Here is a 71,856-nt window from a genome sequence, read left to right as displayed (position 1 = left end):
GATGAGGTGGCTCGGGCATCTGGTCAGGACCACAGGGAAAACCCAGGACAAACTGGAGAGACTATGTCTCCAGGCTGGCCTGGGAGCCCCTCGAGGTCCCCCCGGAGGAGCTGGACCATGTAGTGGGGGCAGAAGGGGGTCTGGGTTTCACTGTTTTGGCTGCAGCCCCCATGACCCGCCGCCGGATAAGCGGGAGAAGAGGGATGATATTTTTTGAATTCAGCGCTTGCTCATCTTAATAAAATTATGCACACATTATTGAGTGTAATTTATTTATAATATTTTGGTAATAGTTTGTTGATCTTCGAAGTGATTCACTGCTGATTTCTTGCTGAGTTTAAGATGAATATATTAGGGAATGCATGTATTTTTTTTTCCCAAGGCATCTACTTTTTTCCCATGGTTTGTAAACAATTGGCATGTTAGTCATTTCAGTTATTATCCAAATAAATGACCCATCCCATAACCGACACATCCAAAAAGTGGATCCATATTTGGATTGGTGACATTATCATTGTGAATCGCTCAATTAGATATTCATATAATCCACAATAATATCATATTAATATAATACAAAATATACCAATATGTTACTCATTATTCTATCATCATACTAAAACTATCCCTTTTACCAGCAAAACCAAAGCCTTCTCCTTTTTTTGTGCAAGTCAACAACGAGTAAAACACGACAACCTCACACCAGTGCTTCGCCTCAAGCGTGCAATGATCGTCCCTGTCTCTCAACAACTTTCCCACTGCAGACGAAAGTGTGCCAAACACAGCGTTTCATTTCCAGTCACGCCGGATGATGTTAATGACTCTTAATGGACAAAAGGGTTTTTTATCTGACCTCATGCATTTTGGAGGTCAAAGGTCTAAAAACAGATGCAGAAAACATTCTTTTTAGAGGCATTGATACAAGGATATCTTTCATGTTCGTGGCGTTCCATCCATCAAGTAAAATGACATCTGAACTCCTATTGACACAAAAATCACCCCTTTTCATGAAATTGACACAGGGGACAGTCGTTAAAAGTACAACTGAGCGTACTTAAACTGATTTTTCGGAGTTAAAATGAGAATTTTGTGCTTGTTTATGCGCGGGGATGCTTCTCCTTGCATTGACTAAATTGCACACTCTGACATGACAGCAAATCAGATTTTCACTCCTTAAACTGTGAGAGACTATATTTTAGTGTTCGTGAAATGTCGATGTTCAAAATTAGTTCCGGTTGAAGTATATGGCTGCATAATGTCAATGTATGGCAAAGTTCAGATGAAAAGCATGTTGTAGGTTGATATAACACATGATCTACTTTTATTGCTAATATCTTACCAGATTAAGAGGCCCTGGTGAAATGAAAGGCCCGTGAGATTACCTAAAAGGTGTCATCATCATCATCAACCTCTATATCTGTGAAACATTACTTTTTTTACATGAGACAAAACATCTGAGGTATTAAAGAAGCAGCAATTGATCTGATTGCATTGCGTTATGGGTAATGTAGGATGCATAGTTTTTGCAGCTTTGCACCATGCTAAGATATTAGGTCAGGATGCCTCTTTCGACTTGTGATTTTTTTTTCAAGTCTGTTTTTTTCCATATATCAGAGGGAAAGGGAAATGTTTGAACTTCTTGTTCATGCTGATCAACCCCAAGCGTTTTTTTCCGTTTTTTATTTCTTTTTTGGTCGATGTTCGTCGCATATTAACGTTCACCATGGGCTCACTAATTTACAGCAATATTAATTTCCTTAACCCCTATGCAAAAACAAAAGTAGCGAGAGTTGAAATGGGTATTTTCTGCAGTTTATCTAGTAACAATTCATTCTTTGCAGTATTATTGATATGGCACTACAAAGATTATTTACATGTTACAGTGATTATCTATCGAGGTAAAGTTTCTCGAACCCATAAAAGCATTGGAGAATGTAGTTTCCAGTGGCTCAAATGCCATAAAGTATTTAAAGTATTCCCCATTTCAGACACACAGACAGATACTCTCACACATACATACACATACAAACATATGCTTCAAATATGGAGCTCAAATAGCTAATAATTTTTTGTGCATTTTGTGCATTTAAATTGTTTCATATCCTAGTGAATCTCCACAAGGATCTGGAGTTTCACCATGCGGCGTTTTAAAACGTTTGATCGGGCCGTGTGCGAAACAATGGTGGAGAGAGCAGGGTCCAACTTGCTGCATTTGAAGCACAAAGAGAAAAACCATACATGCTTGGCTGTAACCTGGAATTATACTCATTACCTCAATAGTTTTACAGACCTGTAAAGTGTCCCAACCCTAATTTTATCATAATCCCTGGGAGCTGGGGAACCCCCTCTGTCAAACCTCCCCCTTTTAATGAATCCTGCATTCCCAGCTCTCACGTGGCATCCTGCACTCTGCTGAATTGAGCAACTGTGACCAAGAATGGGGAAGCAGCTCAACGCTTGTTTGTACATGAGAACTACTGTCTTGTCTGCACAGCGGGGCCACAGAATGAGAGCATATAGCGGAAATGGCATCATTGCAGATAGATAGTCGACAGCAGATTTTTTTTGACCTCAGCCCTGGAAAATCTTCGCAACTACCCTGAAAAAGGGTCTCAAGCCGCATTGGAAAGACAATCTTATGAATTCCGTCAACCCCCTGTTCACGCTCCCTGTTTAGCACTAAACACTCGAGTTGTGCTTAGATTCAATGAATAAATTGCCATTCGGTAATCAGACACGGTAATAACAGTTGAATTCTCCGATTTTCGCCATCATTAGCCCCCCATTGCTCGGACCTATCCGGCCAAGCAAGGCAACATGTTAAGTCAAATTTGATTTAAATACTGCCAAATGACAACAGAGCAAAAATTTGGTGACAGTAATGAGGAAAAACTACCCTTTGCGGATTTGAACTCAATACAAGCGGCCTTCTATCTTGACCGGCTGTGGTAGAAAGAGAGAGCGAGAGAGAGAAGGAAAGGGATAGAAAGCAAGAGTGTCATAGAGGAAATGAGGAAATTTACATCCTTGTGTGAGCAAAAGTGGACTTATTTGTGTTTTCTTGGGTTAGCATTTTACTAAATCTCCCCTCAGCCTGAGAGTAAAGAATCTTATTGGAGTCAAACTGCAATAAAATGACAAATATTTACAGTTGCTGAAACCAGGAAGTAGCTCAGCTCAGCACAGTACAATTAGGAGGTTGAAATATGTTTCTATTTAGCGGTGGAACATGTCTCTCTACCTGTATACCTTCAAACTACAATTATTACAAATGACATTTTTTCCCACCCTACTGCATTGAAAAGAGTTTGAAATGATTAACAACTATAAAATTTGATTTTCTAAATCTTTAAATATTCAGGATGAATGACCAAGCTGTGACACGTAAGGGGTCTTTCAATAAATCTTACAAAAACACCAAAACATATTAGTTACATGATTATAACCAGCTTTGGCTCACTGACACAACGTCATATCAAATCAATCACACAAATATGTGTTTTGATTTTTTTTTTTTTTTTCGAAACACTTGTGAAGCCAAGATTTTATCTTCACTATAAATCTAAATATTGACCTCGAAAAAAGGGTACGGATTCAGTTCAAGTGCCAAGTTGACGCGTCAAAATCGTCAGATCCGGGCAGAGAACGGACCGTCTGAATGAGGATCGCTTACCGTTGTACGGGTTGATCCCTCGGCCGATGCGGTGTAAAATGGCGTCTTTCACTTCCTTCTTCTTTACGCACTGGATGCCCAGATTCTGGAACCTGTGGAAAACAAATAAAAACAAAAACAAAATAAAAACAAAAATGATGCAACAGATTTGCAACACACAGAGGCAAAATAGTACACAACTACTCCTACCACTACTACTGGGTGAATTGCAAATTATACACAACAAAAGATACTGACTCACTCACACCCTTGTGCACAAGTTGGGGGTATACGCACACACACACACACGCACTGCAGACACACAAGGTCTGTCTTCTCTTTCTAACACACAGAAAATATGATGTCACTTGGGGAATTCCCATATTGCTAGGCTCATCACAGACTTGGTTGCTAAACGTGCGCGTGCATGTCTGAGGGTGCCTCTGTGTGTGTGTGTGTGTTTGTGTTTGCATATTTTTTTCTGTGAATCTACCTCTCTACCTGAGATTTCACTGATTTACTGTCAAATTAATTTCTGAAACCATCATCATATAATAGAAAGTTGATGACTCTGCCGTGGGTGTCCATGCGTGTCAGATGATTATGGATAAATAAAACTGAGAGTGATGATGATTAGTGGCACACGGATGTAATTTGGTGCAAAAAGCAGACAGCAGCTGGAGGCGGACTCACGCGATCACTTTACGGTCCGGCCCGAACTCGGCCTCGTAGTATCCGTCTTTGCAGTCCTTCCCGACCAGGTCGTGCGGATGCGGTCGGTACGGCTCGTTCTTTGTGACCAAATATACACGCACGGTGCCCTTGCCACAGTAATTTAAAATCTGAGGAGTGAGAAAAGGAGCTTGTTAAACTCAATTTCAAGGTTTAATACAGGCTTGAAACCCATAGAACCTCAGGAGGTGAACTGAGGTTCTCCAAGGACTGAAACACCAATAAATGTACTCTGTAATCAGTCTGCTCTCATTTACTCGCACTCTCACTCTTTCTCTCTCTCTCTCTCTCTCTCTCTCTCTCTCTCTCTCACAAACACAAAAAATTCACTGTTTATCTTTCTTTCTTTTGATTTATATACCAATCCCTCCGATTTTGTTGCTATTTCATTATACATATCGTTTGTGACATCTAATTTTATGTCAAGACACAGCTCAGTGTCTGATTGACCTGACCAGAGCACTGTTGTTTTTGAACTCGTCTTTTTCTGATCCTTTTTTTTTTTTTTTTGCAAATTTGATAACATTTCACTGGATAGTAAATATAACAATTATACAAGCAATGGATTAAAGGGTTATAACTAACACAACCTTCAAATTCAGCAACAGAACACCATTAGGTAGAATTGCAACTGTAACAAAAACCTAAAGTTGGAAATAAAAAAAAAAAAAATCAAGAGATAACCTAGAAACTACCCCCTGAAAAAAAAAATCCATTAAAAATCATCTAAAAATGATTTAGATTATTCATTATTATTATCCATCAAAATTACACTGGAGGATTTGATTTACACCGAGAATGTGTAGAGAGTGTCCCATGATACTCGATGCCGAAACCAACTCTGTCATGTATGCAGAAACTGAGAAAGAGAAATTCTGCAAATTCCACGATACCAGCATTTACTCATACACACACATACACACACACACGTCATTGCAGTTTCAGAGAATGGAGTTCAGGAGGCCGACCTGCAGGCTGGGGAAGGTCCTGTTGTTGTCTGAGCTCTTCTCTCCGGGGATGCTGCCCGCTGAGCGCCCCTCACACCTGTACCTGAAACGCATCCCCCTTTGTTTGGGCTGCTCGAAGATCTGGATGGCCGGCTCTGCCACTGGGGGAGGACAAGTGACAAAAACAAGATCCGTGATTAGATGCAGGGGGAGTTGAACTGACCGATAGGAGGTCGGTCGTGAAGCACGAATTGGCGTAGTAATGAGAATCATTCTGGTTTTTCTGCAGCGATGCAAAGATGCAAAACCATACTTCAAATATTGTTACATTTTCATTGTCTTCACACCGTAATACCTGGTGTAGAATTTATATTTTGACTGATACGCGATAATATTTCCGCATCAAGCAAAAGCATTGCTTCTTTTAAAAGTATGCTTTCTTAAAAACAGGCCCTAAATGTTTGTCAAAGTAACTGTAAACTTCTGAAAATAATCAAACATATAGTCTGGCTGCAGAAGAAAGCACAACTGAAGTCGTAAAATAATTGTACACTTAATGTTTCCTTCTATCACACTAAATTCAGCATAATAGTTTATACACCCAAGTGACAAGTAAAGTCCATTTTACAAGTTGTATTTGTATATCTGACACAAAAATCAGTCACTCTTTGTCAATATTATAAATCAGTGATATAGAGATACAGGACTGTCTCAGAAAATTAGAATATTGTGAAAAAGTTCTTTATCTTCTGCATGCAATTATTAATTATTTTGTAATTAATGCAATTACAAAAACAAAAATGTCATACACTCTGGATTAATTACAAATCAACTGAAATATTGCAAGCCTTTCATTATTCTAATATGCTGATTATTGCTTACATCTTAAGAAAACTCAAAAATCCTATCTCAAAATATGAGAATATCATAAAAAAGTAATTTTTGTTTTTTTAATTGCATTACAGAGGATAAGGAACTTTATCATAATATTCTAATTTTCTGAGACAGTCCTGTATGTAGTTATCGGATGCAATTTTTGTGTTACTGTTCCACATTCATTCACGTTAAGGTTAGAGACTAGGGTTACAACGGGGATAAAAGAAAAATGAAAGAAATAAAACTTAACCTGTGACTCGGACATGTGGACCGGAGTCACGTGACTTTAGCTCAAGTCAAGAGTGGAATGACAGATTTGACAACTTCAGATTTACAATCGGCGGAATCAACCACAAGATTGGACACTCGGACTCTGGACCTCTGCGAATCAAGAGGTTTGATTCTCACCAAAACAAAAATCTTGAAGAAATATCATGATGCTGATAGCCTGGGCAATCAGGTTGTGACTGGTTATAAGTGGCGTTTTGAATGGATGGTACATTTGTATATAAATTAAGTATTTTTGTCTTTTATTTAAACTGTCAAAAACAAAAGCAAAAAAAATTCAAAAAAAAAAAAAAAACATGTCTATTTTAAGGACTCGAAGCACCAGAATCAAGTTTCAGCTGACCAATCACATTGTCAGGCTAAAGTAAAACTCGCAATCAAAAAGTTCTGATTTCAATGAGAGAAAAAAAGAGAAGTAGTATTTTAAAATTCCCTCTGGTACTTTTCCTGCAAAAAACCCATGGCGGTCTCATTTATTTAGTAAAGGGTTAATAAGTGTGGTGAAGGAATGTGATTTGGAGATCAGAAGTTTACGACATATCTTGACGTGAAAATATATGACCTGGTTTTGGTTGAAAATTCAGTGTAAGAGTTTGTGTATAATTCTTCAAAGAATACATGTCAGTGTAGCTTCCAGATGCTCCTAATTACAATATACAGTCAAACACTGATATGACAGCAATGAGTAAGACAATAATATTGATACATGTACATGTACAATAGCACCAAACTTTGAAGTCTTGGTGGGGATTTTCCTTAATGTTATAGATCGTGACACACCATTGAAATATCTACGTCTAAACACAGATAATTGAGTGTTAATGTTTTTTTACTAATTTGCTGAATGCATTACTAATTTGGAAATCGCTGTTTGACTCGACAAATTCACAGCATACAAAATGAAAAACACATTTTTTTCTTCAAGAGAAAATAATAAACAATGCAATTATAAATGCAATATAAACAGAAGTTATTTTGTATTTACATTGAAACGACCCTGCGATTATCAATAAATAGGGGAAAAAACAAGCTACTTTTTTAATATTATAAATAAATAACATGACTTTATCTTTTATTATATATATCATCTTTTAAGTCGATTATTTATATAATTTTGTTTCTTATTGGAATGCAGCCTTGAGAAATGCCTGCATGTGTTGAAAAAAATAAAAATAAAAATCAAATGTAAATCAGGTTTTGTTTTGCATGAGACAAAAATCAGCCAGAGGAATTTAAACTGATCAGAGAAGTGTCTGACTAGTTTAACAGCGAAACAAGTATGCGGTTTAGTGGACACGGCACACACTCACACACTCACACACACACATATATAAACATGCACATGTACGTGCACACACACGCACAGACAGTTATGCAGACCTGTATGAAACAAGTATTGTTACATTTCTGACTGTTCTGAAGAATTTCACCATGCATGACCCGCCCTCTTCGGCTACCTGCGCATAAGTGCACGCACACACGCGCACCTTACCGAACATGCACGACGCGGCGCAAGTCACTGATCACTCTTCCTCAAACAAACACAGAGCAGGGAGGGAAACGGACACTTGCATACCCATGACATGAAATGAGGAAGTGAAAAGACCCTAATATACATTCACTGTTTTGCTTCTTCTTCTTCTTCTCTCTTTTTTCATTTTTATTTCAAGAATGAGTGGAACTTTGACAAATGGAGACAGAACTAGCACTGCTAACATATGAGATAATATTTACATGCACTTACTTAGGACTGGATCGTCCACCAGCATGGAGGGCAAGACAACTGCAAGGAGAACATTAGCAAAAAGTGACATTTTTTAGTAAACAAAAACAAATCGGACGAATGAAAACACGCGTATACTTCAAGGAAATTTACACCCCTTCTATCCGGATGTGATTCTAACGAAGAGCACCGCTGTTGACTCGAATCCTCCGTCATCACCATTGTCATTAAAATGTGAAAAAAAGAGTCAACTCACCATCCATGACGTACACGCACACTCACGCGTACACGTATCCGCTCTGTAAGAGCAACCCCGGGGCTCCACGAACAATCCCGAGACGAAGGAGTGACAGTCAAATATGAGTGTAAGGGAGACGCGGCGGGGAACTATGAAAACAGTCAAGGCTACGCGGGGAATTCCCCCCGCGGATTGACCAATCAGAAGCAATGTGCGTCACAGAAAAACCACTGCGGCTGCGCGGAAGGCTGCTAAGCCGCTGAGCCGCCGCCGCCTCCTCCTCCTCCTCCTCCGCTGTTTAAAAGTATAATTCTTTGAAAAAGAAAAAACAAAACAAAACAAAAAAAACATTAAAACCACACTTAACCTGTTTCTACCGCCCAGATAACTCATATAAACTTCATTTAATATTCATTTTAATAAAAAAAAAAAAAAAAAGAACGTTCCATGGTCAGTGTTAAAGTGTCCGAATGTGATTAAAGGCATCCAATCGAGAAAGCAGTGACCAACACCTGGTCACATTCCCGTGAGTAAGAATAAGGATTAAGGAGGCTAAATGTATTGATAAATAAAAAGCAAAATTTGGATTTTTACGCGTCATATTAGTCAAAAAAAACTTTCCATTCAACTAATACGACGACTAATGAGTAATACACATTTTATTACATATTTAACATTGCGTGCTTTAAATGATGGTACGTCGATGACGATTATGCCAGGATATCACGTACAACATGTACATCACGTACAACGTATAGATCGTGAGCGACTCAAAAAACAAAAAATCAAAATTTTCCATTAAGATGAATTCAAATGAAAGAATATGGGCATCAACTAGTCGGGGACTAAGATTGAAATCCAGATTACCTGCACCAGAACTGTCGCATGATTTGAACGTTCAGCAGGGTTTTGCAGAGGTAAGTGATGGTTGCTAGTTAGATATTTAGAAAGAGCCTTCTGAGGCCACCTGAGACTCCATCTGGTGGAGAAATACAGCACATAACTCTGAAATTAGTCTTGAGTATTATACCAAATTTTCCGTTATTAAAAGCTTTAATCCTATCTAATTGGTTATCTGATTTGATAGCTGTTTGATTTTGAGGTTTGGAGATGTAATGGTAATCAATTATTTATAATGAACATTATTCAGTGTTTGCAAATGTTACAGGCTGCATTGACCGACAATTATTTGGTTCATTCTCCTAATCCTAAACTGTGAACGAATAAATCAAGATGGAAATTTATGCATTCATGGGCATGTGTGATGGAGAGTTTGAGAGATTTTTTTTTTTTTTAACAATAGTGTAAACACTTCCAAAAGGGCCGGTAACATCGAAAATATATCACATCACTATGTTCTGTAAAACAATCTGCTGGAAGTTGACCAGCAAGAGCAAGAAAAACTGGCTCAGAACTGACCGTTTTGTGGGAAAATATTCTTTGAGGTTTGTTTTTCTCAAAAAAAATAAATAAATGAAACAGCAAGTTGAAGAAAAATGAAGTTTAAAAAAAGGTGCGTGGTGTGTATTTTGACAGAAATGTACAAAATGGCAAATGCACAAATGGACCGATAATTTGATACGCTATTGAACTCATGAAAAAAGGAAAACAAAAATAAGATGTCATATAATGATATAAATCCAAATTTTAATACAATGACAGTGGTTCAAAACTACTTTACACTGCATCCAAGTTCCTTCTTGTCATCTCTACAAGATGTTCCTATTTGTTAAACTTCATGAAAAGTTTTTAACCACATTATATTTTCATTTTATTTGTTGTTTTGGAAAGAGAGTTGTGAATTTGCCTGATTTCCACACGGATGGTTTCCTCTTGGTGTAACTGGATGCTGAGACTTGCTTGTATATGCTAATATGTGGTTGGGTTCATTTGGCTCAGATGGGCGATATTTGTGCTGCTTTGAAGCAAAAAAGCTGACAAATGTCAAATTGTCAAAACCTCCAGAAATACACACCAGTCAAGATTGAGCTCCATTCCTCCTTTGTTCCCAAATTAAAATCTTGATATATAACCGTACAGATGTGACAAAACAGTCTGCGTTGCTTTTCTTCCCTATTCTTCTAGTAGCGGCACCATCAAGACGGACTAATTGGTTGGTTAACAATATGGAATCAGATCCTCTAGGGGGCGCTGCAGCACATATCTGCCTCCACCAAACTCAAGGCCTGCGGGCCAAATGTGGCCCGCCACATCATTTTCTGTGGCCTGCGAGAACGTCTTAAAAGGTATGATTGTCTTAGAATAAATAAGTCAAATGCGTGCATTGACCATAAACTACATTTCCCATAATTCATGCCGATCATGTTACCCCCGATTGGCGGCATCCCGCCATTAAATTGTAGCGTATCCACATCAATGTGATTTTCAAGAGAAATTAAGAATTACAAATGATCCCTAAATATCCAGGAAGAGAAAAGTTGATGCAGATGCAAAGTTGTTACAAGAAGGATGGGAAGGTGAATACATGTTTGTGCTTCACGGGGAAAAAACAGTATATCTCTTGTGTTATGAACCATCGTCGGTTGACAAAGAGTACAATCTACGTTGGCATGCTGACGGCAAACAGAGCTAAGTATACTAAAATTAGCCTTCCAGAAAAACAACAAATTGTCCAAGAATTAGCCAAATTACGATGCTGGCAGAATGTTCACGAAAGCTGCATCCAAAAGCACGGCAGCAGTGAAAGCTAGCTTTGTAACAGAGCAACTGGTTAACAATTTCTTTTTTTACATCTATGCAAATGAATCTGTAACATTTTGGATTTGAATGAGTAATAAATTCAGTTATTTAACATAAAGCAGTAGTTGCATTTATTCTACATTACATTTGGTTACATGTATACTGCTACATGTGGCCCTTCAAAGGCAACCATTATGCTGATGTGGCCCTCTGAAAATTAGTTTGACACCCCTGAGCTAAACCCTATCCTGTCCCAAATAACTACCCAAACTAGCACTAAGTACATGCATGTAAGCTTAAAGAAAGCCAGATGCGGTCTAGATGCTGCATCTCGGAAGGTACCTGTATTTAGTGTTTTGTACTGAATCAAGTAGGAGGCAAATGGCGCAAAAGCACACAAATTGCTATAGCAATTGTCCTGCAAATATAAACCTCATTGTATTTTGTTTTTTATTCTCAATTATGCTTTATTAATATCACTTACAGCAAATGATACCAATGACAAGACATACAAGAACTGACACATGGCCCTTTTTCATCTGGATGTCAAATGTTGAGTGATGAAGCCAGGAAGTAAGTCTTTTGATCTTTTGGAATTAGAAAAAGTTCCATCCTACTTTGTAAGAAATGGGTTATAATTAGGTTATCTCATGACTTCAAACTTGAAGACCAAAAGACCATTTGCACCAATTAGTTAACAGAACACCTACACGAGTGGGATATCCAGGGATTTCAGAGATTAGGCTTTTAAAGGTCATTTTGCACAAAGTAGGAGGATATCAAACCATCAGATGTGGTTAAAATTTCCAAGAAAAACCCAGAGGCTCTTCCTGTTGCAAGGAGCAACTAATTTCACATTTTGACAAAACTCATAATAAAATTTAAACAATGACACAACACCAGTGTAGTTTTTTGGGGGTTTAATGGGTGTACAGATTCTTTTTAAAGGAAGTGATAAACACATACAAAAATACCCTTTCAATACAATTTAGAAACGAACATCTAAATGAACTTTGTTAAATGTTTCTGAACAGCAAAAGATGAGTTGCCTGAAACAGAGTGGTGCTGTTTTTTTTTTTCCAAAAAGACCTACCTGCTATGAATGCTATTTAAAAAAAAAAAAAAAAAAAAAAAAAAAAAAAAAAAAATCACGATACAAATATGCAAATATAAATAAAGTGATAAGAAAATCCCCAATAATGAAGAATATGCCTTTTTGAAAAAATCTGTTCTCTGTACATTTTGTTGGGGAAACCGATGTTGGAAAAAGAGCCCGTGTCCCAACGGTCGACCTGCTCTGGTGAAGAGGGTGTCCATGAGTGAAACGTGTCGTGTTCATGGATCCTGTGCTAAAAACTTGCCACAGAGATGCCTGGCTTCGAACAATAAAGAGGATGGGCCGGGAAGAAAAAAAGTTATCTCCTGACCTCCCCCTCCACCCAAGGAGATGCCGTTTAAGAACCTCCACAGGAGGCGCAGAGGGTTAAACACCCAAAACTAAGGGAATTCTGTCTCTCTCCAAAACGTCAACGCAACCACCTATGCATGCACGCTCAGTCAACCACATGCGTACACGCACGCACGCACGCACGCACACCAACTGGCACAACTCGCTGAAAAGCTTTGAAACTATCCCCCAACCCTACCAACCCACAAAGCATGTCAAACTTTAGCTTCACAAGCAGGAACCGGAGTCACTGGGACCACTGGCAAACAAACTGCGGTGGGGTGGAGGGGAGAGGGTCAAGCACGATTTCAAAGGAAAAAAAAACAAAAGAGAAATTACTTTATTTTTATTCTCACTCTCCTGAGGCTCAGCTGTTTACCACTAACCAGCTTGACGCATCAGGACGTCCATCCACCACAGGTGCCTCAAGACTCAAGAACCCAACTGTCCCGCACTCGGGAGTCTTTTGGTTTGTTTCAACACACCAAAACATTGGAGGCTTGAAGAACCATCGAAAACAAGCGGTTGCTGAGTATACCCCCCCCCCTTCAATCCAAGACAAAACGATAAGTGACACCCAGACTCTGAAGCTACGCTGAACACAAGGATTCGTTTTCCATTGGCCTCACATTCCCTACGTTGGACTACGTTGGACCCGCTCAATCACTTTTCAGAACACATGATGCACCATCTCTGTTCAAGGATGTGGAGAAAAAGGGTGGCCATTCGCTGAAGGGCCCATACTAACCTGGGGGGTCCTGGTGGAGGCCACGGTTGTCCGAGGAGTTGTGGTTGTGAGTTCCGTCATTTTCTGAACACAATAAATCCTGCCTGCAACTGTATCCAAACTTTTAAAGTGTTTCGTTTCTTGTTTTTTTTTAAAAATATCCAGGGCCAAAGACGAGTTTTTTTCCTTTTTTTCGGACAAGCAGATGAGGAAAAAAACCCAAAAAAAATTACATTTTTTTAAATTTTTTTTTTCTTTTTAGATAAAACTACGATAGAATGATCAAAAGATTGAACAGCGATCTGTTGCTCTTTTTTTAAGACAAAAAAAAAAGTTATGTACATCAACATTTACTGTACAGGATTCTGTAGAGGGGAAAAGAAAAGTCAGCGTACATCAGTATAGCAAAGGTTGATAAACGTTTTGAGCTGTATTTTTTCTTTTTTTTTTTAAAAAAAAAAGAGTGAAGGGGATGAAAAAGAACAACAGCTAATTTTCAGTCTGTACTGTGTACATGTTTAAACACTGAAGGGGAAGATGGGTAAAAAAATTGCCGCGATAAGGTCTCGTCCGATATCTCCGTGACTTGTGAGGAGCACCCTCTGGCTGACAGTGCGGGCGCTGACAACACTGGCTTTGACCAAATCACCTATCCACTGGCAAATCAGTAATCGCTGGAGTTTTAAGGCGAGGGGTCCGTCCTTTTGCATCACACGTGTTACTGACCAACCTGAATGTGTGAAGTCAGACAAGACTCCAAGCCCTGCCTCCGGCTGTTTGGGAATCCAGTCTCTAGCTGTGTCTTCAAGCTATGTGGATTCTGGCTTTCTCTGTCTCCTTCAGCCTCTTGGCCTGCTCCTCCAGGGAGGGCGAGTGGGGTCTCTTGGAGGCCGCTCCATTTAACGGGTCAGCAACTCGGCTCACTAGTGTGGGGATGGAGCTTCCGACAGGTGGCACCGTGTGTTTGGATGAGACGTGTTCTACGGGAGGAATGCACACAAAACCAATTACCAGTATGGCTTTATATTCTCCTTGCCTACTTTGGTTGTGTAATTTCAGACTTGTCTGTGAATCCCACGCCCTCTTGTGCCCTGCGGTGATTGGCTACAGTTAAATTTGGGGTTTACTATCAGAAGCTATAGACCGTGAGACAAAAGACAAAAAGTGTGCCTCCATATTAATTCAAGTTGACACATTCAAAATAGAAAAGTGTTGCAACATCACATCACTTGGTTGAAAAACAAGCAAGACCAAAATCTCCGGGGGAGACTGTGGAAAAGGAGGGCTGTGTTTTGGGATCTTCACAAGTCACGTCGAGAAAACATGAATATTAAAATTGGTAGAGACCTCAGGAGGGAAGCATCTGTGCGTGATTAAGAATTACATTTGATACTGACTCGTCACATGGGAACTCTATTTCACATTAAATCCAGATGAACTGCAAATATTTACATGCATTTTTTAGTGTAACACTTGAACCATAACGTTACCTTATATAAATAAGGTAATAATAAAAAGCCTGAAAAAAAAAATCTGTAGACGGTGGAGATTCCTACTTGAGCCAATGACAGGAATGGACATGCCCTTTTCTTCACTGGCAGGAGGAGCATCGGTGGCCAGAGTGCCCTCAAACACAGGAGGCTTGGGAGGTGTAATGCTGCAGAGATAGGGAGGAAAAAAAAAAGAGACACAAACATGCAGCCAACTCTTTTGGTTGCACGAATGAAGCTGAGCAAACGTGTAAAAGCTCACTTGTGGCGGTTGAGGGCCAGTTTGATGGAATTTTTCACGACACGACAGCTGTTACTAGCTGGGAGAGGTGACGAGGCGTCTGGCAGCTCCATGCTGGGAAGTCTCTAAGATGGGAAATAATGACATCGTCGGCTGATGTGAATTGTTGTGACAACTCACAGGCTCACAAGGCTTTTTAAAAGTAGGTTACCTGTGTTCTTGAGGTATCAATGGTTGGAATGGGCTTTGCCTTTGATTCAGACAGAGGAGTCTGTATGTCAGGAGAGAGGAAATGTAAAATATGGTTTTGTTCCATTTGATTTGAAACCACTTGACAGAATCAGAACGTTTAACCTACAATGTTAGGTCCTTCTCGAAGTGTATAGGAGTCAGAGGATGGTGGATATGGCTCTTTGAAAGTAGAGTCATCACTGGAAACCACCTACAGTAACAGAGAAACATGTTAAAACTCTAAATGTACGAAAGGCAACGCAAAGCATGCTCTGAGTGGAGAGCGACCTCTGTGTCTTTGTGCCTCTTGGCAAGGTCTTCTTGTGTTGGTGAGTGTGGTCTCTTGGCAGCTGCGCCATTGATGGAGTCTTCCAGGCCATTGGGCTCCTCATGAGGGCTGCTGGCGGCGGCAGGTTTCACATTGCCACTCGGCACTGTAGTAACGGAGCTGCTTATGGGAGGCGAAGGGGCCTTCGCTCGCGCAGGTGGCTCTGTGTGATGCACAAAAATGATTAATTCCCAGGGATGAAAATTTTCCCAATAATCTACTGTACAACTGCACTCACTTGTGCCGATGACCGGAATGGACATGCCCTGGTCTTTCGCAGATGGTGCTGCACTGGGCGCCACATTGGAAGTCACAGTGGGGGCCGCACTAGGCGCAGGGGAGCCTTCTAAGAAAAGCTGCTTGGGTGGACTGATGCTGCAAAATACAGGTGAGTAAAAGCATTATTGTATATGTACATATTCAGAAAAGAGGTTATTATGAAGGAGAGGAAACACAAATGTAATACAAGTAGCAATCACTGGGGTTCATTGGATTGCAAGAGAATAAAATACCTTCCCCCCAGTAGAGGGGGGAGATTTTCACACCTGTCATCAGTGTCTGAAGCAGGCTTGGAGGGTTTGCTCACAGGGGAGCTGAAAGGAGTTCCTGAGTCTGTGTCTCTGGAGCTGTCCAAGTGACTGCTGTCCAGAGAGATCCGCTTGGAGCTTCCTCCGTTAGAGCTGCGATTCATCTCTGCTATACTCTGCAAAGAGGAGGAAAAAGGAGCGAGTGAACAACCAAACCTCACAAAAAGGTTTGGATGGCACACACAGAAAGAGAACTCACCCTCTTCTTTTTCTGTACGAGTTCAGCTGGAAGGTATTGGTGGAGCTGCTTCTTCTTCACGTGTGTTGCTTCGATCTTCATCCCATCCTTTAGCATGTTGATGTTGTTGGCCTGTCTGTACACTGCGGGAGACCAACATGTAATATTAAGACTCAGTGACCGCAGAAAAAAAAAAAAAAGTCTTTTACTCAGACTTTGGGTTTTATGGTCCAGGAAAAGAAAGTACATACACATTTCACTTGAATGTCTTGTAATCAAACAATGACAAAATCACTGTAAACAAAGAAAATAATATTCATTCTCCTTGTGAAGCAGTGCTGCTGCACTGTCATGATGTGACACACTGGTCACTTCCATGTAGCACTTGGCTTCAGAAAATGAATTTAGAATATTTACTTTGATCCATTGCCTATGACACAAAAAGGCAGATGATATTTTAGATTAATATGAATGCAAAACCTTATATACAAGTGTGGTAATTATATTACTATGGAGTCACTATGATCCAACCTGATACTTCATGATACGCACATTGTGCTTGGCTTTTGGTAACCGACAAGCACTGTATTGCGTTTATGACAACATTTTACCAGGAAGTATTTCGGGAGGACCCACCAGTGTCTGTAAAGGACTGGATGTCAAATGTGAGGTCAATATTCACACTCTCTGCGTTCTCCACTTTTTTGAAGATGATCCCAATGAACCACATGGACACAAAATCATTCCTGTAACAGAATCACATTAACAGAAGTTTCTAATGGGTAGAGGCGTACGGTCTTTGACGGGTTGAAGTTATCAGAAAGGACTAATTACATGTGTATAAAAATATTCCTTCCTAACTCTTTGACACCAAATCACATGCTGAGGCAATTGGCTTCAATTACGAAAAAAAGAAAAAACTCATCAAAATGTCCTGAATGTGCATAGAAAGCCCTTTAAGACATACAAAGATTTCACAACCATCTTAACGAAATTGAGATTTCCCACTGTCCTTTCTCTGAGGACAGAACTGTACTCACTCATTGCGGTTCTCCTTGGAGCCAGGAAAGGACTGGGGGTTGACATGAGCCAGCGTAATGTACTCATTTCTCTCCAGGTTTCCCACCAACACACGGATCTTTGACTCCACTAGACCGATCCTGTGGGAAAACAGATTAAATTGTCTCCTTCACAGCAAGGCATATATTTGTTTAATGTTTTATTTTCCCCCGCATACTTGCAGGGCATCTTGGGCTTTGGCACTCACCATTCTAAGTGGTTTTCTTCTGTGGATGCGCTGGCAGTCAGGACGATGTAATGCCTGTGGCGCAAAATACAAGATTAGCCAAGTTGTGCGTCTAATGCAAACAAACAGTTTCATGTGTGCCCTTTTCAGGCACTGCATTTCGCTGGTGAGTTGGACCTGAAGCAGATGACACTGTGTCTGTGTATATTGTTGCAAGTGATACAACTTCCCAGCAGAGGGTGCTCTGGCTCTACTGTTTACACTTGAGAGTCTATTTCTTTATATATAACAGCGGAGCTAGCCATACTGCTTTGATATCTAGTTAGATAAGTGTTGATGTTAATCTTGATGCAAATTCTACATAGCAAAGGTCTATTTTCATTCTGCCTCTAAAATATTTTAATAAAATCTATAAGCCTCATGTTCCCGAGTCCAATATTGCTCCCCAGTCTTACTGAATTTTATCAAACACACCTTGATATTCTTTCTTGCCTTGTAACGCTACACACATCAGTTAACGTATACACTCAGTCACAAATGTATTTATTAGACATTTTCCTTGCTGTTTTTGACAAGAGCGACTGTATTTATTAATTTGAAGGGAAATACTTAAATTTCCATTATTTGTTTAGTACTAGGGTATGCTATCTTCAGTCACTGATGTGTAGAGGTGTAAAGCCTCATATGAATAATCATCAGGTGTGATTATTCATCAGGTGTTTACACCACCTTTTAAATATGAGCCCTTAGAGCTTCAGTGAGGTTATCCTTAACAGTGTTCATACCCCTTGTATGTGACCTTAGCTGTTTGGTTTAGCTGAGCAAATCTCTAATAGGTCCTTGACATGAACAACCTTCATGATAGCTAGAAATGACCGATAGCTTTCGTTGTAATCACTTGTCTTCTTTCTGTTTGGCATTGTGCTATTTTGATTAAGTGGTAAATATTGTCACATCCATTAGATGAGGAATGGCCTACAGATGTGAAAGCTCCACTTCCTTTAAAATAAAAACAACTTTTGAAAACTGAACTCAAAACTTCAGTTGGAACTAATATTACCAGGGGCTCCTTTTGTAGCAAAAAAAGACTTCTGTCCAAACAGGGACTTTTTCTCTCAAACTGGGATCAACAATCATTGGAAATAAGACTTCATATTTTATTTATTTATACTAAAGATAATAACGTTTTCCTTAAACACCTTCTCCCTTGATAAACCAACTTACTTATACTTCTGGAAAAAGTTGGGTGGCTCAAAGAGCTTAGGCCATTCTGCTTTTCCCTGAAGTATCTCATCTGTGACGCTGAGTCCTGTTCAGGGTCAAAAGGATCGGTGGACAATTAACTTTGCATTTACGTTAAGAACCATGGGTTTCTAGGGGAAAAATGAAACCTACCGTATTTGAACTCCTCGCTCATTATGGTGCGTGTTGATGTGGAAACATTATATGTGGAGTTTTGCTGAGGGTAGGCGGGGGTAATAATGGGCATCAGGTGATATCTGTCAGATGGATTCACCTAAAAACATGGCAAATCAACCAAAGGTAGTTCAATGGGAGTCTTTTGGAAACTACATGCAACTTCGATACAGTCCTGGAAGAGACAAGGCAATCAAATCTCTTCCTGGTAGAATATATATATTCCAATGAAATGTCAGAAGAACTGGATCTTATTTCTGTATCAAGTTTTTTATTATTTTCTCTTCCACAAAATGATCATATACAATGTTATAATAGTGGGATCACAAGTCCTACTGAAAACCTGCAATAGTGCAACATAGCATTATCTCCCTTTATGTACCTGAGTGCACATCCGCAATGTTCACACAGGATGTTGAAAAACAAAGTGTTGCCCCTGATTACTTTTTGTACATTCAAATTTAGAAAATGTGAAAAATAAATCCTGTGAAATATGTCTGATGCCAGTTAAATAATAGTTTCATAAAGTAACAGACGAGGAGAGAATTCTTGTAAAAACAGACAATTTTGAAGTTTAACATTTTTGATCGGGATCTATCGTTCATATTACCTCACAGCCGTTTTCGAACGTAGCTAACGAACCACTTTAAACCAAGTTTTTCATAAATATCTAGAAGGAAACTTATCTAAGATAGATATGTAAAGCTACAAGTTATGTATAATTTTGTAACTGCAACTATATGAAGTTACACAAATACAAGACTTTTTAAAATGTACCGACAATAAGACGAAACACAAAAATTTACAACAGCTAAAATGTTTTGAATAATTTATTTGAGATTGGTTCGATTATACACAATATAAAAAAGCTTAATAAGTATCAAAGTAACAAAAACAACTTTGTCTTCAAAATAAGTCAGGGCATTGTTCAGTACCTTAACTTTAAAAGAAGAAACAAATGTTTCTAAACAACAAAGAGCATCAGTTTCGTTAGTTCCTCTTTCGTTCTGTTGGTGCAAACACTACCTGTCAAATCAGTTCAGTTTTATCAAACTACAGAAAAACTGTATGTGGTTGGGGTGCTCTGACAGTCACCATCTGAGTGGAAATGGCCAGGGGAATGACTGCTTTCGGGATTTTAAAAAGTATCTAAAAAACCAAGGGACTTCTCAGGACTCAGCCAACACTCAGATGATCACACTCTGGCCAGAGTGTGATCGTCAATGCCGCAGTCTACAGCCACAAATAAACAGCAAAATATACTCACTCTTGGATCCCACACCGGTAAATTTAGATTACTGTCCTCAGGCTGTTTCAATAACACAGGATTTGGCCACTCCCTGTAGGAAGACAACAAATGTCACCCATCCTTCATTATAAAATTGTTTGAATGTGAAAGGTAACCCCTTTACTCTTGAATTACACAAGGCCAAGACATACCGCCATGAAATGGCAAAGGTCAAACGCAACCTTTCTCTGTAATAAACCTGTTAGTGATACACATTGCAGGGCCTGCTCGAATAAAATTTGCTGTACCTATCTAGCACTTATAAGTTACGATCAAGTGAAAAGATGCTCATGCACTGCTGGTATGACTTCACAAACTAGGGCTTGACAGATGTGGTCTGATGTGGTACTGTCATAAAGCATAATATCAGAGGTCACACTTTATTGTGAAACTGTGACGAGTGAGGAAAAAAGGGAGCGGGAGTTTGACAGTTGTATTAGTCTGTTGTAGCCAAGGAGCTCAGCCAAAGAAAGCCAAAGCTCTCGATTTACTGGCCGATCTATGTTCCCACACTCCCCCTATGGTCAGGAGGTGTGGGCAGTGACCGAAAAGGAAAACTCACAGATACAGGTGGCCAAAATGATTGTCCTGTATTTGGTGTAAGGGCTCTCCTTTAGAGATAGGGCGAGGAGCTCAGTCATACAGGGGCTCATTGTGGAGCCTTTGGTCCTTCATATTGAGGAGCCAGAGCTTAAGTTTGTAGGATAGCAACAACCCCATATCTGAGGTAAGTGTAAAGTTTACCCATTCAGCTTAAAACAACAACAAAAAAAAAACAATAAAGGGTAAGGATAAACTCTGAGGTTGAGAAAGTGAGGTGATGGAGGTTGTTTATTTCTGATGCCATCATGCAAGCTGTTGCTTCACAGTGGGGGTGGCAGAGGGGGTTTCAGGTGAAGTTTCTCAGTATCCAGCAAATTGTAATGGTGGGTGTTATCAATATGGGATGTCACAATTGTGAAGTGACATCCCAACCAATCACGCGCAGCTACCGCTTTAGTTTGCTCAGGAGTTTTGTCAAAGTCCAGCATACTTTGGGAGCGAATGATGCCTCATAAAAAAGCAAAAAACAAGCAAATTAAAAAACTACCTACATCATGACACACACCATTTCTGATCATCCTGTAGTTGGACAGCCAAAGAGTTTGTTGTGAGCAGGAGGCAAAAGAAAAAGGATTATTATGTTCAAAACAGTGTCCCAAAAACACTGGATGTCTGGACGGTTGGTGGTTGCTAAATCTTAAATTAACAGTAGGATACTCATATTAATGTTTCAAGGACCTTCCACACATTAATGGGGAAATTAAATCACAACCAATGTGATCCCTTTCAGGACTTCTGTAAGCTAAAAGAGCAACAGGATTCTTGACTGTCTTAAATTATCTCACTCTGTTCCTCATCTTATCATCCAATGGCAGTTGTTCTGGATAAGAAAACATTACACGGCAATTGTACGGCCTCTCCGTCCCAAAACTGTTCTGGCTGATAGAGATGCAGGACAGTCAAGCACTTTATTTTTGTGCGCTGCACTGATTCTCTTTTGCAGCTGTCAAAGGTGAAGAAGAAATGACTGGACAACGCTCACCCCACATCCTAACCTTCAGGTCTCACCACATTTGAATTCTGTGGATACGAAAATCTTCATCACAGTAGGTTTTTATATTACAACAAGCGCAGAGGTAATGTTTAGGCAATGATCACAGAAATTCATATACTCACCATTTGGAGAACACCAAGAAGAACTTGTGGACGAGGGTGGCGGCAACAGCGTTGGGATAGAGCTGGCAAGTCCTTGCCACCAGCATGGCCCAAGACACTCCACCCAGGAAACCTAGCATATTGGAGTAGATCCCACGGCCTGCAGGCAGAGGCCATAGTACAATGAGATATTGGGCGATGTTTAAAATATACATGGTTTTTGTTCTTGTGTAACACAAGCATATGGGCATTCATCCGTAATTCAAATAGAGAAAAGAAGAAAGAAAAAAAAAAACACAAAGAAAACACAATAAATGCAATGTTTTTTTATATACCGTAATCAGACATCCAGTCAGGAAGTGTTTCCATGTAAAAGTGAAAGTGATCGGTATAGACGCATACAAAGATTTAGATTCAAATAATAGTCTTACGTTTTGCCCACAGTTTGATGGCTCTCAATGTGAGTCTGAAGTTCTCTTTGTTTGGCACTAAGTACAGAATTTCATCAGTCACTCGACAGCCTGCATGAAGACACAATAGGAGAAATGTGAGACACTGACAATTATTCTACATACAGATCCATGTGCAAATTTCCATTCAAAGGTTAAAGTCATTCAAACAAATAATATATAACATATAATTTACTCTACTCTTGCTTTAAATTGTCAAAATAGAGCAGTATAAGGTCAATACAGTCTGAGTAAGGAAGCCAAAGGGCTAAGGCTTTTAATTTTCAAGCGATTTTTGAATCTTTATAGTTATTATTAAATAATATTGGGAGTTTGAGATTGTAAGAGAGATGGCTTTGCGGCTTTCCAATTGGTTACATACATGTCAACATGTCAGCAATTTGTAGTGGACTCCTGTTGTCCCAATACTTATACAGAATTATCCTGTTTAAGAAATAATTTCATCAGGATTTTTTTTTCAGATTTCTGAAAGACTTAACAGGCTTTGGTACTGCGAGAGAACAGAAGCCATGTAGTGTACCATTAAGACTGCGAATACAACGAATGTCCAAGTTTCTCAGGATAGAGTCGCCCCTCAGGTCCAGGTTGTCTGGAATGGACTGTAAGGCCAGTCTGGCAAAAAGCAGGTCAATCTGTTCACATAGAGGCAGAAGAGTAGAATTTACTCTGTTGTTTTCAAGATAACATACACAGGGGATCAAAGCAGGAAGACTAAAAAACTGGAAGCAGGAAATGCATGTTAGTTATTAACATGAGGTAAGGGGCTAATTTACCCTTTTGTCTTACTTGAATGACAAAAAAAAAACACCTTTGTTCCAGTGTCCACCAATATATAAATTGTCAGGACTTCAAGCCTCAGAGAAAAGTGATATAAAAGTAGTAACTCACCTCTATTCCATCAAATTTGAATTTTATCACTGGTACAAAAGCATCCTCGACAGCCTTGAAAAAAGCACCAGAATAAAGACATTATCAAAAACAAATTTTAATCATGGACAAAATGAAGGGCCTCTCAAGCACTATTGTCTGCTTCCATGTCTATGATTTATTGTGACGAGTGAAGTAGAAATGTTGACAACTACAAATCTTTTAACAGAAAATCTTTAAAATTTCCATATTAATTTCTTTGCTGTTAGATAACCATCCTGTCTCCTTGTCTGCTGCCACCAATGGAAAAATGTCTAAGATCACTAGCCGATATTAATATTCACACTCCAAATTAAAAAAAAAACAAAAAACTTTTTTTTAATTTTAAATGATGAAGATATGATTGGGATATCTGTAACCGTGTCTATGCAGACCCCTGCAGTATGGTTTCATTATTAGGTAATCAAACAGGATTGTGTCCCTCTAAATAACTGAGGTAAATTTAGGATTTTAGAGTGAAGTCTTTTGTCAAAATGCCACAAACTCACCCTCAAGTCTTTGATCTCTTCATGCTGTTTCAATTTCTCAAAGAATGACTGGAAAAAGTCGCTTCTCTCTACGTGGCGGGGAGCCACACATAAGGCATCAATATCAGCTCCTGTAGGGAGGAGGCATTAACTTTGATCAGGGTTATCTCTTTATAAACAGCAGATGAAATTGTTGACAACTGCGAACAAAAGTTGTGTCACTGCGTAAGGACGAGACAGAAGATAAAAGACGAACAGACGCACAGCTTATGTAGAGAAACGCAGAAACATTTGATTAAAACAGGCCATGTAAAAATGGCTACGGATGACCTGACGTGAACTCTTGACAGTCCAGCCAAAATGAAAGTATGGGATTTTTCTGAAGTGTAGTACACCAGTTGATGTACATCTTTCATGGTATGGACCCCATCACCATTAATGTTTCTTTGTCTCATACAATGAAACAACAGTGACGTCTCACGTATTTAATTAAGAATTAAATACAAAGCCAGAGTGCAATTACATTTGAGTAATTCCAAAAGTTACTTTGATGTATTTAAATTATCTTCCCTCAAATAAATCAAAATGCACTGAAATCCTGTTAAGTTTTTTTTTTCTGGTGGGACATGCCCATGTGCGCGCGCGCGCGCGCACGCACGCACGCACGCACACACGTATATAAATAGTACGAAAGATTTTGTAAACAGTTAGTGTAGAGACTTATTACTATGCACTGTATATGCTGATTGGGGTTTTTGCTTCACTTTCTATCTACCCAGAATAAACAAACAATACTGATAGTAAAACTAATTACAGAATAAAACAAATAGAAGATATGCTTAATTCGTACAGTTCAACTCCAGCATGAACAACATACACATGTACAGTGATTTCCAAATACAAAATAGCTCAGCTCATTGTATTTACCAATCACTGATGTTACAATCCAAATCTCAGCCATCTCAATTTGCCTGTGATCCATGGTTCAGTTGCTCTTAACAGTGATAAACAAATTCTATTGGTTTAATGAAGCAAAATGTGCCACTTTTCCTCCATTCGTATTGTCAAAATAGGGTATAATACACATAATTTTTCATGTTAAATGACATTCAGCCGATAAATATCAATCAGTTTCGTGACAGTACATTTTGTTTTCTTTGGTAAAGAAAATAAACAAATGAACATATGTTGCACACATTTTTCTTCACTGGAAACCAATATATATTTCTGCACAACATATACATTTTCAAAAATGACTTAGCCCTTTGTTTATACAATACTTGAGTAAAATACATCAACTCAGACAACATTCCCACTACAGGTCCCTGTTCAAAATAAGCCAGTGTTTACAGTTTTTCAAAAACCCTCTCCAGAGTAGACAAAAACAACAATGGTGGCCTCATGCTTTGCCGAGAGAGGGAAAACTGAGCTTTTCAAAAACAATTATTCATGCTTACTTCAACCAGGACCTCTTCTGTCTGTATTGTTATGGAGACAATTTTCTTTGCAATATACCACACTGTAACTGTTGCTGGTATTAGAGTTACCATTTAATATTGTAATTTTTGATACATTGTGTCAGTACAAAACATCCAGAATTCCAGTGAAACAAGAGATTTGGGGTGTGCTTGCAATAATCACTATCTAAATGGCAACTCAATTGGAGAGTGAACCCAAAGGTTTTATAATTTAATGTAGACCAACTGATTGCTGTCAAAACACTTTGTTTCTAGGATATTTTTGGCAACAGTACACCACATATTCAGAGTTCAAAATATGCTCACCTCAGTTTAGACAGATACTACTGCTCATTTACACATCCACATCGGGTTCAAACACAGAGCTACCCTGATACCTTTCCTGATGCCCTCATCCCTGTTGTCATTCACAGCATGCAGTCAGCACGTGCAGAGATGAGGGATTGCTTTTTAGGCAAGAGGCTCCCTTCTAGCTCAGAAATGTTACCACAGGTTGACCAACCAGTCAACACATAAACAGAGCAATTGCAACAACGCTTACCTTTTGTATGCACCCCAAGACGATATGAACCAAATGTAAATATCTTGCCTCCAACACAACTTATAGCTGATGGTGGAAGATTCTGTTAGAGAGAAACAAACAAATGACTTTGTCCCACTATATTAAAACTTAGCATTAATTTGAACTGCTCCTTGTGGCACTATAGATTATTTCTTTGAATCAATGTATCAACTTTTTTTTCATAAAGCAATTGAATTAATCGGGCATCCAAAAAACAACTTACCTTTAATTCACTGATTTCTGCTATCCATTCTTTAACAAAGTTATTCAACTTCCCCAGAACTGCAAGTCTGAAAGTACAATATTTTACAGCTTGTAATACCTTAGAGAATGTAAGGAAATAAATATTTGTTAATAACAGCGAGTATGTTTTTACAACCCAAAACTTTACCCATCACACATGTATGACATTTAAGCATGATTTAAACATAATAATGCTTCAAATTTTTGAGAAGAAAAATACGCCTCTCATAAAATCAGCAAAGCAGTTAAAGCAAAAACCTAAAATGTCAGGGGAGTTGGAGCAGTTCTTCCAATGGTAGATTACACTTTCTTAATGAGGAGCTCTCATACATGCAAGATTTGGATCATCATGAAACACCTCACAATAAAAACAGTCGAGTGTTCATTGTAAAACAAAGGCACACTGCTGCAATCAATTGTGCTTTTGAGAAATTCTATCAAATAGTAACGAAAACAACGACATCTGCACGTAAACACAAAACTTGGGCATACATATGTTGGGTTACATTTTATGTACGTTAACCTCATTTCGTAGATATAGATTATGTATGATGACTGTTAATACTTTATCAAAGTCTTCACGGGATTATTGCTCACCTGTGGTTCAATTCCTCTTCATCCTCGAATACACCAAAGGGTTTCATAGCATCACAGAGCTTCTTGGTGTACTGGTGGTCTATATCTCGTGGGGGGGCAAGGCTAATGGCTGAGGTGATGCCATAGTGTTTCTGAGGCTGCTGCCCACCAGGCATGGTGCTGGGAGGGTATCAAGGGTTAGTAGTTAGATGGCAAGGCATCTTACAAAGTGACAGAAAGCATCATAGACGATTACATGCAGATGACTGAGTAGTCCCTGAAATGTTTAAATACTATCTCATATTGGACAGAAACAGATATATTAACCTAAGAACTGTGACAGTGAGAGGAGGACCCTGAAGTCAATCTGAAAATTTCTTGACAGCTTCAATATTCGATTGGCATCGTGACCTTATAATGTAAATGCATAACCACAATAACGTTAACTTAGGACGTCACACTTTTCCAAAACATTAAAAAAAAAAAAGCTCGTCACACGTCAATAGGTTGAAGACATTCAGTAGCCATCGTTTTAAGCGGTGTTATGGTTTTAAATCTGCTCCTTGTTATTAAAACAAAGCCATGAGTACACACTTTGCCACAACTTCTGTGAATTGCCCACTGTAGCAATATGACATGGTATGCAAGAGCATATAAAGGTGCATTATTATGTGAAAATTGGAATATATATAGTAAATTCGACAAAATTGGAGAGTTATGTTAAAAATGTGCAACTACTCAGCAGCCTCCGCTGCCGGGAAGCGAACGTTAGCCGAGACGCTCCTAAACGGGTTGGGCTAACAAACTAGCTAATTTAGCACGATGCTAGCTGGCTGCTACGGAAGGATTGATACAACTAATGACTCGCTTTCCGGTCAGACCCATCAGTTGACAACGCACAAACAAGCACAATACGTTATCCAGTTCAATTTGTGCTGCTTCATTTACACTCTAGATATCTGAACAGTCAACAAACGGGCTAGCCTCCAAACGGTGGCTGGAGGCCTTGTTTGGTTGTTATGACAGTTGGCTAACGTTAGCTTTTAGCCTATTCTTTGGGACTCTCTTAAACGCGAACAAAAATATCCACAAGTGGAAAATGTACCACGTGCATTACTCACCTTGACATTTCTTTCATGACACTCTAAAAACACGTCCTGTTTTTCTGCTGTGAACCCGTAAAAAACTAAGAAGGTCAGCAAGTGGAAACAACAACAGCCTCGACCTGATTACAACAATGGTCACTTTCCAGAGAGCAGTTCAAACCTTCACACTGAACCGGAATCACTTCTTGTAAGATAACATTTCCGTTCGAAATCCTACGAAAATTGACAAATCATGCCGAATCACTTGAGGAAGTGACGGCCTTTAGGGTGGTATAAAGTGAACTCGCGTCCATGAGCCGTTAGCAGCCCGTTTTTAATTGAAAACTACAAATATACAGGGGAACGTCTGTATGTGTAGCACCCTCGGAAGCTCCAGGTCACGTGACCAGCGAGGCCTAGAGCCTCTGCCTCCAACCAGCCTGTTGATCACCTGCTGCCTCTGCCCTTCACATTCTTCTGGGAAAAAATAAGTGTGGAAAAAATGCAAATACAAGGTTGAATAATCTCATATCAAACTTGTTTGAAAAGGAAAGGTATGTGATACGGGTCATCCAGTTCCCCCACTGTAGTTTTTGTGGATACATTCAAACAAGAAAAAAAAAATACACTTCATTGATTTATGAGGGAAGTATTTGTGTTATCGTAGCTTGATTGATAAAATGAAGACTCAAGTAAAAGTAAATCATTTTAAAAAGCAGATAAGTCATGTGTACTACGTACATGCTTAAAACAATTGCGGTCAAATGTAAAAGCTGAAAGCACATATTACATCTTAAAGCTCTGTGGGTATGTGAAACTTAAACTTGCACAATTTGCTGTTGTTACCCTACATGTACACAGCCAAAAACAACATTATGCAAAAACAAAATAAAATAAAAAGAACAAGTTATAGTGAGGAGATGCCCGCAGTGGTAAGGGGTAATGCATCATGAATTTAAATTTTCTGCTGATTACAAATAATGGGACATATATAGTTTTCAACATTTGTCAATGATAGCATCCTGTTGTTCACGAATACATTAAGTGATGAGAAAGTTTTCATAGTTTGCTCTTTGCCTACAGTAGTCAATCATCTCCATACACTGAAAATCAGAAATCTTCCTCTGCTTTTTGTAGTTTTTGACAAAAAAATACAATTGTTTTGCAGTCACTCATTCACCAGGCCCCACCGCACATCTCTATCTAGTGGACATGATACGTAATTGCAACTGCACTTGTGATGCAATACAAATTTAATTCTAGAGTGATATAACTATTAAAACCATTCGAAAAAAACTTCATGATTAAAATGCAATGCACCAACAGATATTTAAAACAAAACAAAACAATCCATTAGAAAATGATCAGAAATCACATTTTTTTGGTTTTGTTTATTTATCTGACAATTCATTTTAAGTGCATAGTTAAAAACATCAGGGATAACACAAAGCACTCATGAGAATTATTATTACATTGTTGGAAGTTAAGTAGTTAGTAGGGGAAGGATGTTTGTGTATTTATCGATGGTTCGAGTTAGTCATTGCAGCAGCAAGGCAACCTTTCACCTGTCGGTAAAACACTTCCCCTCCTGGCCTACGTTCCCCTCTTTTGCACTTTGAGAGTGGGGCAGATTGTGTCAGTTGGTCAGAACAAACTGAACTGAGTGGTCCAATAGTGCAGACTATCACAATGAGTGACATTCCTCGTCTTGTGAATGTAGAAAATTGGATTGCAGAGAACCAGAATGCATTCCTGCCACCCGTATGCAACAAACTCATGTAAGTAACTTTCAATTTATAAACTATCCTTATGTGTGAGTGTGCGTGTAACATTTAGGTCACACAATGTTCCGATTGTCAAACTAAACACAATCAAAAGAATTCCCAAATAAAGAACCAGAAGACTTGTTACAAAAGTCTCTCTCTCTTTCAGGCACTTCAGCCAGTTGAACATTATGTTTGTTGGGGGTCCAAACGTCAGGAAAGATTACCATATCGAAGAAGGAGAGGAGGTAAAAAAAAATAAATTTAGATCTGCATTTAAGGAGAAATAATCATTTTGATTCCTAGTATTGATTTAGACTGATTTAGGCTTGATTATAAAATAATTTATTGATTAAAATACTTGAAACATTGTGACACTGTGATTAATTTGTGCATTATTTCTGCAGAAAACGGTATTTTTCTATTTGGGCTTTATAGGTGAATGGAAAAGTGTTGTTCACAAAGTGAGTGTCAAGGGCTGCAAGTAAATCAATGAGAAATCACACTGAAGAAGTCTGCAAAGTCTGCAAATCTTTGTAGTTAACAGTTAACAGTTAAGACAATTTATATTTCATTGTATTTCTTATTCTTCCTCCTTCCTACTATTATCTATTACTGTTATGTTTTTACTTGAAACTCTGGCACAACAATTTCCTTCGGGATAAATAAAATTGTTCTCATCTCATCTCATCTCATCTCATCTCAAAGACTGGGTTCAAAATAGGTTAAAAATTAACAAAGTAACTTAAAGAGGGGTGGTATTAATGAACGTGAATGGATGATAAGATATGTTGAATATAGTTGGTAAAAATTAGTAAAAAAGAATGAATAAGAGGATGATATAAACTACTCCTTTTTATCCTGGGAGACACTTTTTTTTTATATTTCACATTATTTTCCTTAAAACGAGTAGATATTGTGAAATATATCCATATCAAAACTGGTACTCTATATGATTTTTTTTTTTTTTTTAAATTACACAAATCGGATCACAGTACATGTGCCACCCCCGGCCCTGTGAGCGGTCAAACTCCAAGTTTCAACACTTGTCACAATGTTTTGACTACTGTTTGCTCTGTTTCTTGTAGTTAAAGTGTTGGTCTGCCAGCAGACTGTTACGTGATACACAACGTGCACTAAAGTTGTTGACTCTGTTTAGTGATGTGTGTTATTCCTCAATTTGCTTCCATTAGCTCTTCTACCAGATAAAGGGGGACATGTGCCTTAAGGTGATTGAGAATGGCAGACACAAGGATGTGCTCATTAAAGAAGGAGAGGTGAGTTTGTAAAAGGCAGTCATATCCTCTCTTTCTGTTTGTTTTTTTAGTTGGTGTAAGTGTTGCTCCACAGTAGTCAACCCCAAAATAACATTTATTCCCTTTTCAAATGATCCATCTATGTATTATATTTTTTTTATTTGCTCTATTTGAGCCATCGTAAGCTCACAGAGTAGTTAGCACTCCTGCCTCATAGACAGGAAGTTTTAAATGCGCTGCTCGTGGCTGTGTGGATTCTGTTTTCCAAATGAAAACATTTGATTTACATGATGTTTCCCTGAAAAACATATCCCCACGATTTGTATGTAGATGTTCCTGCTCCCTGCTCGCATGCCCCACTCTCCCCAAAGACGGGCCAACACCATGGGCTTGGTGGTGGAGAGGAGACGCCTGCTCACCGAGACCGACTGCCTCAGGTTCTCCTCTCTTCTGTATTTGTGGTGATATCCTGCCCAGCTATCTACAAAAAGGGGCTATACAGAGTAATGTAGTAGAAGTAAAGCAAATTTTATGAAAGCAGTGTTACAGGCAATTACTCCCACTTAGTTAAGTAAAATGTCATTTTATTGAAATAGCACAGGCTTCTGTGTTCAGTGAAATACTCACTTATGATTGCGGCAGCAGCAGTAACATGGAAGTGTGTTGGTGTGCTCAGGTACTACATTGAAGACACCACTGACATCCTGTATGAGAAATGGTTCTACTGTCAGGATCTGAAAATTCAGTTGGTGCCAATTATCAAAGAGTAAGAAAGACTCACTCTTTATCGTGACCAGTTTGGATTGTTTGCAGTCTTACATTGCTTTTTTTTCTCCCTTGCAGGTTCATGTCATCAAAGCAATTCATGACAGGAAAACCTGATCCGAGTGAGTAGCAGGGAAAGATTGATGTGTCTTCGTCAATCACGCTCCTACGTATGTTCCAATAATTTTTGCTTTTTGTGAGCAGATGAAGTCTTCCGAGAGCCTCCGTTCCCATTGACCACGATGAATGTGATGTCGGCCTTCTGCTTTAAGGACTGGCTGGACAAGCAGAGGCCCTCCCTTGCCAGCAGCGGGTCCGTCGACATGTTCGGAGCTCAGTTTGAGACGGAGGTACGAGAATGAGATGTCACAAGGAACATCAGTGATTTTTCAGTTGTTTTTTTTTTTTTTCAGAATGTCCAGGAACGCATGGTGAATCTAACTAAGCAATGGCTCCCTGATTTTTAAGTGCACTTACAAATACTTCAAGACTGGAGTATGAAAACAAAAGTTTATCACCATTTGAACATCAGATATCAGTGAAATAGCAGAATTAATGTATATTTGCAGTACTTTTCCTTTTAAAATGTCATTGTCTTTAATTGTCTTGTATAAAACCTTTTTTTTAATGAATTGATATTCTTTAAATATGTTTTTTTGTAAAAGATTGGGGAAAGTGTCAGGAAAAAAAAAAGACAAAGTATGACAAATTTGAGAAACCTAGGAAAAGGGTATCCAAACTAGGAAATTAATAAACAGACATAATGTTTTTACAATCAAATAATAATTATTGGGATTTTTTTCTTGTTTTCCAAATTTTATTATTCATGTCTGGATAAGAAGAACCTTGCCAGATTTAATTTTTAAACGTCTTAATTTCTCCACATTAAGCTTATCCTTCTCTGGACTTTATTTTTTCATGTCTTTTTTATTACTTTTTTTGGTATTTGAGCTAATAAGAGTAAGTTGGGCCTAAATAATTAAAACAATCACATAATGAATTTGTAATAAATGTTCATTGTTTTCCCATCCCATCAGGTGATTCTGTTTGGACCTGGCTTGACTGACACATCACTACGACAGAGTGATGTTTGGATTTGGCAACTGGTAGGATCCCCTCGATGTGCTGCATACTGTGACGCCGGTCTCACTTTCATTTTTCAGAAGGATCATACCTCTTCTTACGTTTCTCTCTCTTCGACCACTAGGAGGGATCATCGAGAGTCACTATGTATGACCAGGATTTCACTCTTTCTGCTGGAGATAGTCTACTCATTCCTGAACAGAGCCAGTCAGTAAACATTAACAATCGGCAATTAATCACATACGTTAACACTCCAATGTATGGATCAGAATCAGAGAAACTTTATTTTTCCCTGAGGGGCAATTGGAATACATGGATAGATATAATGCCTCTTGCGTATGAATTTTTTTTTTTTTCTCTCCCTGTAGGTACCAGTGGCATAGAGATGAGAAGACAGTTTCCTTGTTTGTAGTACAGAATCCTGAAAGGAAAAGAGCCTGATTTCCAACGCAAACAATTCAATCACTCACATTGAGTTGACAATATACGGAGATGGACGGAAACAGTTGGTATTGACTTTGATAAGTAGAAACTGGCGGTCTTATTAAAACAATTTACACTAACATACAGCCTCCCCTAACACACACACACACGCACACACATGCATGCACACAGACCTGTCACATGTAGAATTTGAGGCATTTCTAAAAATGCATGTCAAATAAAATAGTCAAAACCCTTGTATCGGCCTGAATAGCACACTTTCATAATCAAGGTGGGATGAAAGATGTTTGCAATTGAGGAAACATGTTAAAAAAAGCTTATGACTTTTGATCGGAAAACGATTTATAGCCAGGCATTTGAAAAGGACTGGAAAACAAAAAGCCTTTGAGTTAATGAGTTCAACTAAATAAGACAAAACAAAATGACATTTTATATTGATAGAACCGAGTCTAAATTTAATATACAAATAATGCTTTCAAAACTCGAATTTCTCCAAATGTTTCCCAAATATCTGCAAAAAAGGAAAAAAAAAATCTCCCAAAAATTTTCAGAAACGGTTACAAATGCTAAAAAATATAATTTTGTTCCCAAATAAATATCTGTGAGATCGTAGTTGGAAGTTCATTATTCCAGGTGACAGCGGTGCAGTCGTATCCTCAGGGTGTTCCTTATCACATGTTGCTCTGCAATAAATGCTGCTACTGCCCAGGGTAGTGCGTACTCCAGAGTCACCAGGCCTTTCAGGTTGTACCTGTAGCCTGAGTAATCCCAGGGACATGCTTCCAGGAGCCGGAGCCCTGCCCCCCAGCTGAACTCCCACAGGTAGATAAACACGACGTAGGCCAACAGACGCATCGGCAACAGATGATGACCGGCCAGCAGGCGGCCTCTCAGCCACTCCATCAGGTAGATTCCAGAGGCGTACATGGGCAGCGCCCACAGGCTGCTGTGCCCCAGCATTCTCCGGTCGTGAGTGCTGCACCAGTTCCAGGCCGCTGTGAAGGCCACCTCACAAAAGCAGCCGTGCAGAGCGTACACGTAGAGGCGAGCTGCAGCTGGGAGAGCGCAGCTCCCACCAGGGCTTTCTTCATCCTTTGCATGTCCTGCAGGAATAAAATATTTGCTGCTCTTATGCAATATGTTTTCAATCATTTTTGTGAAGTTTGAAGATAAGAAATGAACTTTAAATTAAAAAGTGAATGTACAATATCCGAAAAACAAACAAGGATTGTAATGGAAATTACAAAGATGTAACACAGAAAAATTATTTAATGATTGAAAAAAAAAAACTATTAAAAGATACATTGACCAAGCTGTTACAATTAAAAGCATGTTTGCAGTCACAGGTTAGAGGAATGACAGAAAAGAGACGCCTGGTTATATGTGGCGATAAAAACAATGCACTGAAAGTATATTAAAATGCAGTCTGCTTCCACTTCTTCAAAAATTACTATAATTCATGCAAATTGCAAATGTGTAGTTTGTTATATAAAAACAGGTGTATTCAAATGTATGAGCTAGGAATTTTCTTTATAGAAATGCTATTTCATAGAATATTCACGATATTACCCCACCATAGGAAAAGGATGTACTAAGTCATTGCCCTTTAGTGTTTCTCTAAATTTTTTTTATGTTATTCTCCTTAACATTGATTGCTGTCAAATTTCATTTTGAAATACACCCTAGCTTGTTTTGGATTACAAAATAACATCAAAACTACGTCTCGATTTGTTTACATTAGAATTATGACATGCTCATTCCAAGAATTCAAGAATGAAATGGAATTTACTCAGAAAAAAATAGATTAAATAGACTAGATATGAATATGAATATATAACATTGGTGAGGGAGGTATTTTTCTATTCCTTCTTATATTTAAGCAGCGTGTTCTGAGTCAAAGATAAGACAACAGTAAAATGCAATTACATTTCAACCATATTCTTATGTGAAACATCTAACAACAAATTTATTTTCTAAATATTCAGTTGTCCATGATTTTCTTCCTCGCATTATATCTTTAAAGTGATCAACTGTGTCCTTCACGGGAGTTGCACCACATATGACTTCTGTGGATTAACAGGCTAATAGCCTTTTGTAGCCGATTACAGACTCAGGAAATCCTCAACAGGTTACAATTCTATGTCAGGATAACACACCAAATCTACATATTACTCAATAACGGTGCTTTAAAACACAAGTCAATTTACGATTCACCTACGCCGTAACACTGAATCTATCTGCAGTGCCTCACTCTGTTGGGATGAGGATATAGTGACAATAAATGTAGTACAAGGGCAAAAATTGTGTCCCTCTGCAGTCACGGTCTACAATTAAAAGTGCCATTCACAATCGAAACTCTCACCTGGGTCGGTGGCTCCTTGTGGGCTCCTTGCATGTTCTCTCATCTCCATCCTTAGACGACATATGGGTTTCTGTGCCAGTGTAATCTCTATCCTCCCTCTGTGAGTGTATGTTTGTGTGTACGTGTGTGTGTGTGGATATGGATATTGGGCTAAACATTAAGCTGCTTCATGCTATCAGAGTGGGATGGGGATGTCTCTGTTACAGGGTGAGGTTGTGGAAAGGAAAGATACTCAGGAAGCAAACCTGGACCACCTGATGAAAGTATGTGCAAAAGTGTACATGCATGTGTGTGTGTGTGTGTGTGTGTGTGTGTGTGTGTGTGTGTGTGTGTAAGACAAATACCTGTATCGATCCCATGGCGACTATGTGAATGTTCCCTTTCAAGCACTGTGTAAGTGGGCAAATTAGAGTATTGATGTGTAGTTTTCTCAGTTGGATAAGTTAGGATATAAAAGTCTACATGTTGCACAAGTGTATCTGAAACAACATTGACTCAGATTGGGGTTATCAGTGAGCCACAGTAACTGGGTGTGCCAGGAAAAGTTGTCCAATACACATAGTAATACGTAGAACATTTAAAGACATGTAAGACATACTTTACATTTGCTATAAATAAAAATTAAGTTTATGTGCGTTTACAAGGTCTCAAAATGCACCACGCTGATTTCTTTTTAGTAAAATTGTTGATTCCCCTTGCAATACAAAGTTATATATATATATATATATATAGTATCATCAAGCACAAAAATTATTTGGGCTCTGACTTTATATATGTATACGTCAACGTAGGTATAATGTATGATGATGTAAGAATGGAACCACACATACATACATATACACACCACACACACACTTTGGTAATGTAACTGAAGGTACCAATACTTTACTGATGTATCCACTCCATTGCAATTCAGAGGAGAACATTATAATTTATTTGACAGCTTTATTTAGCTTTGTTTCACACGTCTGTGGAGGTTCTCAGTCATCCAGGTCATGATGAATTATTGTTGAAATCATCTTGTCTTGGCAACTTGACTTTGAATTCTTTCACAAATTAGTTTATTATAATTCATTATTTAGTCATTGATGTTTTTTTTTTCTTATGTTAAATGTAATGTGTGTAACATACTATGCACAATTATGAAATATATTAAGCAATAAAACATATATATATATATATATATATATATATACACACACACACACACACATATATATATATATACACACACACACACACACATATATATATATACATATGTCTATTTGCACACCCCTTTGGTACTCAATTAGGTTTTATGACACCCTGCGTGAATTATTAGCCATTTATCTTTAAAAACAAGGAACTAGGGTTCACTTACCCAGGACTAACAGCAAAGGATAGACAGTCATGGTTATTAAGCAAGACAAATGCAAACACACTGTATGATGAAGGCCATGGAGTACTATCTGCGGTTTCACACATATGCAGCAGTGTGGTCATAAAATGTGTGTGTGAGCAGATGTCAGTGCCAACATCACCACTGGCCCCTCAACTGCTTGTTTAGTATCTAGGCTAATAAAAGTGTTTGGTGAATGGTGAACCTCCAGATCAGAGTCCAGTGATTCCACCAACTGCAGACAATATCGAGAGGGGTGGTGGTGAGTCGGGGGAAGGGGTTTTTTACTGCTGTGAGGAAGTTGGTGACCATAAAGTTATTTGAATGCCAAAGTGCTGCTCTTGCTGCTCTTGCTGCTTCACATTTGGATATTTTCACCCAGAACCACCACTTTCCCTGCTCCAGCAATGTATTCACCCCTAATAAAAACCTTTGTATGAAAAGAGATACCAGGCAACAATAACGCTAACACATTGCTGAAGTTAGTCTTACCAGTGTGATATGCAACTTTGCATTTAAGCATATGCAAATGAAAACCATGTTGCTGCTTTTTTGAAAAAAGAAGATGGGGAAAATATTGCCTTCTATCACAATGTAACCCAGAACAGAAACTATGCTGATATAACAAAAAACAAACTTGCACTGTCTGCAAGAACAAAATTAACAATACAATGATAGTTGAAAGTGATGTTTAAATAAACAGCGAGTCCAGTTTAATGAAAGTTAAACAGTAGCTCCAAAAAAAAACGGTTAAAGAATTATCAGAATACAAATACTTAGAAATTGACATTGTTGCAAATTCTGTGAAACACACTTGAAGGCAAATATTCCTGGATTAGAGGGGTTCCTCGGATGGCTAATGTTACCACTTCATCCGCGTGTCCTGTTACAAAATACCATTTCGAGGCTTAAGTGAAAACTGATTTGACCACAATGTGACTTATGGATTAACCGCTGACATCTGAAATGATCATGCTCCTATTCGATTTTGCTCGAGAGTCTGACATCATTTTTGTTTTTAACAAAATAATGATTTGGACATGTACAGAGGCGAGATAGTAGTGGAAGTATGCTGAGGTTGGAATTGCCACGAAGGCCTCAAGGAAGACCAGAGATTTATGGATGGGGTGAAAAAAGGACATGGATTGGTTGGTGAGACAAAGATGCAGGGGACAGGGTTAGATGGAAGTAGATTTTTCAGCGGTTCCAGACGGTAAAAGCCAAAAGGTGTCACGTCACATAAATCACCTCAAAATGAATCTTATGACATTTATTTTTGAAAATTCCTGAAATTGCAAAAGGGGCTGTCAATATAAAAAGTAAATATTGAATTATACAGTATATTGATGTTTCACCTGTGAATTGATTAAGTCACATTGCCAAGACATGGTTGCTGATGTTTCATGATAGTTTCTCAGCACCTCATTTACATCTTTTATGCAATTTACAAATAAAAAATTGGAGGTGGTTTAGTCAAATATGTATGCAAATGTGTATTTATTTGTATGTGTATACATATACATTAGACACCTCAATGAATATAGTGCAGAAATAACACTGAAAACACACTTATAACACTGAACTGGCCATTTTTCATTAATTTTAATGTGCTTGTTAATCTCAGTTTGACAATTTAAACCTGCAATTGTTCCGCACATCCAAGGAATTCCACCAGGATCCAGACCCTGGCATGTGATGCTGCATCCGGTTGCTGGAAAACATCACAGAAGAAGCAACGGTGCATAATTATGGATTCCACAGCTTTTGTACATCACCACTCAAGCACTACTATTCACTGTCCCTTCTCATATGATTAATAACATAAGAGGCTGTTTTTCAACCCAATCGATTTTTCTTATTCCTGAAAAAGGGGTTTCGTCTCCAAAACCTCTTCTGTCTAAATCTACCCATGCGATTTTCGTGTCTAAACCTTTGCTGTCCGAACATAATCCAGTAGCTTTCTTGTTTAAACATAACCGTGTAGTTGTTTTGTCTGAACCAAAAGTTGTTATGTTGCACGAGCCCAGAAAAGTTGCAGTGCTTTCTTTGCCTAAATGTGACATTCTGCTCCCTGAAACTAATCAGGCAGTTTCTACGCCTAAACCTCACAAAGTAGTCGTGTTGTCTGACCCGATACAGGAAGCGTTGCCGTCTAACCGAGTCGTCAGGAAAGGGATGTTGAGCCATCGTTTATGTGCAAGTAAGCAGTGTAGTAATGCTACATTTACTGTTCCCTTCCAAAGCTTCTTATATTGTCTCCTGTCACAACCATGTGCCAAGGCTCTGTAATTACATCACTGTCAAGATGTTTAATGGGATTGACCTTACAATAAGGTCTGTTTAAATTCAGTGAACTCCTATGAAGGCAAGGTCATGACACTGAACTGTCCATGAGGCGCGTAGGATCTTGGGGTTGTGACGTCACACAGGGCAAACACACCGATCGCGATGTTGTTGAAAGTTAGCAACGCGCTTGTCAAGTCCCGATGGTCGTGCGTGTGCGTGTGTCCACAACAGAAGAGCACTGTGTGTCCTTTTTCCCTCTGTGATATCACTGCAGGTGTGAGAAGACGGTTCTGCTCGGCTGTGACGGTGTAAAATCGACCGATTCACGCACAAAATGAAGATAGTGGCTAACAACGTAGCTTAAAAATGCTACCTCATTTTTATCCTCCATATTAAACGTGTTTGTCATATACTTTATGACACCACGCGCGATTGGGCTGTCTACACCATTTTTACGTTTGACCGTTATAAATACAGATACAAATAGTTTTTTGTTTTTCCTCCGTTTTTCCTCTGTGAAACCACACCTAGCAACGCCAAAATCAGCATTTAAGCGTAGTTTACGCTAAAAATCCGGGTCAACCCTCTTTCTTCCACCCCCACTTCAAAATAATTGTCTCACTCAACCCCCCTTCTGCTCTCTTTATTATTTGTATCCCCAAAATGCAAAATAATTTTGTTAGTTAAGACAAACTTTACCGGGTCAACCGTTATATTCCGTAAACTGCCCAATTGTGAGTGAGCTCCAGTGGCGCAATCGGTTAGCGCGCGGTACTTATATGACAGTACTCTGTAGAGCAATGCCGAGGTTGTGAGTTCGAGCCTCACCTGGAGCAGTATTTTAATCCAAACCTCGACCTTTTCAACTTTTATCTAATCACATATAATAATGCAATTCCCCTTTTAAACAAGACTAAACAGTTTATTTTTTTATATGCACAGCGAGCAATGTTGAAAAAAAAAAATCAAGCACTAAACAGTGGGGATTCCCCCCCACGTCTTACTCAGGAAATTATATTCACAAACATCACCATTTTTACACATTTACATAACGTAGAAATAGAATACACATTATTACAGGTTGCACTTTCAACAGGCTTGTGGCAAATTTGAAAGAAACATGGGTTGTTTATCAATGACAAAAAAAAAGAAGAAAATACTACAAATGCTACTAATTTTTCACCTCACAACAGCTACATGTGCAATATTTTTTCATACTCTTGTGCACTCCTTATATTTTACTTGGTACTTAAGACCTCAAGACACTTTATAGTCTTTATAGTCTTCACTTGTTACTTAAGACACTATAGTTTATTTGTATATCTTATTCCCCCCCTTTTTTCTGTTTAAACAATTTTCTACTATTATTTATTATTGTTATCTTTTTCTTGTAACTCTGGCACATGAATTTCCTTCAGGATAAATAAAGTTGTTCTTATTCTTATTCTTATTCTTATTCTTATTCTTATTCTTATTCTTATTCTTATTCTTATTCTTATTCTTATTCTTATGTAGTGTTGACTATGTAAAATATATTTCTTTTTCACCACCAATAGGGGGAGGTATCCCCTCACTTGTGAGTAGCCACTTTGAAGAGGAAGGGAAAAGATCAACAGGTTAATTTCCAAGTTTTGGATGCCCCCAAAGCAGATACTTTATATGTTGGCTTTGCATTTGCATCCAACAGCAATTTGTTTGGATTTAATGCAAAAACTCCACTATTTGTATGCGAGCTCTTGTTGAAATCTTTCTCTGTCAGCTGTACTTAAATGTCTTCCCTTGTAGAGGTGAAACTTCTCAAGGGAAGAAATTCAAGTCCAGTTGCCATGAAAAGATTTGGACCATGACCTGGATCAACAAGAACCCCCATAGACATATTTGATGTCAGATTTAATATTCAGGAAAAGATTATAAAATGTTGGTGTCAATTCATTTTCCTTTCAGCTGTTCCCTTTAGGGGTCGCCACAGTGAATCATCTGTCTCCTTCCAACCCATTCTCTAAATCCTGTTCTTCACGTCCTCTCACTCCGTCCATAAATCTTTTTGGTCTTCCTCTAGGCTTCCTGCCTGACAGTTCCAACCTCGGCATCTTTCTACCCAGACATCCACTGTCTCTCTTTTGTACATGTCCAAACCATCTCTGTCTGGCTGAAACAACAGTACTTATTTTGTTAAATGCAGTAATGATATCTGCCTTAAACTGAATCACATAGGGACAGGATCATTAAAGATGTCAGCGGTTAATCAATAAGTCATATTTTGGTCAAATCGGTTTTCACTTGAGCCGCGAAATAATATCCTGTAACAGGGCACCCAGATGAAGTTGTGACATTAGCCAACCTACAAGCCCTTCTGACTCAGGAGTATTTACTTGAAATTATATATCAGACTTTAAAAGCCTGCACTGTCATAAAATCAAAGGTATTGAAGTTGAGATATCTGTCTTTTATTCAAGATGTGCAGGTGAGTATAGTCTCAGATTTGTTTTCGATAGACTTAATTCTATTAAAATCCACCGACTCATCAAAAGATTACGAAAAAAAAACCAAGTCATAGCACTTTTAAATAAAATATAATAAAGAAATAAGATAAGCAGTGAAACTAGTATAGAAAGGGGGAAATTAATAGACACAATGATAATTGTGACATGTATAAAAAAACAAAACAACAATATTTGTAGTGTCTGAAAGCACCAAAAAAGCTGCAGCCGAAATGAATGTATTTTTTTTTTTTTTTTTGTGAATACGAAATAAGTGAATATGAAGGTTTGTCAAGAGGAATTGCTATATTATCATGGATTCTGCATTTTCCCAGTTTGCCAGCAGGCGTCACTACTGTCCGCATTTTGTGCTCGCTTGCCTTTTACTGCAGATTCCTGCTTGAATCTGACTGGCTGCTTCTCTGGTTTAAATACAAACATTTCAGTTGTGCTCTTCCCACCTCTGCACTCTGCACCTTTTACTCAGACAGCCACATTCTGTGCTCTGCATTACCCAAAAGAAAAGTTGGTGTAGATAATAACTGCACGTACGAATGCATGTTCCTAGATATGCACTTTTTACAGTATGTAGGGCCGGTCAAATAGACATGGTTTAACTAACATGATGGATGTTTATATTGATATTAATTTTCACTGTAAAGATTTAAGAGTGGTGAGGAGCTGAATTCTTATATGCATGCAAGATGAATATGTGGTGGATTGGTGTTCATTACATTGCTGACCACAATTAGTATTAATGACTTTAATTACTTTCCAGCATACAACACTTGGAGTATTGGAAAGTTGGCCTACATTATAACCACTTCTAATATGTGTGTGTAGTATCTAGTGATTGTTTTGGCAGTGTTTAAGATTGCAATTCCACACGTCATCCAAAAGTCAGTTACAAATACGGATGATTGAAAAGTTATGAGCAACTCTCTTGCTGCCAGTGAGCTTAAGGACTATGCAGCTTGAATAATTATGATTAATAAAGATGTTAACTAGTATGACACAAGTGTGAAGTTTGTGGCTCGCCTTCCTCGGTGCTACTATACGTGCACAGATGTGAGTGTTGTTCAGAAACAAGACCTACTCCCCCAACTGAGAAAAACAGGTCATGAATATACTAAACTAACTGTTGGTTTGGTGTTGGAGTAAATATTAGCTTATTTGCTCATTTCCTGAATCGATAATTTAACCTTCTGATGATTTCACTTGCTTTTTGGGTTCTGATAGCGTTAGCATTAGCTGACAAAAGCATCTGTAGCATTAGCTGACCTTTTACCGTAGGTTGCGGCCAAAACAGTCATTGCAACAGTCATTGTAACATAACAGGAAGTTATAGAAATAAATATTTGTCTTTTGAGTTGAACAGGAAGTAATATTTCTGTTTTTTCATAGGTATTTATGATGTTTTCATTGCATTGCTTGGCTATCTACTTACAGTAAGCTAGAATAGCTTGTTTCTAATGACTACTAATTCACCCAATAATTTGAATAATTGAATCCAGGAAGAGACCATCAGAAAAGCAGGAGAAAAACAAAACACTGTTCTTTTTGGTTAAAACTGTTATGTTGTTTATGTACAAAAAACAGAGGCCAAATACAGTACATGTTTTAGACTCAAGGGGATGAAGCCAGTTGGGTGAACCCTTTATGGCCAATGCGATAGCAAGCCAGAACTGAGATGGCAGTATACTAGTTGACTTTATCTCCTGTTGTCAATGGTAAATGGTAAATATTCCTCACTTTTATAGTAATATTATACCTTGTGGTTCCAAAGTGTTTTACATTGGATACACCCATTCACATGCCAGTGCAGCTGAGCTGCCATGCAAGGTACCAACAACTTAGCAGCGCAGTAGTTACCCACAGAAAGTACCTTTCTGTGCAGAGTTTGCATGTTCTCCCAGTGTCTGTGCGAGTTCCCCCAGTTTCTCTGGTTTCCTCCCACAGTCCAAAAACAATGCAGCAGGTAAACTGGAAAAAATGGGAAAATTGCCCCTAGTGTTGCCTGTCTGTGTATGTAGCCCTGTGATTGACAAGTGTTCAGTCCGGGCCGTACCCTGCCGCTCGCCCGCGACCCTGAGTGCAGGATAAGCAGGATTAAAATACCAGAATTATTAAGCTTGACACTTGTTTGTGTGCAATAAATGTCTAATGAAATGTTTTCATTTGAATCTAAGATTGTGTAAAAAAAGCATTTTTGTACCAGTTTGGAGATGATCAATGATGACAGTCCAATGATAGTTTTCAATGTTGTCCTTGACAGAATGACATGGATGAATTGAGATACATGGGCTTGAATTTTGTTTTTAAATTTGATTTGGAAATATTGACAGCCAAATAATAGTGACTGCAAAATACAACGGATGTATGGTGATGGTACGTAACCGTCATTTACTAGAGATAAATGTTGAAAATAGATACATGTCACAATTTTACAGCAATACAAAGGGGTTCCGTAGCTCCTGCTCCATGAGTTTAGCAGGATGCACAACATACTTAAGCTTATGTTCGCTCATCAGGCTGTAGCTACTCTGACATGGTCTTATTGAAAACATTGCATTTGAGTATTTTCATGATTATTAGTTATAGCTATATATTTTTCAAATAATATTTATTAAGCAAGTTATTCATGATAACTTGTGGACACTTCTAGTCTTGAAGAAAATACTAAAAAAAAGATTATTTTTGAATGAACATTTCCCTGATTTTTTGGAGTGAATATTTCAGTGAACATTTTGTTTTGAATTTCTTGCTTATTGGATTATTACACACCAGTTTATTTCAATAAATTCTGCTTGACTTAAGGTAATGTCTCGGCAGTTCGCGCTTAGCCAATTTTTGAAAAATGCTTTTTTAAACAACCAACGGACTTGGCTGCAATAAGCCATAAGCCAAGTACCCCAACTAATCACTACAAAAATAACAACCACCAAAAATCCAGACAAAGAAGACTTTCAATGGAAAATTGTCAGATTTACCTTTAACGTATATTGACTTTTAATTTATATATAAATTATTCACCAACCCCTGAGTGAACACAAAATGGAAATCACCAAAATATATAAATAACTAGTACAGTATTCATTGAGATTATTGCTGTATGGAAATCTTTGTACACCACACTACACGCATGCATGTGTGCTAACACAAACCTACAATTAACATTGCCTTTCAAAATAAATCACATATCAGATTATAATTTCACTTTAAATCAAATCCTTGAAAGTTGTCTTCAGCAGGATGAAGACGCTGACAGGTTTTGACCCCGAACTTCATACTGTAATGGTTGGAGATCTGCAGCGAATCTTAAGAAGTCCTGCAACAGTATATTAAGATCCTCAGATCCAAGCATGTTACTAACCCCACAGCTATGTGTCACAAGCTATATTCACATCTGTGTTTGGTTAGGACTCAGGGCTCGCTCACTATCTTGCAGTCTGACAGCTCCCAGGCCCTGCTGTTATGTATTGTGGCCTGTGGGCTCAGCTCATTACGTGTGAAGGTATAATTATTATCATTATTGTTTTTTTTCTCCCACTGTGCTCTCAAGCCTAAAGCGACTTCAGTGATGAAGAGTCTGTCAAGATGCCAAAAGGAAATTATGTCATTCTGCGTGGCCGCACAGCATAGACGTCTGATGTCAAAGGTGCTTCTTGTCAGAATAGGAGACGAGTGTTTGTGTGTGACAGACATCACCTAAAGGCAAGGAGGCTGCATAAAGTTTCAAATAGGACACCAGATAATGTTCCGAGTGGATCAATTATGTTGCTGTTCCTCATGAAAAATGTGCATATTTTGGGGTCACCTGGCAAAGAAATCACATATGTGCAATTTCCTCTTTCTCAAGGTGAGTTTTGAATGACCCTGCACTTCATTATCAAACATTAGCAGCAACATTTTACAAAAAATGTGTGTGTTGATCGTGTGTATGTGCATGAGGACATTCAGAACAAAATGCAGCAATGTATATGAGTAACACCAAAGTCTGTGTTGATTAATAATGTATCCTTTATTCCTTCATTCTCTGCAATTAACCCATCATGGATGAACCATGAGCAGCACCACTTCGACACCCTAGGAGGTGCTGGGAATTGAACCAAATGATTGCTTCACCACCTGCACCACGCTGCCCCCAAATGATTTGATTACAGGAGGTTGAATGTATATCAGTGTGTGTGCATGTGCGCACGCAGTACACACACGTATACGCAACCGGATGCACACTGCCCAGCTATTCATCCTCTTATGAGGATAAGGTGTCATTTGACTTTAAGAAACCCTGCACACTTCTTTACAAAGAACTATTACTTGTGGGCATCATAGAAAAAAAATCCAGTAAAATCTGGTAACGATCTTTTGTTTAGTTTTCTTTTCTTAGTACCATCATGTCATAATTATTCTATGTAAAAGACGGAGTAAAATCACGTAAATGTATATATATGTGAGATCATCTGTTTCAAGGACAGAAAAGAAAAAAATTAACAGACAAAAACAATAAAAGTGGATGCAACCATGGTGAAATCTAATACAATGGAAAAAGTAGCCATTGCTGTTCCAATGTGGTTTACACGAGATTGCATCACCCTTTCACACACCGATGGCAACAGAACCGCCATGCAGCCTCCAACTGGGTGTTCATCGTCTTGCCCAAGGACGCTTCAACATGCAGCAACCGTCAACATTCTGACTGGAGGGACTTAACTGTTTTTGAAATTTTGGTTCATTATTTGGAAGAAGCTTACAGGTGCATGTCGTGCAGAATTCTATGCAAAATTTACCAGGTTTTCCATCTTGGTCAGTTAGAATATCAGCTGTAGAAGTGTCCACCCTCTCTTAAAGGTTTCCTTGATTACCTTGAGGGTCCGATATTGTTAGAAAATAATAAAAAAAAAAGATTAAACTAAGCAGCTATACCTTTGTTTAAAAACCGGAACTGCCATTTTTTGATATTCATCTCTGTAAAGATCATAAATAAATCGCCCGAAACCTCTAATACCTGTCAATTTTACTTATAACAAGGACTTTGCAAACTCGATCAAATCCAAAAGACTAATACCTTTCACAACCCCAAATATAATGGTTACTGATTTTGTAAAACATGTTTTTATCACCTAAATGAAAAAGAAAAATAGGAGGTCAGTTTGGATGCCAGAACCTTTACATAACTTCCTATAAATGTTTCGGCTATGCTGTCTCAGCGCTAATATAGATGTCAAAGTGCTAAAGAGGTGAAAAAGTGAGACATTTTTCTATTGCGGTTTGCTTTGTCAAGTTGTAAAAAGCTGAAAATGTATAAAAGGTCATCAGTGGCTGTAATATGCTCCAAGCATTCTCACAGTGGGGTAATGAAAAGGAAGCAACAGGTGGCGTCTGGAAACTTGTACGATTTTCAAAGTTTTATGTGCGCCGAAAAGCGAGCCGAGGAGCCGTATGCACTCGAAACCTAGGGAGCCTACGAGTGCGTGTGTGTCGACTATCGAGGACGAAGGTGTGTAAAGCCCGTTGGCTGTCGACTGCAGCACCACCTTAACGTCATTAAACTTTACTCCAGCAGCCTGGGTCTATAGCCAACACCGGTCCAATTCACACACTCACACACTCACATACACGAGCTTGCACGCACGCATGCACGGTCCTGCTGGAAATTACCTTGGATTTGAAGGATTTGCAGCGCATCACTATTCATTTACAGACTCCGGGGTCAAATACGCAACGCGCTGTGCGAATCGGTTTCAGCGTGAACGAAGGGGGTGCACGTGAATGCGCTTATTCCCTTGTTTTACATCCAGGAAACTTGTACTTTACAGCAAACTATCGCAATGTCCCTTAACATCCAGGAAACTTGGATTTATAACCGCGTAACTACTGTGACTTCCTATATCTTCCTGGCAAGGCTGGGAAGCTTTCATTTATAAAGCAGAAAAGAAAACAGTATTGGGAGAATTATCATCCAGGCCAGAGATTTTGTTTGAATCCCAGCCTCCACCCCTCTCCTCTGGCCCGATGTCCTGGCCTCACGGGGCCTGGTTAACAACCACATCCTCCATAACGCGCCTGCCCATCCAGATATATGTCACAAATAATGGTGGTGGTGGTGGTGGGGGAGGCTGGGAGTTTGTTGATTTATGTGTGTGTAGGGCCCTCTGGAAGAGGAAGAGTGTGTGACCTGATGGAAGACCAGACCCCTCCTCCTCCTCCTCCCCGAGAAAGGGTCTTTGCGGTAAGTCAAAGCCGAGCAGAATTCTTGGCAAGATTGAACTGAACTCATCAGTGAAGGGGAGAGCAAGTGAAAGAGAGAGAGAGAGAGAATGAAAAGACACACACGCACAAATTTAACATTTCTACATTTGATCACTTTAGTTTAAAACATCTGGTTCTGTCATGATACACACAAGCGTGCACACACACACACACACACACACATACACACATACACTAGGGCTAGCCTCAGGTCTGCATGACTTGTGTATGTGCTGCTTTGTTGCCACGAAAAATAATCTTAATTTCTTAATTTGGGCAAGTGTGTTTCATCGATCCATCATATTGCTAATATGGATTCAATAATCTATAATTGATCCGGTGTGTTTCTTTTACTCACTGTGCAACACTTATGTAGAAAGTGTGAAGAGAGGAATAATGATGCCTGATTCTCGGCCTCCGGCTCGTCATGCCTCTTTTCTCTTCTTGGAATATTAACAGCTATGAACGAGTTTATTTTTACACTGATACGTTTGTCAAAAGATGAGCCTCATCATTTAAATTTTCTTTCGATCAATTGGCAATTTATTCCATCTGTTATCTTTATATGAATGAGATTGATTGGATAAGAGATGGCAGAATGGTTGTATGCTTCTAAGTGAAATAGGAGAAACGTAACAAATGAAATTAAGTGCTTTCTTTTAAGAAGATTGTTTTGCTATGCTGTAAAACAGCCAGGAAAAGAATATTTAGTTTTTTTTGTGAATTTTTATTTTGTCACAGCTTTTTCAGATAGGTGGGTCTTGAACAAGTTGAAAAACTCAAAACTGCCCAGGAACAAAAGGAAGTCTTTGGTAATAAGCTGTAACAGTTATAGTTAATATATTGTTTATATGCTAATTTACATTAGTATATAAACTATATAAAAATACATTTCTTTTTCTATTCTCACCCCTTTAGTGATGTATTTGGCTGCAAAGGGATCCACCATTGTTTCTGTAATGTTTTCATTTTCTTCATCTTACATCTTACAATTATAATTTTGATATAATTACAATGCAGTGCAAAATGCTGAATGAAAAACTTCTAGATGCCGATGACTCCATGTTACTGGAATTCAACAGATGAAAAATGGATGCTTATGTTGGAAATAAGTTCAGGCATTCAATCTTTCACTCGATTAATCTTTCAATTAATTGATTACATTAATGGATTAGATTAATTGCATTAATACCGCTACATTTCTAAACCTTGCATAAGCATTTAAGCACAATAAGTGTTTTTTTTTTAAACATTTTCTCAAAAAAAGAACCTACGTGCAGAACATTTACAAGACATCAATATTGATAACCAATATTTATCTAATAAGACATATTTTATTCTTAAAAGTCTGGAATTAATAGATTCTTTTAATGTTGATACAGCCAAATTTGGTCAGACAACAAAGCAGATGTGACAGATTATATTGAGATAGATTGTGTCTGACATCATTTCACTGCATGTTCAAATCCATTTTACATCAGTGAATGTGTCATAGACATGCCATGCAACAAAAGCATTAATGATTAACTTGAGTTTTTTTATTCATTTATTTTTTCTAAAAGTTGCTCTTTGATAGTGAGTCTGGCAGAAACTGCCCAGTGATTTTCTGCTTTCAGGCAAAATGAGAATTTTAGTGTTCTTTTAAGGATGCAGATACTGTTATTGGTTCGGATAAGTCGTTAGTTAATATTCATAATCTGACTGATATCTTGCAACTTGCTCCGTTGGTAAAATTGAGCTGCCAATTGTAAATAATTTTGTGAAGTGAATAAAATTTTTAGAAAATCCTGCAAAACATGGACGCAGGTACAACTTCCTACATTGCAACCATAAAACTACCATCACAGAAGTACTTTGTGGAAGTTAAAGTATTTGTAACACACACACACACACACACACACACACACACACACACACACGCACACAAACACACAGTACGATACAGTATACTCCGGGTACAGATGTATAATAAGTTACACTCCCCCTGTCTCTCGTCTCTCAGCCTCTTATGTAGTCAAATAGGTCGCAGCCCAGCCTGTGTGTGTGTGTGTGTGTGTGTGTGTAGGTGTGTGTTAGTGCATTAGTCCCGACTGTTGTGTGCAGATCTGTCGGCGCCCGGCCTATCGCTCCTCGTGGGCACACGAAGGGGGGAAGGGAGTTGCTGACATGACCGGCCAGTTCAAAGAGATGGAGCAGGAGATGGAGGCAGAGCGAGAACAGACCGGTCTTTATATTCACCTTGGCAGAGCCTGGGAAAAGTGAGCGACCCCACCTCTCCTCCCCTTTATCCTCTCTAGGAAGGCAAGTGGACGTACAGGTGCTGCGCAGGGTGACCAGACGCCACCCTCTGTGATCTTAAAAAAAAAAAGACAAAAAAAAAAAACATTAGATGTATTTTAATCAGAGTAAAGCGCTGACGGATGAAACAGACCGTAGTTTTGTGCAGCGTTAAAGTTTTCCCACTGCTCCTGGCTTATTTAGAAAATTGAAGTTCATCCAAAAATGAAAATATATCTACTTACCGCCATGCTGACGGAGGTGTCAGGTGATGTTTTTTTTTTTTTTTTTTCTTTCTTTTTTTTAGACCCCCCCCCCCCCCCCCCACACACACACACACACACACACACACAGCAGGAAGGTTAATAAAGAAAACAGCTTTGCGGCCGAACCACCGGAGTCAATGGCGACCACCCGTTCATGCCCACGAAAAGAACCGAATTACATATTCTTATGGAAATCTTGGTACTGGGAGAAGAACTATCAGTCAACATGGCCATTGGTATCTGACAGTAAAGGCTAATAGCATTTTTGTCAATTGAACTGGCGGCTAAAGATCCTTTCAGTTATTCATAGAAACCTGTTTTTTGAAGGAAAAAAAAAATCAGCCAGTCCTCTGTCAACATGTTGGCGTAGATAATGACCTAATGACTTCTATTTTCTGGTGAATGATGAAGGATTAATGTTACAATCACAGAAAACTGAATGTTCTGACAGTCAGGGTAAATCAGATTGATTATTGGAGGTCAAAGAATAAAGGGTGAAACGTTGCCAGACCATTGCGGTCACAACATTTCTGAATCGATCAGACCTGATGAAGACCATCTGTGGTGTCTTTTACCGTGAGGTCACTGATAAATAAATACTTTTTAATTCGCTCTTGTTTTTCAGTCAAAAAGACTATACCCAGGACACATTACGGGTCATTGTGGTTCTTTTAAAAACAGTATTTATATATCTGTTTTTCCAAATTGGTTAAATCCCGTAACCAACATAATTTCCGATATATACTAAAAGTATGGAAAAAAATCAAGTTTTTGATGTCAAGGCCAACAATACATTTCTAAATGTAACATAATGGAAAAAAAAACACCGAACATACGTGTGAGCACAAGTTAAGTCAGGTTCATTCAAATTATATTTTTATAGCATTATATCACAACACGATTGTCTCATGATGCTTTCCATGTAGAGCAGGTCTGGAAACAAACTTCAAATGATTTAGAGAAACTGAACTTTTCCCATGAGGAAGAACTTGAGTGACAGTAGCGAGGAAAAACTGCTTTTTATCGTGGCAGAAACCTTGGACAGATCCGAGTTCAATGTGGGCGGCCTTCTGCCTTGACTGGAAAAAGAAGACAAAAAAAAAAAAAAACGCTTTTTTTTTCCAAAACCACAAAAAGGATAGCAAAAAACAAAACAAACAAACAAACAAACAAAAAACGGGCAAAATTAAAAAGATTGATTTAATAACCAGAATAGCCTTGTAAGCATTATACCTCCTCTTATACATGCTACTAATCAGTTTTCTAATAAGTTCAAGTAAATTCTCTTTTAACTCAACAATATTTTTAGGGTGTAATTTCATCAATTATTTTTTAATTGTCATTTTTAATATTAATTCATCATGTCTTTTTTTTTTAGAGGAACAGATTATATACTGCTCAAAAAAATAAAGGGAACACTTGAACAACACAATGTAACTCCAAGTCAATCACACTTCTGTGAACTCATAGTGTCCACTCAGGAAGCAACACAGATTCATTTTGACTTGTTTTAAGGACATTACATCAAAGTTGGATCAGCCTGGAGTTTGTTTTTACACTTTAATTTTGAGTGTGATTCCTAATCCAGATCTCCATGGGTTGATACAATTGATTTCCATTGATCATTTTTGTGTGATTTTGTTGTCAGCACATTCAACTGTGTAAAGGGCAAAGTATTTCATAAGAATATTTCATTCATTAAGATCTAGGATGTGTTTTTTAAGTGTTCCCTTTATTTTTTTGAGCAGTGTATATAAAGATTTTTTATAATTTACCTGTTTACCTCCTTTACACTAAAACAAAGGAAAAATTTGGACATTGTGTTACTTCTTGTTAATGATTTTACTGGCCGTATGTGAGTTTGACACCCCTGCCCGATAGGCAGCTTCTGCTCGGATAAGTGGGGTCGCAACCGGAAAACGTGAACCCGGAAGGAACGGACGGCAACTGTTGGTGACAACCGGGATTCACACGAAGGATGTTGGGTTGGAGTTGGGGTGGTCTGGGCTGGTTGGGATGGCGAACCGCTCGGTCTTAGAGAGGTTTAGCCAGATATAGCATTCCTTTATCCATTGGCAAGGCATGAAGAGATCTTCTTTACGCAATTGTTGGTGCAACCCGATACAGGCCTGTTTAATTGAAACTTTTATGAAAGTGTTTGTTTTGACTTACTGTTGATAATCTCATCTGTCAATGAAAGCCGATACTTCTTCCTTGTTTACTTCGGCTCAACTCTAAACTTCACCGCTTTAAGTCATGAGTCATTGCGTTGCGTTGACTGGAGCTTCTGTCTAATACAGATACTGCTTTCACTCCCTGATTATTACCAGTTGCGTTCATTTAGCTTTTTTTTTTTTTTTTCAAGTACAGATGATTTAGTGTTACTAATGTTTCATATTAATATCTATCTGGTTCTTACGGTGTTTTTAATTTGAAACATGCACAGGAAATGCCACGATACTCAACACAAAGCTAAGTGCATAAAAGTAAAGTTGATCCGTTCCTAATATTTTTAGGGTCTAGTTACTGTTGTTATGAAAAGATGAGGAAGTCATTTAAACGGATAGTAAACTACCACCAGTAACAAGAGAATCTCTTGTATTACCAAATGTGAGTGAGACAAGGCAAAATAATATGTGAAACTTATTGTTTGCAATACAGATCTTGCATATAAGATTGTATATACCGAATATAATATGATATTGATTAAAATATTATTATATGATATTTGTGCATATTGACTATGTTATATTGCTTTTGTGGGGATCAGCCTGTTCCTGCTACTTTCCTTGCTTATACGTGATATCTGAGAATATATGAAGGGCTCATTATAATCAAGATCCATGGGTGGGTAACACAGCTTTCCTTATTTTGGCTAAAACGTTACCAGATCTTTTTGTAAGTTTTATCAACAATAAGTCACGGATAATATTCCTCTTATCTAACAATGAATAAAGAATCTGTTTTTCCAAAAGTAAATGATCCTACCCAGCAACAGCACAGTGCTGGCATGCCATTTTAAAACCAGTCAGAAACTATTATAAGCTCACAGGCATTTCAGACATTTCGCCAAGATTGTGACTCGTTGCAGTTATTTTTCCAACACATTTGAATGTAATATATTTTATCTCTGTTCGTTCTTGCAGGAAATCTCTGGCTTCTTTTTGCAGTTTAATGCCATATGTTAATCTCCCGGATTGTTAGTTTTTCCTCTAAAAGAACAAGAGTCGTGAAAGTCAGCTAATAATAATAAAGTACAATAAAGATGCACGATAAATCTCCAAGATCCGTAGGAAGCCGCAGAGAGTTTTGCTTTGTGTCACAATTCTCACGTTTCACTATATCTCTAAAGACGTTTCGATTAAAAACGGTTGTGATTAGAGTTCATCCCTGGGAACAAATACCATTTAAGTCCCCCATGCCACTCCTTGTATTAAAGCTGCGTGCATATATTTCCTATATTTCATCATCATCATCAAAATGCTGATACTTCCACTCTCCACTCCCTTCACTTCCCCTGGCACACTCACATGGCACAGATGTATTTTCCATTTGATTCTTGATGCAGCAACTGGCCATTGTGCTGCGGCTGGTATTATTCCACTGGTTCAATATGTAGCACCGTTCTTCTCTGCCCTATATACGGGTTGGCGAGCACATCGTGTTTACAACCTGGAGCCCATGCACTCACACCTGGCCGCGGATACTGTTATACTTGTTGCTTTGCCACTCCGCGTGGACGACCGCACTTCCCCCCGCCATCCATGCACAAACCGCCGTTCAACATTTTTATTTTGGCAATATTTTTAAGCCGGTGTATTTTTTTTAATTTTTTTTTTATAACACCTCCATAGGGCCGACTATGATAACACTTGGTGCCGGAGCAGGCTGAAGTGTACATTGGCAGGGCCGGGCAGGTGTCACTCAGCAGGCCCTTGCTGTTTTATTAATGGTGTTTTAAGTTTTGCCACAGACGGCTATGAATGTAGCTATTCAGTGCAAGGAGTGAGGAAGGCTTAGAGAGCAAAGTGAAGTAGCGTATGTGTTTAAGATGTGTGTGTGTGCATTCAGTAAGTACTGGCTAAAGTAGACTGGTATGTTTCACCAGTTGTCTGATGTGAGCGATCCAGGGGGTGTTAGTTGTTTTTCTGTGTGTGAAGGGAGGGGAGAAGCTGACATCATTCCTTCCAGCGCTGAAGGGGTTGTTATTGTTGCCATTCTCTGGTAGCAGAGCAGGAGCTACAGCAACCTTTCTATGAAACTTCACATCATAAGCTCTGACGTTTCCTACTTAACACACACACACACACACAAATACACATTTTCTCATGAAAAAGTCAAAGTGACTCATGGCTACACGCCAGACTGAATGTAAACATTGAAAGACACGATCACAAGTCGCATGGTTGCACGCGAGCACACCAGACGATAATTTCCAGTTTATTTACAAAGACGTGGCCTGAGTCGATGCATTAATCGTCCCGGATGATACCTAAAAATATGTCAAACGCCACTTTGACAACAGACGCCGTATTAAGATAAAACTGGAGGGGGAGCGGAGGTAAAGAAGTGCGCGACAGTGCCTATTTGTGCAAGAGTACAAGTAGACACTTGCATGTGCGTGTTGCCCAGACTCGGGGCTTAAACACATTATCCTGCATGCAAAGAACATGCTTTCAGGGTAAATTTATGAAGCCTGACAGCGCAATGCGGGCAGAACAGTCATTTCACTGAATGGAGTTTAAAGGGGCAATCTGGAATTTATTTCAACGTGCACACTCACATGTGCGTGTTTGCGAAATAGCTGATGGGAAATGCACTTCCTTTTGACTTTTTTTTTTTTCTAAACCCAATGTAACTTGACACAAATGTTAGACATGAAAAATCCTTTGATGCACTTTTATACCCCTTAATGCTAACTTATACTTGTACGTAGGCTCTTCTCGGAGCAAGTGGTCTACACCAGTGTTACGATTTGTACATCTGAGGTCACTTTGCAGCAGGAGTTAAAGGCAGCCTCTCATTAAGTTTCATTTTTTTCTGCACTTCAACCCATGGAGACAGGAACCAAATGAGGTATTTAAACCAGAAAATGTTCATCCAGAGTTTCTTTTGGTTAAATTAAAACAACCCTAAAAAGGCGTGTTACTGGAGATCGTGAATGGCCGGCAGATGAAGGTCGTGCTCGTCCAGCAACCGAACCTGAAGAGACAAGGACCGATTCAATGTATTCTTGTTAAAACCTCTAAATTCTGTTAAGGCAGAAAAGCTTTTCCGGTGTATTCAACTATTACTCATTGCTACAGGAGTGCTTTTTTTTTTATCAAAGGTTACACATTGCACTGCACACGTAGCAAAAGCACAATAATTCTTTGAAACTTTTGCTGACTGAGACTGGAAGGAATTGGCAAGGTAGCATTTAACTTTGCTTTTTGGTCACACAGTTCTGGATACTTTTGATATATAATCTTATTAAATACACTGTACCCAAAATACACTGATAACAGTCATTTGTATTCCAACACATAATCCTGCAACTGACTGAAAGAAATTAGATTATTTTGCCTTGTTATATAAGACCTGCATGTTTGGATTTCCCTGCTGTCAGTTGAAGTTCATCATATTTTTAACTTTGGAGTGCGGTGATAAAATAAGTCGGGTTGTTGTTACGTATACATTTCTCTCTGCGAACCTCTCCACCTTTTATTTGGCTGTCTGGCTGGTTGTGTGTGTGTGTGTGTGTGTGTGTGTGTGTGTGTGTGTGTGTGTGCTTGTGTGTATACACTCAGTGCCCTTGTCAGAGATTAGGTGTGGTATTAAGGGGATGTCCCTCGCTGCATGTCCCCTCTTTCCTCCCTCGCATTCCTCCATCCCAAACATACACACTCACATACACGGCCTTATGTGACCCCTCTCCGCCCTACCCTACTTCATCCCCACACACATACAATCACACACACATTCCCGTGTGGCAATTCTTTGCTCCCTCCCTTGCCCTCCCCTCCATTTGAACATCAGAGCAGGCAACCCCAATCCCCCTTTAGCAAGCACCCAGACCTGTTAAGTCAACAGACGGCTGAGTCTATTGTCCCACAGCTTGATCTGGAGTGTGTGTGTTGGTTTGGCCTGGTCGGTAGGTTAGAATAAGGTTTGGACAGCGTTGGATCCACTCTAATCCCAGAAAAGCAGAGGTAGAGCCGAGTCCAGGACCTCCGGCGCTTTCAGCGATACACCCTCCTTCACCTGCATATGCGTGCGCACACACACACACAGACACACACAGACACACACACACACACACACAAATGTCCACACACTGTTATGATTGGCATTGTTGGCTGCAAAAATATTGGCAACCACGTATTCTATTGCCTCAAGGTCTGGCAATACCAGAAAATAGCACAGACAAATTAATCCGCCTATTTTAGCTGAATATGTGGATCCATAGGTTTGGTCAAATATTCAGTACCCAGATATTTTTTCAATTTAACTTGTTTTATGGTGCAGATCGCACCTTTTTCTACAATATGATTCGATCTGCACATCAATCCCTTTGTAAGATCACAAAATGACTGCCCACAGGCGTACGTGTGCGGGTGTGTGTAATCTTTCATATCTTGACAACCGTCGTTCTGATTGGCACCACCGCTTGTTATGGTCTTTGTGTATTTGTGCTGTCGGTTTAATTCTGAGAACCCAACAAAAGGGACTGTCCATCGTGAAACGAAGGATGTAAAATCTTTGAGATAACACAGCTGGCCTTCCGCACAAAGATGCAACAAAGTAATCACTGCGTACCTCTGGAGAGGTCACAGCCTGGGATGTTATACAATGTTAAACCTTTTTGAGTTAAAACTAAATGGCTAAATTTGTTTGAAATCCATGCTTCTTCTGTGACAGCTATAAATGCATGAAATTTATTTTGAAGATGATCTTTATCAAGCAATTTTCAAGGCCCAATTTTAGTGATTAATTAATTCATTCATTAGTTTATTCTTTCATTTATTATCTATATCTACCAACAATTTTTCTGAAGGAGTCTCCCGAGGGATCAATAAAGTTCTAAGCTTTCTATCCTATCCTATCCTATCCTATCCTATCCTATCCTATCCTATCCTATCCCATCCCATCCTATCCCATCCTATCCTATCCTATCCCATCCCATCCTATCCCATCCTATCCTATCCTATCCTATCCTATCCCATCCTATCCTATCCTATCCTATCCTATCCTATCCTATCCCATCCCATCCTATCCCATCCTATCCTATCCTATCCTATCCTATCCCATCCCATCCTATCCCATCCTATCCTATCCTATCCTATCCTATCCTATCCTATCCTATCCTATCCTATCCTATCCTATCCTATCCTATCCTATCCTATCCTATACTGCTTATCATGCAGTCTGGGCTGCAGGGAGCTGGAGCAGATCATTGGGCAAGAGGTAGTGTTCATTCTGGACCGGTCACTGGTCAATCACAGGGCCATATAAAGAGAAATACAACCGTTCACTCAGTCATTCACACATCTGGGCAATTTAGGGTATCCACTGAACCTACTGCATGCTTTTGGACTGTAGGAGGAAACTGGAGAACCCCCAGGAAACCTGCCCAGATACAGGGGGAAAACATGCATCTCCGCCTCCCTGAATTTTAATGATCATTTTCTTACATTATCACAAAATTACTGTTCAATACTAAAAACACGACTGAATATGTGTCTGACTGAATGGTATGGAGGGAGAAGTCAAAAGTTGATCCCTAAATTTCACTTTTCATGAACTGAGAGGACAAGTATGTGTTTCTGACGCGTCCAAGAATATTTTGATTCCGCTGTGAAATTTTCTACATTTTCTGCTTCGAGTGCTTCAGTTTTCTTGTCAGGTGGTTGGTTGCTATGCTCCTACTGATCCAATATTTCAATTAATTGAGCTGTCACTGGTATTATTTTCACAAGAACAAGTACTCCTCTCAGTGGCCTTGGAGGGTTAATCCATTATTTTTTGTGTTAGATTTATTTTGTGAGCGATTGACCACACTGTTTGAGAAATAGTTTATTTTTTCTAAAATTGTGAGAGTAAGTTTTATGTCCAAGTCACACACACCACGCAGCAAATGCATTTTTTTTCTTCCCCCCTTCTATTTTTCTTATCACCACGCCGCTTCCCAACCTCCCCTCCATTCCCTCCTGGCCTCGTTTTGAAAGTCCATAAAGTATGAAGTTCAGAAAGAAATCAGAAAGTGTTCCAGGAGAAAAAAAAAGAAAAAAAAAAGACATCCAATAAATTAGATTAATGATGATTTGTGGAAAACTGAGTTTTATACTCCATGCCTACAGGTGCGGGCTATTTTAAACGTGTGCTGCATTGAAAAACAGCTGTCCCCTGGTCAAATAGGGGTTGGTATTTTCAGGAAGATACCAACTTTGTTATGCTAGCCCGCTTAGTGTGGTCCCTCCATGTGAAACGCATTCCCACACGATCCCTCAGCCAAAGCTGGAACGAAGGGCCAGCCGCCGACTTCCACGGTTGTCAGATAAGGCGTTCGGCCAGCTGAGCGCAGAGGGAAACGGCTCACCCCTTATAATTATTAATGGAAAGGATTAACTAACGTCGTTCCAAAGATAGCAAGTAATGGATCTGATGTGATCGTTTTTATTAAAGGCCTTTGACTTGCGGTTTTATATGAGTCCAAAAGAAATCCAGCACCGGGCAGGAACCGCCGTGGATGGGTAACAACTCTGGGTCTTGTTTGTTACTATCATGACGTTCGAGGCATGTGGCACGAAAGCACGGACATTGAATGATGGCGTCCATGAACTAACCTGAATTGTACTAAGAAATAATATATCTAATATGTCTTAAAGGATGTACTGTTATGACAGCTGGGTCTTCAAATTATTAGTCAATCTGTCAATAGGGATTACTGCAGAGGCCTGTAACGTATCAAGACCGAAACCTTAATGCCTGTTACCAGAGGAGAAAGAACAAGTTAAACTCTATATTCGCTATGTGATATAAATAATTTCGACTTCGGAGGTACCCACGGTGTAAATGATAGACTGATGTTGGGCCATGAGTCCGTATAAGATGCCGGTTTCCCACGTACTTAAATCTTCCGAGTATTTCTTTTCTTGATGGGTAAAAGTGAAAAACCAGAGGAGCGTACATGGGAGCGCTAACAGTGGCTTGGCTTGTGTGCGGCGTGTGTGTGTGTGTGTGTGTGTGTGTGAAGGAATCAGGAAAACAGTTTGGAGCCAAAAGAGATGAGAAACATAATCAAGATGGCTGTAATTCTAAACTAATCATAATAACACCTTCTTGTGTGTAAGTATTGTTTCTGATCCCCCAGGAATGCATACATCACTTTGTAAATTGAGTTTCTGTTGCTACATACCGTCGCATTGTTTTGGAACCACATGCATGAGACCAAACAAAAAAAACATAACAAAACAAAAAAAAAAAAAATGTCCAGACCTGAAAATCAAAGCATACAAATCTACATTGTTGCAGATTTAATTTCTTTTTCAGCCCCGTAGCTGAACCGGGTCTTCGGTTACTGCAGGAGCGCCACGGAGCCTAGAAAATATGTGAAAATTGATGGATGATATGTGGAACTTTCCTTCGCAAGCGAGAAACGACGAGACCTGAACTTTTCGTCGACCGATATTCGCTCGATTTCTATCCCGATCGTCACGTGTTACACGGAAACAAATGTCAGTCAACGCAAGCGCAATTTTACTCGTGAGCCGAGTCAAATCACGAGACGTGGCTTACGGTTTAGAATTTCATTTATTTTTTTTTAATACCGAATCAAAGCGAGACCGGTCGCGCGTCACGACCCCTGTGATCCTCATACCTCGTACCTCATTTCCTTCCCTTTTCGGGACCCAATGTTCGCTCCTTCAACTTTCCTGTCGCCATACATATTATATTATACGGCTCTAGATTCAAAACAAGCTTTGATAAACCCCTTACCCCCCCCCCCCCACCCCCTTTACCCCGTGTCTTCTTAACCTCTAGCTCCTGAACACTCCTCTGTGACCATTTCGGAGGAAAGAGTTAAGCCGTGGGGTGTAAGTGTAATGCACACCGCCCCTGCGAATTGACTTTAAACGGGCGGGGGGCGGGAGAAGGGTAGGGGGGGAAGAAAGTCAGAACACGGCAAAAGGTTTTGATTTATGGGGGTAGAACCACATTTGATATTCATTTCCGCAGCTGTGGCCAGCTAAAAAAACAGCCTGCAAATAGACCCGTACTGACAATGGCGCAGTGTAGCCGTCCGCTGTGTGTGTGCGTGTGTGAGAGACAGTGTGTGTCTCAGAGCCTGCGTGCGTCACTCCTATTTTAGGAATGTTTTGGGGCTCTTTCAGTCAAATTCGCTGCAGATGTTTCTGATTCGCAAAACACATATAATAAGTAATTATTGAAAACACCTTTCACTTGCCCAGGGTTGTGCGGCGCTTCATTTTGTGTAATCGAAGCTGCGGTTTTTTTTCATAGAGGCGCGGGATCCAAGAGTTTATTGAAAGCCAGCAAAACAGCCCTGCAGTCAGAGTTTCCTGAGAGAAGATGAGAGAAAAAGGGAGCTTACAGAAATATTCCCCCGTCCTGCCTCGGTAGAGAGGACAGTAAGAGAGGAGAGGGAGGTCTGGAGATAGAAAGATGAAGATGGGAGGATCAGCATATTTCATTGCCAACCAGGTGGAGAGAGATGAAGTGATTTAGTGGTTGGAGATAAAGGATTGACAAGTCTGTTTATTGGTCCGGTGATTACTGGAGAGAACCTCCTGCGAACATGGATGGCATGTAAACTATCACATCTAACTTTTATTTAACCACAAAAACTACACCAAACGGTTGTACCCTCTGATTGAGCTGACATTTACAACAGCTACGCAAAAAAAACAAAACAAAAAAACCAATAGGAAAAACAGGGATGCGTACAAACAGGTAAAACCTGCTGGCCGGTTGACAGGAATAGGAAAAGTTGGAAAAACAGAACAAAAAGGAAGTGAAAATAATCTCTGGAAACCTGGAAACCATTATGAAACATCAGAAGCAATCCTGAGATGTGAACTATAGGTGAAATTCAAAACACGTGGTCAGGGCGACACAAAATTTGGACCGACAATTTGATTGTGGATTGCATCGCGAGGTATCGGTCAGTAGCGCCCGCAGCCGCGACCCCAAAACCATGCATGCTAATGCTAGTTATGACAAGCTAACAGAAAGGGGGGGGCTCAAGCTGACAAAACATGTCTTAAGAAAAAAAATAATCTCGCTGAGCCATTCCAAGACGGGATTACAACGCTGGACCTAACTACAACCGGATCTAAAAAAAAAAAGGAGTACCGTAATTTCCGGACTGTTGAGAACATCTCCGGCTAGCCGATCGCTATCTTGTGCTTCCTCCTGCGCACTAAAACCGTCAAAGTCGTCTTCTTCGGTGTCGGAGTTGAACAGACTCAGAATTTCCCGGTCATTTCATCGGTCCGATATGACGAGGATACATGTTTTATATTAGCCGCATCATTGTTTCAGGGAAAAAAGTCGCATCTACCGGAAAGTACGGTAGTCTCTTCTCTAGATTTTATTTTGCTAACCCTACCAAACCGGTCAGATCCTTTGAGCATTCAGGTGCAAAGCTTCCCTTCTGTTGAACCATCTTCCATTCTGCATCAAGGGTGGGCGGGCGGAGACCCTCTCTTTGTTTAAGAATAGGCTTTCTTTTTGAGAAAGCTTAAAGTTAGGCTTGACAAGCTCCTTGGTATCCCATGATGCACTTCTGTCATTCCTCCCACTCTTCCCCGTCATGTCTGCACTTGTGTCCCATCATCAGTGCATTATAGTAATCTCATATCTCCTCCCAAGTCCTTGAGTCCTCTCATTTCACAGGTTCCCGAAGGGCGTGTCTTGTTCTGCTCCTGAGGTCTTGCCAAGCATCCACCGTTAGTATTTTTTTATGTAAATTGAAGTATAATTTCCAGCTACCGCCGTGTAGCTTTCAGCGCTAGCGTTATGATTATTAGTAAGACTTTCATTGTTTGTATCACATTCTTGCTTTCTTCCTCTCTCTCTTCCTTTTTACCCCAACCGGTCAAGGCAGAAGGCTGGCCACATTCAGTTCGGATCAGTCGAAGGACAACTGTGTTGCGATTTGGCGCTACATAAATAAAATCTAATCTGATCTAATAACCGTTTGATCGAGTCACACGAATGTCTTTCTCACCTTCTATGACAGGGGTGTCAAACGTACGGCTCGTGGGCCGGTGTCGGCCCGCCAGGGGGTCCAATCCGGCCCGTGGAATAAATCTACAACTTGAAAAAAATACATAAATGAACTATTTTTTTAAATAAAAATGCAGTTCCTATACTGTCTGTTAGGGTTGCACTGTTCAGTCAATGTTAGCAACATGGCACGACACTGTGTGACTCACAACTTTCAGCAGATGGCAGCAACGCATCTTCCGGGTCTGTAAATAGCATTTTATCGTATCGTTAGAAATGTACCTGCTTTTCCATCGGCCCCGACACCTTCACAGGCAAGATGTCGTCGTCAAAAAAGAGAACAGTGGACATGGAGTGTAGGGTTTTCCAAGAAAAATGGACCACTTCTTATTCATTTGTTGAGGTTAATAAGAAACCTGTTTGCTCGGTGTGGATGCGGCAAGTTTCGGAGCCACTATGAGACTCGTGATGGTGAAAAATACAACAAAATGCACGGAGATGCACAAAAACTGTCTTCTGAGAAGACAGAACTGAGGCACAGTGTTGTTGAAATTGCACTTTTCTTAATGAATCTCAGGTTGTTCGTCATGTATTTTCTAAAGGAACAGTTCTCTACACATGAAGGTTTTTATCATGCACCTGCTTTTCTTTGCATGAAAACAAAGGAAACATTTGGACTTAGTGTTACTTCTTGGTAATTACACTAAGATTTTACCGGTACGGACCCAAATCAGTCCACATGTGGCCACCGGACCAAAATGAGTTTGACACTCCTGTTCTATAATGTGCATTTCTGGGACATATATTATGGGTCACATTGGGACTTTCTTCTTAGATAACATAATTATGTAAAAAATAATATATAAACAATGATACCATGTTCATTGTTCAATGGGACCTTCTGATATTAGATCGATTTTCAGGAGTTAATTCCATTCATGACTGAAAATGAACCGGAAAAAAGTGAGAAAGAACATACTTACTTACTTGAAACATATATTCCGACAGTCTCTATCTATAAATATGTCCAAACTAAGAGGTAATTGTCAAACCCATCCTCCGTATTTTTTTTCTTTTTTTTTTAATACAATTTTCTTCTATTATCTATTATTGCCATATTTTTCTTGTAACTTTAGCACAACAATTTCCTTCGGGATAAATAAAGTTGCTTTTATTCTTATTTCACTTTTGCCATTTGTTTCCTAAATTCAACTAGTGTTCATGCAGGAATGTATTGTTAGTCTTTTAGCGGGTCATAAATGTTACCGTCAGTTCTTTTTAATCAACAATAAACTTGAAATTTTGAGCTTCTCAAGTTCATTTTGATTTTTTATACCACCACCGATGAGTTCGTACCTTCCCGGTATTCTATCGGTGGAAAACGAGACAATTCCGATCCCACATCCAGCGTTTGTTGTCGTCGTCGTCGTCGTCCTTTCGACGCTTCGACACTTCCCAAAATGGGAAGTTTCCTGTTTCCCAGCTCTCCGGATTCTTCTGTGTTCTCAAGCGAACACAGAAATATAACGAATGCGCGGAAAAATTTCATGGAACTTGGCACAGGGGTCGTCCCTAGTAACGGTTTCCGCGTATTCGCGCAGTCACTGCTGGTGCTAGTACATTAACTCGTCACAGCGGACGACTCTTTGTGACTTTAGAACCCTGTTTGCACAAGCTTACATGTCTACAAATTGCTGTCTGTGATTTTTTCTTTTTTTTTTGTGTGTGTGTGGGTGTGTGTGTGTGTGTGGGTGTCTGGGCTCTTGTTCTGCGTGTGGGTGTTTGTGTTCTGCGTGTGTGCACGTCTTTTCGAGAATGAGAGATCGGATGGAGCGAGAAAGAAGGCGAGAGAGAGAAGAGATGGGAGATGGGATGGGGGATGACAAGCTGGATCTGATTACGGGGTTGGAATGGCTGGGAGGGTTTGCGGTGCAGCGCTTTCTCAATAGTACATTCCTTTGAGCAAGCCGGGGCAGGATCCGCAGCTACACACCAGTTTCTGCCAGAGGGATTGAATAAAAAGCAACAGGTCAGAACTTACATTTATTAGGTCTCTTGCTATTCAAAGGGATCAAAGATGAGTCACCCAACTTATGATGCGCCGGCCTCCATGACTGGAACGTGATTTACGTGACATTTGAGGCCGGCGGATATTTTGAGTTTGGAGCGGGGAACAAGGGGGGGGTTGGTTTTATTGTTTCTGAGGCATATGTCCAATATGCCCCCCCCCCCCCCCCCAAACTGTCAACACCAAGCGGTGTGACCTTTAAAAAAGGAAACCGATTTTACAGACCCCTTGTGTATGCCAAGGTTTTCCTTGTGTGTGTGTGTGTGTGTGCCAACATGCCAACGGGAAGCGTCTGACATCTGTACAAGTCAACACCTTTAAAAGTCAACAGCTTTATGTCGGTGTGACCCCCTCCTCGGCTCTGGAAAATTCAAAGACTCACCTGCTCTGTTAGTGAAATGCAGGTAAACGATACTTTCCGCCCCCTCCCTCCCTCCTCGTCCGTATCGCACCTTAAGCCGGCTATAATAAAACAAAAGAAACGCCTTCTTCCATTAGCTGTGTGTTTCTTTGGTTAACTTTCTGACAGGCTGTTTGGATTCATCAGTTTGCAAGACATTTTTTATCTTCTCTCACACAGACACACACTCTATCCCGTTGCGTCCGAGGTTGACGCGAGTTGGTGACCAACACGGACGCCGCCGAAATGAAAGCTACTCAGGAGGCTTTCCTCCTTTTTCCTCAGGATCTCAGTAGCGGGATCTGTATGCATGTGGAGCGGTGGAGGAGGGGTTCAGGAAAAGTTAAGTGTGAGGATAAAGAGTGTTGCAAAGGCCTTTTTGTTCTCTCACCTACTCCTGCCGGCATCTCTACTGACAGTAAACACCTCAGCCGCCTCACAAAAGAAGCACCCCCGCCCCCGCCACACACACACACACACACACACACATACACACACCCCTTGCCGCTTAGTTTGATTTACTACACGAAGGAAATAACATTAACTTGTCTACCACCCCCCCCCTTTTTGTTCACAGGTTTTGTTTACTATTCTCTGTATGGAAAAATCCTTCAGGAATGCAGAGGAAGTGGGCGTTTCCTCCAGGAGCTGAGTTTTAATGGGTTTGGGTGGAAGGGGAACAAGAGATGAGGGAGGAGGGGGTGTTCCCATTTTCTAACAATGCTTCAGGTGGTCAGGGTGGCAGTGGTGTGTGTGTGTGTGTGTGTGTGTGTGTGTGTGTGTGTGTGTGTGCGCATATGGAGCTGGATTCAAGTTACCTGAGGCAGTCAGGCTCATTTTACATAATTCCTCAGGCTGTTTTAATTAAAGGGGTGAGTCCAATAATTGAATCTTGAATGCAGCCTGCGGACACATACAGGATGGGACCCCGAAGTTTGTTTATAATGTTGTATTACTGGGTCGCGATTAAATCTGCTGAATAAATAACTCTGTGCCACAATTGTTTGAAAGTGGTAACATAAACGTTTTCCTCGGGTGTGACGGAGGCCCATTTTTTTTTATTGCGATGTCATACTGGCATCATAAAGTTGATAATTATTCATTTAAACCGAGTTTAATCTTAATTTTTTCCTTTTTTTTTTTACATTATCATCCGCTTTTTATTTTTGCAGAATACCCTCTGTCCGTGTGTGTAACCAATCGAAATTTCTGGTCATAAAGAGGAATATCGGAAATGCCGAAATGACAATGGGTCAAAAATAAATGTCAGTATTATAATCCCAGACACAAAACAACGATCCGCATCCATCATCTCATACTTTTACGCTAAAGGAGTTGCTTTGAGTAATGAACTAAAGGACAGAAAAACAAAATCCAAGTGTTAAAATTGAATTAAATGCACACTCTTAAATAGAGATCCAAGTTCTTCCAAAATGTCACATTGAGTATTTCAGAGATCTTCAGCACATGGTTCTGTTTAACAGCCATCGTTTAAACTGTTTTGTTTCAGTGTTATGGTTCTTGTCAATGTCATTTCCATCTGATCTTAGGGAAAAATACTTGATAAATGCATTGTATTCCAGCTATCTGGAGCATTTTGCAGCTGTACCACATTTCCTGCGAGCAAGAACTATTGTGGAGACCAAAACTGAGCACAAAAAAGCAAGAACTCTTATTCCAAATGTGGCTTCATGTCTGATAGCTGAGCTACTAAGCAACAGTTTGCCAAAACAAAAGCCAGATCATCACCTAAATACCTCGGTGCAGTGATAATCAATCAATTTTGAAATTTCTTTAAATTGATCTTTTAACCCAGCAAACATCCCTTGTGTCCTGGACATCTGCTGTAAATATGTCTATATATGTATGGTATGTATATATGTATGTATATATATGGATATAAAATTATGTACATACACCCCTTTTGGAAACTTTTAAAATTATTCTTTCAAGTCAGGAAACCACCCTTGTGTTTTGCTTATCTAAATATATATATATATATATATTTAGATAGGAGTTTTGAGTTTTCTTGAGATATAAGCCATAATCAGCAATATTAAAATAATAAAAGGATTGCAATATTTCAGCTGATTTATAATAAATCCAGAATGTATGACATTTTTGTTTTTGTAATTGCATTACAGAAGATAAAGAACTTCATCACTAATTTTCTAAGACAGTCCTGTATATGTATCTTCTTGTGGCTACTGCCTTCAGGTGTTGCCACAGGGAATCAACCTCCTCCATCTAACACCTTTTCCTCTGTATCCTCATCTCTGACACAAAAAACTAACTTCATATCCACTTTCATTACATCCATTAATCTTCTCTTTGTCTGTCCTCGAGACCTCCTGCCTTTTACGAATATATTCAGATCCATCCGTCATTTATACACAACCTAACCATCTGTCTGGCTTCTCTGACCTGATATCCGAAACGTGTAATGAGTTGCCGCTCTGATCGGCTCATTCCTGATCCTATCCGTCTTTGTCACTCCCATATATATATATATATATTTATACACACACTTGTACTGTATACATACATATTCATATATACATGTATATTCATACATATACAGTCTATTCACATGCAAAGGCATGTATATCTACCTATGTATATGTGAATATATGTACACAAATGACACACACAAATATATACCGTAAGGTACACCGGATTATGTGTTATGCATCCACTAAATGGAGCTTCGCTAAAGGGAATGTCAACAAAACAGTCAGATAAGTCAGTCAAACTTTATTAATAGAATATAAACTAACGTTCTGACAACTCCGCTCACTCTCAAAACAAGTTAGTGCATTCACAATACGATACCGTACGCACCCGTGGCTCTTACAGGCGTTTGCGCCGCCTTCATTGAAAACAATATTTCCAACTCCATTTGTCACAGTTCAAAGCGTTTCATAAAACAAAAACACCAGTGTCTCTTGAAAGGTGCCATTTTGGGGTCTTTATACATACACAAGTAGTGTGGGACTGCAATTCCCCTTTACTGTTTCTACCGCTGCTGCTTCGGTGACACGCGCACACACACACACACACACACACACACACACACACACACACACACAAATGGAAATGAAAATGCATGCTTTGCGCAGTCATATATCCCAGCATGCAAACCATGCTACTTCTTCTGAAAATTGAGAAAATTGAGTCGGCGGCTGCTTCCTGTCGTTGCGAGACCTCTTGTGCCTCAATATTGATCCACATATAAGGCGCACTGGATTATAAGGCGCACTATCGATTTTTGAGACTATTAAAGGCTTTTAGGTGTGCCTTATAGTGTGGAAAATACGGTTTATGCGTTTGTATATATATATGAACCCTAATATATACAGTATACATAAACATACATACATATTTATCTATATCAATATCTCTCTCTCTCTACATATCTACGTTTATACATATAAGTGGGTACCAGATTATAATAAAATGGCAAGATTAAGTAATAATAAACCAAGTCTATTTTGAGCACCTCATGCCTTTTCATCTTTTCCAGTTGCATAATGGCAAACGTCATGCAAATGAGGACGTATTTCCACTCAGGGCTGAGGTCGTTCGAGGATCCGGCGCCTCCGATTGGCGCCGCGCGGGTTGTTTCTTGCCATACAGGGTGAAAATGTCTTCGCAGTTCAAAGAGCAACTCATTTCCTCTTATAATTGTTACTCCCCAACATCGTCATTTTTCCTCGGTACGATGTCGACCTCCGACCTTCTGTTACTGGTAAAACACACCTCCGCGGTTGCAAACACACACATCTGTGGTCACCTGCAGCCTTGCTTAGTGGCTACCTCTTACCGGTAGCTGCTGTCAATCCAAACTTGCGTCTAGAACTGTTTATATTTAAGCGATTACACAAAGACACACCAGAGGAGGAAAACATGACGACAGTAACAGCGGTGTAATAATACTATTAGTTCCTGGCATCAATCGGGGGGAAAGAAATTTTCCTTTAGAAATGTTTGCAAATACTGGAGGTCACAACCTTTCCATAGCAAGTAATACTTTTAAGGGAAATGCTCTCACGCCCCCCCCTTGAACCGCACATAGGCACAAACGTGCGCACAATGATAGCACACACACACACACACACAGTGTGGCCCCGTGAAAAGGGGCTGAATCATCTGTCTTAATGAGAGCCTTAGATTTCCATGCGACTGATTCTGACTGTGTCTGCATCTGCCTTGACCACTAAAGAGCCCCAGCTGCCCGCAGAAATGCCTACAAGGGGATGCCTACCTCCTGACTCCATGCGCTGCTGTGGATTTGTGTGTTTGACCAGAATGAAAAGTACATTATGTGCCTCTTCCCTGTGTTTTTTTTTTTACTTTGTTGTCTGTGTGTGTGTTTGTGTGTATATTTCAATTCTGCACATCTACCAGCAAGTATTAACTGATGCATTATATTATATTTGTTTAGATTTATCTTGTTTTCTATCTCTCAGTCTACCTCTCTCTCTTTCTTTTCCCCCAACTGGTTGAAACAGAGGCCCATCCCTCACTGTCCTAGGATTCATCCAAGGTTTCTGCACCAGTAAAAGTGCTTGCTCTTGGTGGGAATGTTGGGTTTCTGTAAAAAGACAACAGTGTTGTGATTCAGCGCTAAAAAAACAAGATTTAAACGACAAATCGCGCGTTTGAGAGTTCAACTGCAAACCTAGATGTGCTCACGTAGAAAACAATGAACATCACAAGTCAAAGTATGAATTAAAATCTATATCTTAGTCATGAGTGCATCCCTGCTGATATGGAAATGAGCTAGAAACAACTCAGTATGAGAATTAAAACTCAAAGTTGGCAAGAAATTACTGGATAACATTGTATTTCATTCATGTTTTTTTTTCACGATGAATAGAAATAATATGAAATATGATAATCAATGACAAATTTTCCCTATAAGGGTTTGTATGATGTCATCACTTGCATGTCACGGGTCGTGACCTATGACCTCGAAACGTCAAACTACCTGTTACATGTACCTGTTGCTGCAGTTTATTCAATATAATCATTCAATAAACTCCAGTTTTAGAGGAATAAACTGCACGCCAGTGCGGCGGGAAAGAGGACGTGATCTACTGGCGTGTACGTCTCTCTATCTCTGCAGGGGATCGTTGGATCTCAGGTGCGTGCATTTGTGCGCGAACGCGCTTGAGGAATCCGGTCACCCCCATCTCGCAATCTGTTCATCTCTCAGCGCTCGTGTAGCGGCAGATGAGAGTGCAGCCGTTCTCCAGCCAGTGATCACAGGACTAGTTTTCTGGACCGGTGCCTGTCACACTGGTATGTAGACTATCTGTCAACACTTGGCATTCCCAGATCAGTCCGTTGAGCGTGTCCCTAATTTTGCAGAGATTCTCACAGTCCTGGATTTTTTAGCGATTGTACAAAGAAGGTTCTTTATCCCGGGGGGACGACGACATATAGATTAAAAAAAAAAAAAAAATCCATGAGACACATGAAGGAGGCGCCGTATTTCTCCTCTAGAGCCCTCCCACTGTAACAAATTCTCATTCATTTGTCGAAAGCCACATTCATACAGTTTTGGTGGAGGCTGCCATCTGAGGCGCCAACCAGCCCATCAGGGGCAATTAGTGGTTGACAAATTTGCTCAAGGACGACTTTTTTTCAGAAATGAGCCTAGATCTGTTTTTTTTTTTTTTTTTTTTTTTTTTTTTGTCATGGACGGATTCATTTTTAAAAGTCTCAATACAAAAAAAAAAAAACAAAAAAAAACAACACGTGAAATGTGATTCTTGTGAAAAGGATAAAAAGCCGCGGCAGGAGGTGCCGGAAAAAGCGAATACGATTGAATTTTCACTGGAGTCTTTAAGTACCGATTGGATTTCTTGCTCTTTGCACGTCAACGCGCGGTGCCGTTATTAGGGAGTGAAACACAGATCTGAATCCAAGCTCATCTGTTGGGTTCCATCCCGGAAAAGCCGCTTATCCCTACGGGCAGAGACATTTGGGAGATAAAATAGATAAGATTTCAACACTTAATCACCGTTTTGAGAACTCACGTGCAACCAAGACATGCTCACGTAGGAACAGGATGAAGATTACAAGCCAAAGAATAAATCAACATTTATTTCTTTATGATAACATTTGACAATTTACGCAATTTCCTGTGAGAATGCATCAAAAATATATCATTGGTATTAATCCAGCATGGGTCTGCATATAAATTAATGGGTCTATGTTGGGGAATAAACATACTTGGTAAAACATTAGTTGTTAACGTCTCAACTTTTTGTTTTGCACGCCTTCGAAACAGATCGATTTCACAGATTGGCTCTTTTTATTTATCAACCCCCCGCAGGCTTACTCAGAATTTTACCGTTCTTGATACAAAACTATAGTACAAGACGAGGACAACAGAAATCCGGTGCGTCTGCACTACAGACAGCTGTGCAGAACCGCTTGGCCATTTCTACTGCTTTTTTTTTTTTTTTTTTTTCTTTTCTCACTCCAACCTAAACCATAAAGAGTGGAGGCTTCAGTCGAGTCTGATTTAGATGGAGGTTGTCATCTTTAATAAATTTGAAACGGAGCTCGGGGGAGACGATCGGCCGCATGAATGGACACGACGAGAAGGGGCCTCGCCGTTTGCGGTGGATCCGGGAGATGATATGTAATGCTGGGGTTCGGCGTGTTTCGAATCAGTGGGATTACTGTAATTG

General features: G+C 39.4%; 4 protein-coding genes and 1 non-coding gene across 9 annotated transcripts in view; 2 read left to right on the top strand and 3 right to left on the bottom strand.

Moving 5' to 3' along the window:
- Window positions 1-8,574, bottom strand: part of rel (REL proto-oncogene, NF-kB subunit) — an 18,525-nt gene extending 9,951 nt beyond the window's left edge. The window contains exons 1-5 of one of the 4 annotated variants that reach the window (XM_086164896.1): window positions 8,472-8,574; window positions 8,237-8,275; window positions 5,350-5,489; window positions 4,343-4,491; window positions 3,671-3,762 (exon numbers count right to left, since the gene is read on the bottom strand). In XM_086164896.1, the coding sequence (XP_086021022.1) occupies window positions 3,671-3,762; window positions 4,343-4,491; window positions 5,350-5,489; window positions 8,237-8,275; window positions 8,472-8,478 (427 nt within the window). In that variant the 5' untranslated portion in view covers window positions 8,479-8,574. Of the gene's footprint in view, window positions 1-3,670; window positions 3,763-4,342; window positions 4,492-5,349; window positions 6,792-8,236; window positions 8,443-8,471 lie in introns of those variants that run through there. The other 3 variants (XM_086164905.1, XM_086164914.1, XM_086164890.1) reach the window with 3 other exon arrangements.
- A 4,890-nt stretch (window positions 8,575-13,464) lies between these two features.
- Window positions 13,465-28,190, bottom strand: papolg (poly(A) polymerase gamma). The gene is made up of 24 exons (XM_086164877.1): window positions 27,875-28,190; window positions 26,775-26,933; window positions 26,158-26,224; window positions 25,914-25,995; window positions 23,916-24,025; window positions 23,389-23,442; window positions 23,021-23,132; window positions 22,462-22,551; window positions 22,052-22,190; window positions 20,312-20,384; window positions 19,024-19,144; window positions 18,853-18,937; window positions 17,650-17,703; window positions 17,423-17,542; window positions 17,019-17,128; window positions 16,404-16,525; window positions 16,163-16,320; window positions 15,856-15,992; window positions 15,578-15,780; window positions 15,417-15,500; window positions 15,270-15,329; window positions 15,080-15,183; window positions 14,884-14,984; window positions 13,465-14,307 (listed from the first exon to the last, which is right to left on the bottom strand). The coding sequence occupies exons 1-24, from the start codon at window positions 27,889-27,891 to the stop codon at window positions 14,132-14,134; spliced, it is 2,538 nt and encodes an 845-aa protein (XP_086021003.1). The 5' UTR covers window positions 27,892-28,190; the 3' UTR covers window positions 13,465-14,131.
- A 1,254-nt stretch (window positions 28,191-29,444) lies between these two features.
- On the top strand, window positions 29,445-33,761 carry haao (3-hydroxyanthranilate 3,4-dioxygenase). 2 transcript variants are annotated; one of them, XM_086164841.1, is made up of 10 exons: window positions 29,445-29,616; window positions 29,771-29,849; window positions 30,795-30,878; window positions 31,188-31,294; window positions 31,534-31,623; window positions 31,701-31,744; window positions 31,827-31,972; window positions 32,660-32,728; window positions 32,830-32,912; window positions 33,074-33,761. In XM_086164841.1, the coding sequence occupies exons 1-10, from the start codon at window positions 29,528-29,530 to the stop codon at window positions 33,144-33,146; spliced, it is 864 nt and encodes a 287-aa protein (XP_086020967.1). In that variant the 5' UTR covers window positions 29,445-29,527; the 3' UTR covers window positions 33,147-33,761. The 2 variants fall into 2 exon arrangements, with proteins under 2 accessions (XP_086020967.1, XP_086020978.1); XM_086164852.1 differs by lacking the exon at window positions 29,771-29,849 and having other exon boundaries at window positions 29,454-29,616.
- On the bottom strand, window positions 32,965-35,705 carry LOC147236190 (transmembrane protein 229B-like). Its single transcript, XM_086164864.1, has 2 exons — window positions 35,512-35,705; window positions 32,965-34,252 (listed from the first exon to the last, which is right to left on the bottom strand). The coding sequence occupies exons 1-2, from the start codon at window positions 35,558-35,560 to the stop codon at window positions 33,774-33,776; spliced, it is 528 nt and encodes a 175-aa protein (XP_086020990.1). The 5' UTR covers window positions 35,561-35,705; the 3' UTR covers window positions 32,965-33,773.
- Window positions 35,706-39,920: 4,215 nt separating this feature from the next.
- trnai-uau (transfer RNA isoleucine (anticodon UAU)) lies at window positions 39,921-40,014 on the top strand. The gene is made up of 2 exons: window positions 39,921-39,958; window positions 39,979-40,014. It is a non-coding gene; the product is annotated as a tRNA-Ile (tRNA).
- The last annotated feature ends 31,842 nt before the right edge of the window (window positions 40,015-71,856 follow it).

This window comes from Fistularia commersonii, chromosome 2 (assembly GCF_037954325.1).
Source record: "Fistularia commersonii isolate RoL2024-O1a breed Wild chromosome 2, RoL_Fcom_v1.0, whole genome shotgun sequence".
Classification (NCBI taxonomy): Eukaryota; Metazoa; Chordata; class Actinopteri; order Syngnathiformes; family Fistulariidae; genus Fistularia; species Fistularia commersonii.
Note: the sequence above shows the minus strand (reverse complement) of the source record. Positions and strands in the feature narration are given on the sequence as shown.

Excerpts from the sequence above, each read along its gene's own strand:
- papolg (XM_086164877.1), bottom strand. Across the intron at positions 22,552-23,020 it reads TTGTATTCGCAGTCTTAATG|GCTGTCGAGTGACTGATGAA; the intron begins GTACACTACATG and ends GTCTTCATGCAG. Across the intron at positions 16,526-17,018 it reads CCAGTCCTTTACAGACACTG|TGTACAGACAGGCCAACAAC; the intron begins GTGGGTCCTCCC and ends GGTCTCCCGCAG.
- haao (XM_086164841.1), top strand. The coding sequence starts at position 29,528 with ATGAGTGACATTCCTCGTCTTGTGAATGTAGAAAATTGGATTGCAGAG. Across the intron at positions 31,295-31,533 it reads ACCGAGACCGACTGCCTCAG|GTACTACATTGAAGACACCA; the intron begins GTTCTCCTCTCT and ends TGGTGTGCTCAG. Across the intron at positions 31,973-32,659 it reads GAGCTCAGTTTGAGACGGAG|GTGATTCTGTTTGGACCTGG; the intron begins GTACGAGAATGA and ends CCATCCCATCAG.
- LOC147236190 (XM_086164864.1), bottom strand. The coding sequence starts at position 35,560 with ATGGAGATGAGAGAACATGCAAGGAGCCCACAAGGAGCCACCGACCCA. Across the intron at positions 34,253-35,511 it reads ACAAGGAGCCACCGACCCAG|GACATGCAAAGGATGAAGAA; the intron begins GTGAGAGTTTCG and ends TTATTCCTGCAG.